We start from the raw sequence: 65,582 nt of genomic DNA on the forward strand, positions 1-65,582 counted from the left end.
TGAGATAAAAATTGTCGTTCCAAAAAATTTTATATGTTTTAGTGTTACTTATTTATTTATTTTTTTTAAGAAAAAAATCTACACTAATGGACAAAAATGGATGGATAAAGTCTTCCACAAGAGTACAAGATCAATACCCTTTGAACTATAGAGATTGTTCTTGATTGATCAGAACAACATTGGAATCCATCAATCAAAATAAGTGATCAAGCTGCGGGAAAAGTAATTTATGCGAATAATTAGTAATGCATGTCAAATTTTGAAGCATATAAGTGGGATTCATTAATGGGGGTATAAGATAGAATACTATATGGTCGGTAATTATGCTTACTTATTTTCTAGGTTCTGTAATTAAAGCTATAAAACTTTGAACAACAAGACAGATTCCAAAAATACAAATGTTCCATCAATCAATCAAGACAAGTTCCAAAAAACAAAAACAACAAAAAAAAGGTTCGTTCCTTAATGTGGAATTTGAATGCTTACATATCAAGTTAAAATGATTATAATATGTCCTCGATCTAGTCTTTTACACGCTCCAATATTATTCGTCAGAAAATTTCTGCCTGATAAGAAATTTAGTAATGATATTTATAATTTTAAAATATCGCGTAAGTTTTGTGTATTTTTTTTTAAAAAGATGATTGAATTTATAATTAAAATAAAAATAAAAATAAATATTTTTTTAATAGTAGATTTAATTTTTTTTAAATAAATAAATGAAACTTACACACTCTAAAATTATATTTAATATTATTTCAAGAATTAATAGTATAATGTGCTAATTAAAGATGATATTACACTAGACGACAAATTCAATATAGCGATATTGCAAGGATTTCCACACAAGAACTCGAGATATTATATCCATCCTCCATGCAGCTATAAATATATATATATATATATATATATATATATATATATATATATTCTTAGTAAAACATGCATGCTCATAATATTGTTACTGAAATTTAATTTTTAGTGCATTTGATTTTTTCTATTAATTCATATTGCAATGATATATATATATATATATATATATGAAAATAATCTATACAATTTTAGAATGTAAAATTCCGCACGCTTCATTTACAAAAGTACTAATATTATGCATAAGAGTTACGTACTGTGCAAGCGGCCAGCTTGTGCGGACCCACTAAGAAAAATGAATTTTTTATTAAGTAATGTTATATACAGTCGTAGAATGCGTAAATATCTTACAGTTATTTTAAAAAAGAGTGAGATCTACTATTAAAAAATTAATTTTTTTTTTATGTGAGTCTCATATTTATTTACTTTTTTTAAAACGACTGCACGGTACTTGCATACTTACGATTACATGTATCATTTCTCTTTTTTATTTTACTTTTTTTCATGGTGGGTTTTCCTTTTTTTATAAAAGGGCTACGCAAGCTCATGATATATTTGAAACTTGTAAAAAATATGATAAATTTAGAATTCATAAAAAAAAAAACTCTTTTTTTTAATGAGAATTTATATAACCTCTAAATAGAGAAACTTCATGTAAGTTTTTGTAAAAAAGTAAACTTCACCTGAAAAAATATAAGAAAATATTCTTTATTAATAGGACCTATTATTTTATAAAAAAATTACACAAAATTTATCTATTTAAAACTTATAATTAATATTACTATACTCATTTATAATTGTTTGTATATATCTAAAGGCTCCATCAAAACTCAAGTACACACATCTTTATGACAATTCGTGATCATATCACTCTTGGGATAAGAGTGAAAATAGACACATCATGTACCGCGTGTACGTGTGTTCATGTTGGCCTTCTTAATTATAGCGTCTTATTGATTCATCAATCCATGATATTAGGATAATTAACCAAAAACATATAAATGATTGCAATCAAAAGTTTCCTATTTTCTTCACCTTTTCTCTTTTTTATTTTTAAAAGGTTCACCCTTTTCTCTCAAGGATATTATATATATATACACACACACACACATACACACAGAGAAGCTAGCATATTAGAAATTAATTATATAAAAAACCATATATACCATGATCGAGTCAGATTGAATTGGAGTCACTAATCAGATTCTATGCTATACATATCTAAATCATCTGATATGAATGAGTTTGGATAAGGAGAATAAATGCCTGTGTTCAACAGATCATAATCCCAAAATTATTTCTGCAATTTATTTGCAAAAAAACAAAATGAAAATAATTAAATTTTTTTATCATGATCATTAATTACTTTATATATTCTCAAATTTGTGGCTTGTTCAAGTTAATTAATTAATTAGTTCATCTTGTACACAATTCATAGACCGATCGATTCTCATGATCAGGCTAGCTAGCTAGCGTTTGGTCGTGCAATTTGTGCATGCATGAATTGCTGTAAAGGGAAAAGAATATATCACAAAAATTATATATATTAAAAAAGGAAAGAAAGAATCATATAAAGAAAATATTCATATAAAAATAAGTTAACGAATAACACCAGAGGATCGTACATCTGGTCGAGGATAATTTCATACACCTCATGATCATGCAAAGACAGCTTGGTTCGAATTATCTATCTATCCATCCATACGTCCACTTATCAAAAGATCATATATAAAAAGTTATTACTAAAATAAATAAATAAATTAAATAATAAAGAAGCATATTAATTACGTGTTAGAATATCATCATGTATGCATGTGATTTAAATTATTAAATTTATCTCTTCATGACATTTACTAAAATGGTCGAGATAAGGGAATTTGGTTCTAATACTTTTTTAAATTAGCATATTGTAAACTTGTCTAGCCAAGAATTAATGGATAATACTGTTTGAACCGATAGATGACCGATTTTTGTTTTTTTTTTTTTTTTTTTTAATTTCTTAGTGATTAAGTAAGTGAATATTATTGAGTTTATGTATTTTTTGTAAATATATATATATATATATATATATATATATATTTAAAGATGCTAAAAAAATAATAAAAAATTTATGAAATGCACTTAATTATCGGTTGGATTGTTGGTAGGGACATCGGTCACAATAGCATCATCCTTAAGCAAATGGGATAATTATATAAATCTAACATATAATTAAATTATATTTTAACAGATTAATTACTTGTAATTAGCGAGAGTACTACTGCCACTCATAAATATTTATGTATAATAACTAATATAGTTTCATTGTTTAAAACTTAATTTATAGATAGATTACTCCCGGTATATACAAATTAGAGTAACATTAGATACAATGATTTTAAGATGTTCAAGTCTTGTGTACTCATTTTTAAAAAAGTAAGACCCGGCCACCATTAAATAATAGATTTGATCATGTAGGTCTCAAATTTGTCAAATTTTTTTAAAAGAAATGCGTGAGCTGCTTGCATACGTATATATGTACAAATCATTTTCCTACAAACTATCTAATCATATTATCTCTATGGATAATATAAAATGAATCATGTATTCATTTCTTTCAAATTGAATCGCTGAAAGAAAGAAAGAAAGGGATGATCTCTTAATTCCTACAACATTATCTTAGATTTGGTTGATCTAATTAATTATTAATTAGATTTGATTATTGATCATCCTCAAAAGGCAGTGTGGATTTGTCCAGCTAGCATATTGTATGCATGCATGCAGGGTGAGTTGGATGGAGTTATATTTTTTTTGACGTTATCCATAAGAGTCTGTGTTGTTTGACAATGTCCGTCTCTCTGATCTGGAATAATTAGCTGCGCACCCCAAAGACTGTAATATTGGCAATTAAAACACATGGGTCAGATCAGACCACCTCGTTCGTTGACTTCACGCATTCAGGGATCAGCCATGTATGTATGTATGTATATATATATATATATATGTATGTATGTATATATATATATATGTATCTATGTATGACCGACCCTGAAACGTCACCACTTGCCTCTGCGCCACCATTGGTTCTCGATATATGGATCATATAATTTTGTCTTTTTCAAAATGGCCTGAAATCACATTGCTAGCTACCCTAAGATCTCTTATCCTATCCTTATTTATTGTTAATATTGTGGAGGGATAAAATTCATAAAACTCATAATTATGCTCAACCCACCAACCCACTACTAGAGATAAGAGGAAGACAATAAGAGACCATGGATAGCAAGTCAGATAGGTAAGGGACAAATCATATTGTGGCAGGGAGCTTCAGAGTATGCCAGATAGAAAGTAGGCCGAGTAGAAAAGCTGATACACGCAACAAAGGAATATATATATATATATATATATATATAAAGCACATAACCAGAAAAAGGGACGACGGCCACTTCTCACACTGACTCAACGCTCCCTCAATCAGATCATCTTCTTCATCAACTTCCTCTCAAGGAAGACAACATCTCCAACAGGAAGAACTACAACCTTCTCCATACAATGAGATATGAGGATTCATGAGTGACTGTAAACAGATATATTATAGTGGAGACTTTCCTCCCCAAACCTCGTCTACATAGGTTGGGTGTTGAACCACGAAAATCTTGGAGTACGTCTCTCTTTACTTTCTCTGTACTTATTTTTCATTCACTGTCATGGACGTACGAACCGCCACCGTACAGCCACACCTGAACACTGTCGGGGGCTCCAAATAACACATATCGTAGCACTATCAGCGTAGAGTTGCCCAGGCCCACGAAACACGATATCAACAGTGGCGCCATCTGTGGGATTTCTGTTATCCCATAACTAGCTTGTCCTTCGTATGTCGGCAATAACACGCTCTCAGAGCTCGCAATGTGAAGAAGAACAAACTGAAGCGATGGAAGGAAGAGCTGACGAACAGTCTCCGATAACACAGAAGAAATGCAATGAAGGTGGAAGAATGATGATTTTTTGGTGCACTGAATAAATTTCGAATGATGAATAAAACTCAATGTTTTGAATACCGTACTGGAAGCCGTACCGGTCAAGGCACTGGAACGAAATATTTCGGTACCGGTACCGTTTCGTATACCGTTTCGGGATAGTCGATATATGAATAAATTATATATATAAATATATATTATATTCCAAAATAATAGTCTATATATGAATAAATTATATATAAATACATATATATAAATTATAAATAGCTTAATCTGAATTGGGGGTCAAAAAATAAGCTTGTACTTTGAAAAAATGAAAAAAAAAATTGAAGGCCGAAATATCGGCAGATATAGGTCGAAATATAGGCTGGTACAGGTTGAAATTGAGGCTGGTACGGCCGGTATTTGGACCGGTACGAAACGTATATGATACCTGTACCGACCCCCGACCCAGGGCCAGTACGGCAAATATCGGCCGTACCGGCCAGTATGGTACGAGATTAAAAATAGTGATAAAGCTTCCTTAGATAAGTATTCTTAGTTTTTTTTTTTTTTTGAATTTTTACATTCCTAAAGAGAGAGAGAGAGAGAGAAGAAGGGGCAAGTAAATCTTTCCATGCCCAAGCGGAGAACTGAGCTCCTCACCATTGCACTCCTCGACCATGCTACACAGCCGAGGTCTCCCCTCGGCCGGTAACTTCCACAGCCATGGTCACCACGACCAATACATTTGTCGCCAAGCAACTCATCGGCCAAAGACCTCCACTCCACAGCCATGCCCTCGTTGGCCATTCCACTCCACAGCCATGAGCTCATCGCCCAGTCTCCTCGGCCAACCAGTCTCCTCAGCCAGTGACAACCCAGCCAGTGCCCACAATAAAAAATCTCCTCAACCAGTGACGACTCATCATCCATCTCCACGACCATGCATGCTCCTCGATCAAGATGCTCATCAACCACTTGCTCTTCACCCACGAACTAAACTCCTCTGCTCAAGACTCACCTACTCATACTCACCTCCTCTGCTCGGGTTGTAAAAAAAAAAAAAAAAGAGAAAACAATGAAAATGAAAATAAGGAGCAGGGAAAAGCATAAATGACAAATAGCAGCAAGCAATTTCGATCAAGCAGCAGGGCAACATCAGCGGGCAAAAATCAGCTATAACAGCTAAACACTCTGATTTGTCTCCTTCAAAACTTATGTAGATTTTGTTTTCACTAACTTGATTGATCCCTATAGCACGAAATCTCCATTGACTACTTACCTCCCCGTGAGGCACCAAAGGGATGAGTGTAATACCTAAGGCTGCTCTATCCCTCTCAAGGTCCAGCCCAAACTTTGAGGTCTTAGATTGTGTGGGTTTTGAGAACTGATCTTCATGACATTTGTGGTTTCAGATTTTGTATCTTTAGTCTATAGACCTTATGAAATGACTCTGATAAGACCTAAGGTTTAGATTGTGATAATTGTACATAAGCCTAATCGTAAGCCAGGTTTGAGGTTCTGCAAACTATAGTATATGAGGTTTTGGGTTATCGGCATACTTTAGGAAATAATTTTCAGATTTGATGTTTAGATTTCTGTGGACTTTAAGAAATGATTTTTATGAGATTTATGGTTTTGGATTCTACGAACTTTAAGAAGTGTTGTTGATAAGATTTTAAGATTTGAATTTTGTAGACATCAAGAAATAATTCCTTTGAGATATATGGTTTTAGATTTTATAGATTTTAAGAAACATTTAATAAGATTTTAGGTACTTATACTTTGGTAGATCTTAATTAGGATATGATTTTGGCCAGATCTAAGGATATAGATTGGGTAAACTATCGGGCATGATTTTTGTCACATCTAAGGATATAGGTAGAACAAACCATTGGAAATGATGTAATTTTTTTTTTTTTTTGAAAGGTTGTTGGATATGTACTGGTCAAGCTATGTGGAAAACGGATTGGGTAGATTAGCCTTTATTCAACTCGGTTTCGATTATGACTTGGGTGGACTTTGAGGGTCATTGAGATTGATTTTGGTTTACCACAAATTTAAATACAATTTGGAATGATGGGGATAAGCATTTAAGTATATGTTGCCAGGATGAATTTATAGGTCTGTTTGTTTGGTTGATTGGAATGGTGTTGAAACTTTTGAGCTTGTTTATTTTAGATGGCATGTGCTGACTTTCAACTAGTGGGGTTCAACTTGCATTAAGTTGTATTAACACGTATAGGAGTTGAGGAAATAAATTTCAACTCTCTTCGCTGCATGCGAATGTTTTGATTGTCGCTACCCTTGGATTTCACTCTAAATAATTCCTTTTGAGATTTAAGTTTTACATTTTGCAAACTCTAGGAGATCGATTCTAATAAGATTTTGTAATCTATAATTAATCTCAAGGTTAAGGTTACAGACTTTATATATTTTTGGGCAATTGATTATTATTGGATTTGAGGTTATAGGTACAGCAGGTTTTAAGAAATAATCCTTTTCAGATTTAAGATTGTTGATTGCAGCTAAAAATGAAAGAGAGTGTGTAAGAGTATAAGTGAGTGTACATGGAATTGGGAGATAAGAAGTCAATTGCCATCAAAGTGTGGTAAGAGTTATCTTGGTAGATACTGAAATGGACTAGACTCCTAATTTTAGAAATTTGGTAGAAGTTGTCAGAGTGCGCAATAGAAGCGTGAATTTTGGTAATATGATGGTTAGAGAGTAAACTTCACGAAGTCTGTAAATTAGTTAACTTGAGATCACTTAGGACTTGAATCTTGTGGCTATGGACTTTCAGTTTTTTAGGATTATTGAGAACTATAAACTTTTAGAAATCATGAGTTGAATATCTTCATGAATCGAGTATGAGATTAAAGGTCACGAACTTTGGAGAGTTTATTTTTTATATTTGTATGAGGTTTTTACATTATGTGGAAAGTTTGGAATTATTATTAGGCTTTTAATTGCATTGTTGAGGTCTATATTTTTAGGCTTTTAATTGCATTGTTGAGGTCTATATTTTCAGGCTTGAACGGGACCCCAAGGTGTGTGAATATCGACACAACATACGTGAATGTGTATGCCTAGAGGATTAAAATATGCATGGAATGAGTATGAGGGATTAAGAATTTTCAACTTTCCTTTAGGTGGAGCAAATTTCGAGGATGAAATTTTTTTAAGGGAGAAGGAATGTAACACCCAAGCGCAACACTAAGCTCAAGTTAAGCATAAGTGCTATAAAATTTTTCTTTTGGGTTAATATGTATAAAAAACTCATTTGAGTTTTAACGAGTAATTTTAGAGTAGGTTACGAGCCCAAAATTTATTTTGGTAGAATATAAATTTCATTGGGCTCAATAATTGGACAAAGGCCCAAATAATAATTCACGGACCAAGGGGCCGAAATAATTAGAACTTGGCCCAATAAAATTTTCTAAACACCCGAAAATATTGTTGGACGAGGGATTTATTTTGAACATGAGGATTATGACCTAGTTTATTTATCAAGTCCAAGCCCATTAATGTGTCCAATTTCAAGCACACTAGAGTTACAACTTTAGAGTCCCCTTCGTGATCAAATTCCTTAAACCACTGCCTTCTATATATTTAGACCCATGAACGTAAATCACCTTCATCCTCAAGTGCCTAGGGTTGCCACTCACACATTCTTTTCTCCAGCAAGCCGACAGCCCACCCTACACCACCTGGCGACAAAACCTGGGGCTCGAGCAAGCCCTTCACCTATGTGCCAACCACCATCACACCTCACTACAACTGCACCATCAAAGGCTAGCTCCACTACCAAGAACCTCCCAACACCATGCATTCCGTCGACCCACATGCCAATACTACCACCCAAAGCCACCGCACGTGAATCCCTTCAAGCATGACAACTCCTACCACCTCGCAAGGCGCTACCTCACGTCGAAAACACCATGAAAACAACCCAGCCACAGCTCCAGCGCCCCAACACGGCCAGCTACTCAGCCCTTCCCAATGCACGAACAACGTGAACTCATGCCGAGATTGTCCACACCAATAGCCTCTCCTCCATCATGAACAACCATGGGAACAACCGACTTCAAACCCACAAAAACCACCTTTGTTTTACACCACCAAAACAGAGCACCCACATGGTGCTTATGGATCCTCGGAAAATTGTTTACCCCCTCATTCCACTATGCCCATCATGGAAAACCACCATGACTCCACCTCAAAGCCACCATGAAGAGATCCTACATGGAGTGGAGTACAGCCCAGTGCCTCAAAATAATGAAACTGTGAATCTCTCTCTTACCCCCAACGTCAAAATCTCTCTCTCTCTCTCTCTCTCTCTCTCTCTCTCTCACACACACACCTCACAACTCCACTGACACACAACAGAGGACACAGCCAACAGGAAGCTCGTCACCCCAAATCTGTTGATCTCCTCCCTCTTTATTGCTAGTTGCACTCTTTCTAGGTGACATTTAATAATTATTTGGCACAGCTGCGAAAAATTTCTGAAAAGCTAAAAAATCCAAATAAGTAGGGTTCCTATATTAGACTTTACATAAAAAGAAAATGAAGTGGGGTTGATTTTATAAAAAATGTGCATGATATGTTTTGGAAAGAAATGTGGAAACAACCTCAGTTATTTGTTCTGCATTACTCATAAAATCTATATAAATGGGGAAGGTATTTTTTTTTGCATGACTGGTGTAGACGAGCAAAATTCTTGACATTCTGTTTCTAAATTATGTAAAAAGAGCAAATATAGAATTTATGAAAATTTATGCATGTGATGCAAAGATGTTTTGAATTTGTTTTTGAATATGTGAAATGATTTGAATCTGTTTCTGCACTCTGTTGTGATATAATGTGGCATCTAAAAACCTTTAGCATGACTTTCTGATTCTGTTTTTGGTTCTATTCAGTTAAGGTGTCGCCACGGGTGATAATAATGGTATACGACCCTGCCACGAGTGATAATAGTGGTATACGGCCCAGCCATGGGTGATGGCAGTGGTATACGACCCCACCACGAGTAGAATAATGGTTTATAACCCGAGGGTTAAACATGGTCTCTGTCCCAATGTAATGCTCTGATGTAATATGAAGATGATGTCTCAGTTTATGATATGACAAAGGATTTTATTTTTGAATAAGAATGTTTATGAAAGTTTCGCTCTGACAATTTTTATAACACGTTTTGATTATGCATTCTGAAAGTAAATGTTCTGATTCTGCATTCTGAAAGTAAATATTTTGTTCTGCATTCTGAACTCTGTAAATGCTCATGTTTACATGCTAATATATGTTCTCTGCTTACTGAGTTGTTGATAACTTACTCCTTATCTCCATAATATTTTCAGATGACTTGATTATTTCAATTGAGGATCGAGAGTCTGGAGCATGGGCGTGATTTTTTTAAGCATAGAGGATTAAGCACAGAAAGATGACATGGTTATTGAAGAATGTTTTTCGTTAATTTTATCGTGTTCTAATGACGCGGTACGTAAGAGGTTGACTTTTATTTTAAGACTTTGTGATGCCTTAGATTAATTATACTGGAGTAATTGATGTGAAATAATGAGCATTTTGTATGATAGAGAAATTTGGAGTATATACAATGTGGTTGGAAGATGATTTTAAGTGATAGGAGCTAACTCTCCAACCCATCCGAGACCGAGGCATTACACCAATTGAGACTCAACCCACCTCAGCACGTTCAAAAACATATCTTTCTTTCCTTCCAGGTTGCGCCGTTTTGGGGCGTGCAAAAATATTTTTCTGGGTTGAAATGTTGGTCCTAAAAAAAGTAATTTTGGTCACAAATGAGTACTTTTTTTAGACGAAAAATATGGTCTAGTAACATTTCTTTTATATATAGTGACAGCACGTAAATTTCACTATATTTTTTTTTTTTTTTTTTTTTGATGGAAACAAACTCGTTTCATTAATAGAACGAAGTTACAAATGTGACTTATACATGGAAATTCCAAACTACAAGTCAAACTACGCATCAGCTCTGGGGCTTCCCCACACACAAATTCCTTTGTGGCGGACATTGTCTTAACTTCTAAGAACTCTCTCCAAATAGAGAAAGCGTTCTGTAAGAACAGAACTACACGACCCCCTCTGTCCTCGCAAGGAGGAAGAGTACGGTACACTGCTATGGATATTAAATCCAACAACATATTTCTATTATAATACTAACTAAAATAACAACAAATAAACTACAAATAAAAACACATAGCCAAACTACAAATCCACAAGCAATGGCGTGAACCCGGACGTCACGCCTACCGCAAGCATCGGCAAGTCGAAACTCGGCGACACGAGCACCCAGCTTCACGCACAAACACACAGCCTCCATTGCGTAGGCAACACCTACGCACGAGCACTGGTCGTACGACCACCGGCCGTAACATCGTCCGCCTCTCTCGAACAGCTCTTGCTCCGGATTGCGTCCGATCCAAAGCTCAACATCACACTCGGGTAAAAAACAAACAAACTGAGCGACAAAATAGAAAAACAAAAACTGGACAACAAAACGAGTGAACAGTACACATAAAGTCGGTAGTGGCGCGTGCATCTCACTGGTCACTCTGGGAGGAAAGTCAGCAGTCAATCTTGGAAGTCCCGGAGTCGAGGAGTCCAGAGGAGCCGAGCGTGGCGTCGGAAAAAGGCTCCCCGGTGGCGCGTGACGGACACGCGCAGACTCGATCCGGCAACTTACTCCCGCGCGTGCGGGCTACGCTCCACTCCGATGGACGCCGGAATCGGTGGTCTTGAAGATCGGCGGCTGGGCATCGTCCCGGAGGGGGGCGTGTTGACAGGAGACGGACGGAGAGACCCGAACGACAAACCTCCTTTATTCGGCCTGAAAAAACACAAAAACTAACCAAAAAACAACAAACGACAGGAAGAAAAAGGAACGGAAGGAGAAGAGATGAGGGGGGAGGAGCCGAAGCTCCCACCCCCTTACGCTAAATCTGAGTCTGGAGTTGTTTTAATCGGAGGTTTGGAGAGAGCGCCAGTGGGTTTCACTTTCACTGGTCCATTTGCGCTAAACGTAAATTTCACTATATTAACTGCATTAAATGTTGTAGATATAGTGAAATCTACATACTGTATCAATCTTTCTGGATTATAAAAAGTGTAAATTGTAAGAAATCTTACTCCCCACTTGTATGGTTAGGCAATGTGAGATCGAGGTTACGTGAGTCTCACTCTCTACATGTCCCATCCTACGAATCAATTATCTACAAATTCACGTCCCATTAATAATATATATGTATACTTTACTCTTGGTATATAAGTTAATTATAATTAGCCATGAAATTATCGGAAGAAAAATCTATTTAGAACTGTTATTTGAAAAGATCTACACGGAGTACTACTCTTCATTAATATTAAATGATCATCGTCCTGCATGCATATTTTCGGAGAGAATTTTGAACAAATCAACAGGTTGTTTTGTATGCCCCTAGTATTCAAGTAATATTTGGTAGACAAAAGCAAAACGCGTGCATGAATGCAAATTATATTTCGTTTCTCTTCTTTTTAATGATTATAATCTTGGCTAACAACTCAAATTTTAAATATAATAATATTTTTTATTATATTTAAATACATCAAATCAAATCAAAAGTAAAAGTTAAAATTAAATTTAAAATAACATTATTTTAATACATAGTTGTATACAAATTGTTATTTAGTACTAACTTTTTCATTTTCCTATGATCTAACGCATGCATGTGGTCTTGACAGCGAATGATCACTAGAAAGGAAAAAGCTCTAGCTGTCTCGTTGATGGGCGGCCGTGAAAGAAGTACAGCTAGCAAATGGGGGGGGGCCAAAGTTGGTCGGCTGGCCAGCTTGGTGATCGGAGCTAGTACGTACAACAGAAGATAGCAAGTGGATCTTCTGCAATAATACTGTAGGAATCTGGGCGGCACAGACACTTTTTGGGTTGGCTGGTGCATGACTGTCAATCATCACTCGTCGACGTCGTGCCATGGAGCTGGTATCATGTCCTGATCTCTCGCATCAAGCGATCAGCGGCCTGCAGTTACAACGTCGTATAACATAATTACCAATTAGGCAGGTTGCATTAATATTAAAGGCAAAATAAAACGAGATGGGGAAAAATATGAGAAAGATGAGCTGTCAGCTGGGTCGAAAACAGATCAGCCTGAGGGTGAGGCCACCCTGAGTTGATCCACTTGTTTCCTGAATTCATACTTAGGACGTGTAAAGAATCAAGACAGGAAGTGGTGACCCATATCAGCTTGAGTAAGCCAATTGTGTATGTAGGCTGTATTCGAGTCATGTTAAGTTATGAGCATTCGACTATATAAGTTAATCTTAACTTAATCCGTTAAGTTAAACGTTTTAAACTTTTAAATTTAAATCCAACTCATTTAAATAACAAGTTATATCGTATCACTTGTTTTGACTCGTATAATAATTACAAGACAAAAGTATTTCTTTAGGTTTTATACATATGAATATCTTTTATATATATATTATATGTGAATTTCTAACGAAAATTTTGGTGCATGCATGGATCGGAAGAGTCAATATTGGTTGAACAAAGAAGACCATTCTTGGTAAGATTACAAATTTGCAGGCAGTAGTGGGAGATCGACGAGCATGCATACATCTCTCGGATTAATCGGGATATTGTTGTCGGACGCCAAACATGATAGCCAGATGCAAGCATTAGTTACTATATCATTTTTCCTTCCTAACTTCGATCCCCATGAGCTATTATTGGATTACCCATTTCCTGGCGTCATTTATCTTTGAATTTAGCCTTAGCTTGATCAATAATATATCTTTCCATCTCGAACAGCTTCTTGTCCTTTTCTTCCTTAGTCAATAAAGGCATGCAGTCAATTTGAGCAAGAAAATTTTTAAAAATCTATGGATTCTAGCAGAAATGGAGGTCAAAGATTTGGCAGGTGTTGTCAAATGATGTCAGTGGCTTTGTATGTTATGCCTGTATTTTTCCTCTTGTGCCATTATTCTTGAATTATTGGATAACGATGACATGAAATTTTAAAAAGTTAAAATAATACTCATTTTTTTACGATTTAAAAAAAATTTTGAGAAAAAAAAAGGAAACCAAAAGTTTTAGATATTTTACATATGATAAATTTTTTAGGCATAAAGAGATTTTATAAAAATAAACTTACAAACTGATGTGATTAGATGCGGTACATCAAATTGTAAAGTCACTTTTATTATAAAGTAGATCTAACGTAATGTATGAAATCACGTCGATTTTTTTGTAAAATCTTTTTATGATTATAGCACTTCCTTTATATCAAATGAATTAAAAATATTTTAGAATAAAGCCTGAATTTTCCTTTTTAGAAAGCTTTTCTAAACTTTAGGAGTATGCTTCACTCAGCATCACTTTGTCACCAACATCAAATTTCAGTGATGTTCTTCCTTTGTCAGCATGGATAATTCTCCATTCTTCTTTGGGCCATAGCAAGGTTGTTTTCAGTGATGTTCTTCCTTTGTCAGCATGGATAATTCTCCATTCTTCTTTGGGCCATAGCAAGGTTGTCTTGATCAGGCATCTTCAACAAACTCTTGCTTTACCCCTAGCAAAGAGCACTGACCTTTGTATGTGCAGCTTTATCAAGGGGACTTCTGGTGATTATAAATATATTAGTTGTTGGTATTTTGATGTGTTGGCATATTTTGTAAGATAGTAAGGCTTAAGCCATGTCAATTATTGTGAAGATCAAAGATTCTACATGTAATGACAGTGAGAGTAAAGCCATCTACATGTAATGACAGATATCTTGAAGATTTCAAGCTCTCATCATTCCATGTAAATATAGCTTTGTGTGGCATATGCCGCCGGTCTCTGCACGCACCCCGGTCTAATGCCCGGTAAGGTGCAAGGTGCCACCGCCCGACACCACCTATGCCACCCACTCAGTAGGCTTACTGCTATTCCCAAAACTATATTATGAAACCCTAAATTGGGACATGTACAAGTAAACTGAAATTACAAACATAATATAGATAAAAATATATTTGCAAATTTGTTTATCACTTGATTGACACACCAAATACACTACTGGTATTGAAACCTACCACATCAGCTAAAAAAAAAAAAAACCTAACATTTGTGTTTTGAGATTTTTAATAATTGCAATAGGTTGTACAATAAATAGTGTTTATACATCAGTTTATAAATAACAGAACTCAAGAATATATTCGCTAACAAAATGGAAGAAATCACAGAGGGATTTCCGCTTCTTCAAACTATAAAAAACTTATAAATGAAAGGTAGATTTTATCTCTAAAAAAATTAGCCTTCTCTGTTAAAAAATTAGCCTTTGGGATAATTTGTTTTCAATCTACAAACTTTCATCCTTGTTTTCCTTTTTGGATTCCTAGGATGTGCATTAGACAGGATTTTTTTTGGGTCCAGTCCTGTCCAAAATCCAGACGGTTATCCACCCGGATCTAGTTTATTTAACTGGTTATTCGTAACTAGATTTTTTTTTTTACAGAATTTTTATTTCAAAATGATGTCATTTTCGTACATGTACAAAAACTAGAGTTTAAAAGAAAAACTAAAGTTAAAAATAAAGGGTAGAGTTAAAACCGGATACCGATTACAATCCGAATATCTAGTTCTAAAACTGGATACCCACCCGGATTGTAACCAGGTTTACCCAGGCAAATACCCCGCCCTGTTTTAAAATTCAGGGTACGGTCCGGATATTCGGATGCCACCCCTAGGACAAATTACGATTGGCATATGGGGAATATAACTTTCATAGATATGTGTTCATCTCTTACCATGTAAAATTGCTAATAAATGATTTGGTATTTCCATTTCTGATACAAAATAATTTTGGAAGCCTATCTCCATTAAATAACCTAATTGATGTCCATTCCTGTTGTTTCTGATTCTAATACCATGCCATCAAGAATGTGAACTGTTAGTTTACATCTACATTCCAACAACAATCGTGTAGCTGCTGCACAGAACAAAGACAACTAACATGCATAGAAAAGAAGCAGAACCATGAGATTTTGATTATTATAAAATGCTAGTCTGTACATATAGAACTAATACCTTCCATCTCTACAACAATTAAATTACCAACTCATTATCACCCTAACTTTTCACATTCAAAAAAGTGGTGACACCTATATCACTCATCATCTAATTTGTAACTCACATGAGATTTTCCCCTGGCATAATGGATGAGAGCACCCAAGATTGGAAAATGCAGCAGATGTACCCAATACACAAACACAAGGTCTCCTTTGCGGTGCATCTTGAAACGTAAAATAGAATTATAGACTACGCATTGTGTCCACTCGGTCGATGACGTCCAAGGCCTTGATCCGGTCAATATCGAAGTCGATGATAGGAAGAGAAAATGGCCTCCTAATCGGGAATGGATCCTTCTTAATTTCACTTATTGGAGAGTGGTTGCTACTCTTACTCAGCCTTTGGTGCTTGCTTAACCTGGTTTTGGCAGTATCAAATTCCTGACTCTTGCTTATTCCAGGTGTCAATTTCCGCTTACTCACATCCCGGAGCATCTCTTGGTCTTCAACCGACAACATAGGGGATTGAGAGTTGGGTGTGTATGTAGATAACTGAATTGTCTTCTGGCTGGGTGAGCGAACTGGGGATTTAACAGGAGACCTGATTCCACCATTGCCAGCCCTAGCTTGGCTGACCAGATGGTGAAGCCATACTACTAGTTCGAGAATGTAAGTTTCAGTTTTCTCCTTATCTGCATGGTGTAATGTTTCGATCCTGAGCAAGTCAGTCTGGCCGGCAGGTTTACTATTCATCTCAGACCTAAAAGTAATAGGGAACGCTTGGTGAATCATGGAGGAGACAAGATTAATGAAGAAAAAGCACCCTGTTAAGAACTCACCCTGTATTTGCCCATTCTCCAACCCACCCAAAGCCATGGTGAGCTCTAAGTAGACCAATATGCAAAAACAAACCACATGATCAATCATTTACTTAAAAAAAGAAAAGAAAACATTTGGAAAGATGAAATTCTCACATAAGTTTTCTCAAAAAAAACATATAGCAGAAATAGCACCTTGTCGTCCATTTAAAAATCAGCACAGAGCCAGATCACAGTTTGGAAGGGCATCTCAGTTATATTTCTTAACAAGAAATAATATTACTGCTACAGTACCCATGCTCATGCATAAGGTGCCACACTGTGCACTAGGTGTTTTTCTTAACAAGAAATAATATTACTGCTCTACTACTCATGCTCATGCATAAGGTATAACAGTCGGAACCATGTGAGGGTAGCAAAAATTACTTTGTTGTGTTTGTGGCAATAGGAACAAGCCACTGTAAAGTTTTCTCCATCTCAGCTTTAATTTGTGGGATAGTAAGCTGCAAGAACACCATTTGAAGAACTGTTAATAGAAGATATTCGAAATGAAAAAATCTGAAGCATACTTCGAAATAATTTTTGTACTTCAACAAAATTTAGAGTCTAATATATAGATATATATATATACATATGCTCATGTGTTTATGTACATAAATAATACAAAATCTTCCAGAGTCGGATTATTCCCTGTTGCAATGAGTATTTACAATACAAACCTCTTCCTTAACGTGAAATGATTGTAATTTTGATCGCAACGATGCCTTTATGCCAGGCGGTAGCCCTTGATATAAAGCATCCCTTGTATTTGGAGGTACAGCACTTGATCGAGACACCTAAATATAATTTGATGTTAAAAAAGCAAAGCCCCCATATTAAAAGTAAAATGAACATAAGCATCAGTTCATATTTGTTTAGTCGAAATATAACCTCCAGATTGCAAAATGAGATTCTTGTGCTATAAAAACAACTTTTCTGCTTATAATCTGGATATATAGCAATCTATTACACCGACTGTTAGAAATATCCAAGCAAACAAAAAATAATAAAAAAAAAATAGTATGCCAATATCCCAAATATTAGCACCACAGCAAAATACGTCCAGTACATGATTTTCTTTCAAACATAGCTTTTCATTCCTCACATAGTCACATGCTTCTCATGACCAATGCATCCTAAAGTTACACGAAAGTGCCCAACAGTTCAATACATCCAATAACCACCCAAGTACCCAAGAGTAATTAGGAAATTCACAACAAAAAATTTAACCAACACACAAGTAAACTCCAGTGGGCCACCTGTTGGGTCCAGGCAGGAAATGGTCAGCCCAAAACTGCTCAAAAGTGGTCCAATATGCTTTTCAACTACCCAAAGACCCAAACTGAACTATTAGATTCTTAACTATAGTGGCTCGAATTTGGGTCTAAATATTTTAGAACCGAAAGCTTATTGCAGTGATTTAACCGGACAAATCCAAACTGCAAATTTTATATTGATATATTACATTTTGGAAAATTAGTTGAGTTGCATTGAAGAAATTACTTGAACTTATTAATGATTTGGATACATAAAGAGGTGTGTTAATTCTCTCTATACATAAAGGCACATTTCAATAGAACTCAAAAGAATGGGTACTTAAATATTTAAATTTTGTTTAAACCTTTATATATATATATATATATATATATATATAAGTATTGTTTAAACCTACATTACATAAAAGAAATCTCTTTATTAAAATTAGGCTTGCAATACATTTCCTAGACGCATTGGGCATTTTGCTGGTCATTCTATAGAGATGGTGCCGCAAAGATCATTTAATGCATGTGCTGTCTATCAACATCATTCATAGTGATGATAAAAGTGAGGACGACTTTTCCAAAACTGCAGGGGTTGATGTCAAAATCACGCCTAATCCTCTGTAGTTAAGGCAGAGCAGAGTGATCTGTCACTGTTACCAATTACAAAAGGTCTCACACAGAATATATAAATTGCATTTCTTGAGTATACTGAAGGACCAACATCAATTGAGTATATTTCTTGAAGCTTCAACTATTTATTGAAGGACCAAGAACAGTTCAAGCAAAAGAGACTACCAGCCCATTACATCTACAAAAGTTTAGCAAAAAATGGCGCCTGAGCAATTGAACCTTTTTTTTTTTATCAAGTTAGTTTTCATTAATATGAATGAGAATAGGCATAGCCCATGTACACAGGGAGTATACAATAGAAGACACCTAAATACATTCTCAAAATGCTAGAAGGGGTCTTTTTATGAAGTAGCACTAATCGAGGTATTTAAGTTGCTCTCAAAGAGAGAAAAAAATGATTTTACATTTATGTTGAGCCAAACCGTGATGTATGTATCTAGGATCACCATACAGGAGATATTGAGATGGGAGCCAAAAGAATAACCATTTCAACGAAGTTCCAAGAATACAGGTTAACACACCCACAGGCTCTCCTAGAAATTTTCTTCCGACTCAATAGAAACTTTTGATTTGCCAACAAGAATATCATAATGACACTAAAAATGAAATAGGTAAAATAGGAAAGGTGAAGATGCTCATAATGACACTACACATGAAAAACAAAACATATAAAACAGGAAAGGTGAAGATGCGTCAAGACTGGATAAGTCATAAACTTACAATTGTATCAATTTGAGCAATAATACTAGCATAATGCAATGCAAGACCAGCAGACCCCAATTTTTTATGGTTGCTATGACAACCCTTCACTAGCTTGTCATCATCTGCAATGCAAAAGAGGAAAGAACACAAGAAGTTTACTGAATTAATAAAAGCCAATTAATACCTTGTAAATAAACTACTACATCAAAGTAAAATGCATTGTGTCAAGAAATAATCAAGTTGAATATAGCATCTATAGATGAATATAAGCAAAAGAAGTTTGTGAATAACTTCTTCAGAAGAAGCAATCAAGAAAAAAAGCTATAAGATAGATCTGTGATCTAATATAGAAGTTCAGGCCTTCTCACAAGGTTCAGAAAGAAGAGCAAGACAAGCCTTGACATGGCCATAATCTAAATTTTCATTATTGTTTTCAATGCATACCAGCACTACCAAAGGCTTCATGAATCTCCGTATGTAAGAAATGGACAACTTCTACAAGTTTCTCCATCACCTGCAAAAATAAGATAGATTGATCTTGTTGTAAAGGAATACAACAATGAGAAAGAAGTTCAAAGATAAGTGGCAAAGAGATTCATTGAGCGAGTATTCTTCAGAATGATGGAATAAGAACACTGCATACTGTTTATTTTTTTAAGTAATACTAATTTCATCAAAAAATGCAAAAGGCACAATTCAAGTACAGAACACTGCATACTGTGTATGCGGCTGCCAAGCACAGATAGTATGAGAAAACAAATAAAAAAACTAGATTTTATTATTAATATCTTGGAACACAATTCTATTGCTACACATTCTCTCCATATGCGCCTTTAAAGAACCTATATAGAGCAGCAATGACTTACCTCTTCCAAGATCTTGGACCAGAGAGATTTTTTCTTTAAACTTTTTACATGCTTCTTTTGACTCTTTAACTCTCCCCTTAAAATTGCAAGGCTGTCCCCTACTTGTCAAAAATAAATAAATAAATAAATAAATAAAAGTTATCACACAAACAAAGTCAAACTGTCGAATAATGGTAATTGTGATAACAAAGAAAACATTTAAACAAAACTAATCCTCATAATCTATCAGGATTTATAAAGAACAATTACTTTGAAACTGGGGCTGGATCTGTATATTTCAATTCAAGAATAACCCATAGGCTAAATCTAAGCAAGTACAAGATCTGAAGATAAGAAGTAAAATGTTATGTTAGTTGTTACCATCGGACTAGCCACACAAACGCATCAAAACTAAATCCTAATTAGATGCAGGTTTTCTATTTTTATTTTATGGGTTTATAAGTTACAAACACCTAGTCTTTAGTATAAAACTACAATAAAAGTCATTGTAGTAGTAGAAAACTACTACAAAACTCATAACAATGAAAGGTAGTAAGGCTGGATATAACAAAGCAAAGAGAATAACCATGACCCATTTGAGTTAGAGAATCAGCAGGACTAGACATCGAAACATCCTGGCACTATGGTACAGAAAAGTTTCTATCGTTTATGTATTGATAAGCTTACCCATCATGTAAGAATAATTTTTTCTAAACTAGAAATAAGCTGTGTTACCTTTTTGAGCAGCATTTGAGTTATCCTCTTCCTGACGCTTACGCCGATAATCCTGCTCATATCTGTCCAAGGCATGTAACTCATGATATAATTCCTGAAACAGAGAGAAGTTTGTGTTCCCTTCAGTAAAGTTCCAAGGTATAACATCAATACAGATTGGCCTTTTAGATCTAATTTGTCCATCTGAAATGTGAAAATATCAAAAAAAGCATAGAAGATAACAAAGCTATTATGAAACAAACAAACCCCAAACAGGCGCAATCAAATGTTATGGAACAAGAGAAATGATTAGAACAGAAATTTGAAAATCAGGTTGTACATTAATTTCACTTCAGAGAAAGCAGTGAAATAATGCAATATTTATCATCTCTGTACCCAGACACAAACACCAAAGAAAATAAAGAATAAAACTTGCACATGGTTGTAAAAATGAATATTTCCCAAACCAAAAGAAGAGAGGAAAAAACTCTCCTATTCATACCATTTTGATTCAAACTGTGACAGGTTTATTATTACTATTATAAATTTACATTACTGGGACTTATAAAAAAAAAAACAATTTACGTTACAGGGACTAGTGCGGTGATCTCTTTACAACAGTAATACTCACAGCCGTATTCTGAACCAAAGTCATCAATTGCTGCATCACAGTCTCTGCTTCATCCTTCAGTTGCATTTGGGGGGTACGTTCTGAACCCAACCTAAAATATCATAAAGATAATACAGGCACAACATGAAAACCTCCATTGAGAGGTTTAAAGAACACATAGAAAGTATTATAGATAACTACTATATCAATTACTTTTCAAAATAGCGATCCAAATGGTGCCATTGAGGATCTTTGCAACGATTTCCAAAACGCACCACTTCTCCAGAGAAAACTTTCAATTCGTCTCTGCCCAAAATTGCAAAATAAAATTAGTAATTGTTTTGTTCTTGTAACAACTATAAGAATAATTAACCAGTAAAATGAAGGCAATAGCAAAAATGCAAAAGCATTTGAACTCTTTCTGCCTACACCTCTTGTCGACTGCAGCAATTCTCAGGAGCTCATCCATATCTCTCGAAATCAAGTTTTGCACCCCTTCAGATGGAAGTACCACCTCTTTTAAATGTTTGATGTTCTCCTTTGAAAGGGACTGCATTAGATTGGCACCCTTAACAATTGTGTTTGCAACTTCAAAAGCCAAAATTGAAATTTTATTCCCTTTTGTTGCCACCCCTGAGGTAAAACCACTGCTGAGATTCAAATTGGTCATGCTACTACCAAGTGTGTCCAAAACTTCTACTGCCTTCCCAAGCCCAGCAGTACCAGCTCTGCCCAAAAGTGAGCTCACCTCTGAAACCTATAAAGCATAATAATAATAAGCCTATTCAACATTCCACCGTAATATTTACAATATTTTATATAATTATTGACAATTTTATATTTTATCATGCTAAAATTCACATTACAAAATGTGAGGAAACCAAAAATTGAGATTTCAGAAACCATGTAAATACTAGAACACTACGTTGCCATTATATCACCGAAAGCACAATTTAGCATATTTGCCTCACTTTATTTGTGAAAAATCTCAAATAACTTCAAACATCTAGCAATTAATAAAAAATCAAGTGAGATAGCTAAAACATTTAAGTTAGCTGCAACAAGAAGAAGCAACTGGTAAAAGTAATGATTGATTTGCATTGTTTTCATCAGTTGTAAACTCTAGTTAGGTACTTCACATGTATACTCCTTGTGTACTTGAGCTTTTGCCTATTCTTACGAATAAAATTTCTTGATCACCGATCAAAAAACAATTATGCAAACTATATATGGAGAAGGCATATGATCATGTAAACTTGGACTTCTTGTATTATTTACTTGGGAGATGTGATTTTGGGGAGAAATGATGTTCTTTAATTGAGCATTGTATTTCAACAATCTGTTTCTCGGGTGAATGGATCTCCAGCAGGTTTCTTTACCAGTTCTTAGGGGCTGAGACAAGAGGGTCCTCTCTCTCCTTTTCTCTTTGTCATTGTTACGGATGCTCTCAATCGTATGCTGGATGCTACTGTTGGTGGAAGATTTCTTTCAAGCTTCTCGGTGGGAGGTCCTAACCTTGGTCATGTCAATATTTCTCACCTTCTTTTGGCAGATGATGCGTCACTCTTCTGTGAGCCAGACCATGGTCACATTCATTATTTGAGGGCACTCTTACTTTGTTTTTTAAGTTGTCTCGAGATTGAAGTCTGAGAAGACACCTGTGGATCCTGTGAGTAATATTCAGAGTTTGGCAAGCATTCTGGGTAGTAAGGTTGCTTCATAACCTATGAAATATCTTGGTCTTTCTTTGGGGGCTGCTTTTAAGGCAAAGAGGGATGGTGTGTTAGAAAAGATTGAAAGAAGGTTGGCATGATGGATAAGACACTACTTGTCAAAATGGGGCAGAATCACTTTAATCAAAAGCACACTCTCTAATCTCCCAAAATTTCTCTTTTTCCTTTAGTGTGGCAACTTGCATTGAAAAAGTGATTCGTGCTTTTCTTTTCTTAAAGCGGCTCAAGATTGGGAACTAGGAACCATTGCTGATTTTTTCAGCTTCTTGTATGCTATGAATATTGGTAATGTTGTGGAGGATAGGATGATATGGACTCAGGCTGGGACTAGGAGATTCACAGTTCGATCTTTTTAAAAGGCTCTATCAGTTCAACATAGTAACCATTTTCCTTGGAAGACCATATGGAGATGTAAGGTACCTCCCAAGGTAGCTTTTATTTTTGTTCGACTCCTTCTCTTGGGAAAATCCTTACCACTAACAACCTGAGAAAGTGTGGTCTTCTTGAATGGGCTGGTGTTATTTGTTTAAGAAAAATGGGGAAACTATGGATCATTTACTATTACATTGAGCAGTGGCTAGGTTTTGTGGGATGACATATTTAGCCTGACTAGAGTGGCATGAGTAATGCCTAGAAGGGTAGTGGATGTTTTCGTGTGCTAGAGAGGTCTTCAGGGTAACACCCATATTGCTGCTGTGTGGAAATTGATAGTGTTCCTTGGATGACATTAAGAAATTCTTCTTCAGCACAACTTCAACAGGGCTAGTTTTCATAATTTCCTTGTATCTATTACTAGTTCTTAGTTGTAGATAGGTGTTCTCCTTGTATACCTCTTGTGTACTTGGGCTACACCTACTTTTCTATCAATAAAATATTATCTTACCGGCCAAGTTACTTCTCTATTTGAATGCACAATAACACAATCTAATTTGCAGCAATTAAAGTTTAAAGGTCATGTCATGGAAGAACACCATCAAATGTTGTGAAGTCTGATATATCATATCATTTATAAAGTAGGACAAGACAAGTACAGCTAAATTCAATTAGAAGTGGTAAAAATAGCAACCAACAAGGCAAACAAGAGAGAAACAGAATAAAAAAATAAAAAATCACTCAGGATATAACCAACCATGAACGTTTGGATTCCATGCCAATGAACTCTAATGCAAATGAAAACTCGTCACTATATAAGAACAAGGTAAAGGTTGCGGTTGTAGGTTCAAGATACACAAATTATGAGTGATTTACCAATATTCTTTGGCATTTCACTTAGTTTTGTTTTGACTGGTTTTGAATTTCATTACTGTTTCGACCAAATTGGCAGATGAGCTCTTGATTGGTTAAAGTACTCTCCATGGAAGCCCAAGTCTAAGGGAATGAGTCCGCGCCCATATCTAGCCCAAACTAATGAAGTAATTCTTTTAGGTCTAAGGTCAAGTGTCCATGACAATTAGTTCTTTAGTTATGCATAAAAGTGGATTAGGAATTTTATTTTAAAGAAAAACAAAATACCCAAATCAGGCTAGGACTAACTATGTCTAAGGGTTAAAATCAGTTTTTTTATGAAGGTCTCAAAATTTCTAAATTAATTTTTTTATATAAGGGATTTTTTATTCTCTCTTTTTTCATGTCAATTTTATAAAAAACAAAGAGGGGTGCAAGTTGGCAAGGTGTATACAAGAGAAAGCACCGGACTAGGAAGGAGAAGGAAAGCATTCCTTAACATTACTATCCTATAGTTCTAATCATCACATGGCTAGAACATTTACAGATATTCAGTGATTAGTACATCTGCTCAAAATGGGAATGGGCACAGGTGGTAATCAAGTAAATTCAGTGATTATACATTCATCACACGCTGAGACTAAAAGGAACAGGATTAGGATGTGTTATATGCTTCCAAATATTAACCCTCAAACGTTTACACCACTTGTACTAGTAATATATGGCACTTGCTTGATGATTGTATTTTTTTGTTCTTATAACATGTTTCCAAAATGTTTATTCAACAAAAAGCAACCACACTGCACAAATCCAGGAATTGAAAAGAGCTCTGGAATTTCCAAATATCCTTCTATAGAATGGAGTTCATAACATTGGAAGGAAAAATTTCAATCTTTGTTCCCGATCACAAAGTCCCGCAAAACAAGGTGATTCCCAATGGGCTTTGGTCTTCAAACTCCACTGAGAAAGATATTTACGATATGAACAAGCTCGGTGTCTTAGACTATTTAACATTGCCTCTCAAAATTTTATTCCAAGTTAACTATGATTAAGATGGGTTCAATTTCTAGTAATGGGTTCCTTCCAAAGGAATAGTCTAGCTCCAAATGCTTGAAAGCAAGCATAAATAAATGAAACCTTCCTCTACTAACCTATCATACCAAATACTGTTCAATCTAAAGAGATATTATCAATTACACCAAAATCATAAAGCAAAAGCATGCAAAGAACAAATCCAGCTCAAACTTACCTTTGCCACTGCTGCCTGCTTAGACTTGGTCGATCTAGATTTGTGTGATAACACCCTAGACAAGCGTGGTATCCCGTCATTGATATCATCCGGATCCAGTCCATATGTAACTACATGCGTGTCCTGAAACGGAAAAGGTCCTCCTAACTGCTTATCCACGCTTTCACCAACAGGTGATGGGGTCAAATGGCCATTTATTATTGAGGGGAAAACGACTCCAGCTCCATTATTAGAATGACCATTAGCGTGTGGAAAGCTTCCTCTAGGAGCATTATCTACAGTCAGATCCTCCACGGTGGATCTTCCCGGCCTCGAGCAAATCCCACCCATCGTATTGATGAGCACAAACTATAACTCACTTGTTATTCACAAATTCCATACAAAAGACAGGAAATTGGGCTATTTACAAGAACTAAAGAGTAGCCCTTGCGTACAGAAATTCAAAACTGGAAGTATTAGAGGAAAACCAGAAGCTCCTTTAGTTCCCACAGCTAGGAATTTAAATCACACTGGTTTGAAACTATTAATGCAATATCCTAGTTAATTCCACTGATATATCCACAGCACCAATACCGATTACTACTGAAGCTCCAGCCCATTTAAGTCCTAGATCACCAAACTGTGAATCAACAAAAATCCAAACCGCAAATCAGAACCTGCAAATCAAAGAGAAAGTAAGAATCATTAATTCTATACGAAAAATTATGACAGAATCGTCTAAATTGATTTTTTTTTAAAATAAAAAAAGAAGAAGAAACAGTTTTGATTGAAGGGGAGATCAAAATAAACAAACCCACAAATTTTATTACATTAAAGAAACTAAATTTAAGGCCAATCGCTATTACCAAGAAACAGAATAACGCTTCGGATAGATGCATACAAAAAAAAAAAAAAAAGGAAAAGTAAAGAGATAACAAGGTAGAGAGACAGAGAGGGAGAGAAGTTCACCAGCTTGATAGAAAGAGAAGGGTGGGTGAGTTGGAGTTGGATCTGTTAGAAAAACGGAGGATATGAAGATGATGGCGAAAGGCAAAGGTAGGAGCAGATAAAGAAAGAAAGAACCCAAAGCCCAAAAGGCAGAACAGAGAAAGGGAGGCACAACCAAGTAGTCAGTCAAGACTCAACAAAACCTTCTGTTCTTCTTCCTCTCTCTCTCTCTCTCTCTCTCTCTCTGGGGCTGGATGCTGGATTTTGATTATGGCAGTAGTACTTGCAAGCTACCAAAGCCACAGCCCCAACGAAAAAGGACAGACTTGGCTTGCTGCTGTGGTCAAAACCTCTCTAGCCCCCGCACTCTCACCCTTTTGCCATTCTCCTTCCCTCGCGCGTGCTCTCCCTATCTCTCTCTTCCCCTTAATAGTAGTGGGCTCAACAATCTTGAACCAAAATTTGACTTCGTTTCGTTCTTAAAATCATCTTAATTTATTTCAATTCGTTATTATAATTTTTTTAAATTTTAATATAAAATATAATAAAAACTTGAGTTAAAATAATAAAATATTATTATAATATTATTTTTTAATATTATTATTATTTTAAATTTTAATATTAAATTTTAAAAAAATTATAATGATGAGTTGAGTTGAGTTGAGTTGAGTTGAGATGAGTTTACTTACCAAACAAAGCCTCAGTTCAACATTCAAACGCATATTTTTATAAATTTAGTAATAAATATTCACAATCTCTTCACACTCCATACTTCACATTTTTTTTAATTTTTTATTATTTTTTTTCTTTTATCAAATATTTATTATATGAATAATAAATAGAAAATCTGAAATAATTTAAAAAATATATTAAAAAATTTAAAAATTTAAAAAAATGTGGAGTGTGGAGTGTGGAGTGTGGAGTGTGGTGGAGGTTATAGAGCAAAACTTTAAATTTAGTTAGTTACTTTTCAATAATATCAAATAATATGTTCAATAAATCTTTTACTATTCTATTAAAATATTAATTTTGAACTGTTTATTTATTTTAATTCTAATTGTAATTTATTCTTATAAATTTTTTATTTTAATTCTAGTGGATATTCTTTATTTATTTTACTTATAAATTTTTGTTAATTGGAAAACTAATAGGAATTATATCTCTAGCGTATATTATATTATATTCGTTGAGCTAGCAAGTGTTGCAAAACTGGAAATCGCAGTAAAAATTTTAATATATATAATATATATATATATAGAGAGAAATTATCTTAAAAGTTCATATTCAAAAATTCATCATGGTGCCCTGGGGGTGAAGCAAGCAGCAAAAAATAATGCATTTCTACTTGCACGGGAGAGAAGTAAGCAGCGGAAACATAATATTTTAGTTCAAAAATAATATTTGATCAGTCCATTTGTCTCAACAAATTTGGCTAGTGATATAATCTGAAGTTAAAATTAATATTCATTTGTTAAACCCATTGTTGCACTTTAGTTTGCACTTCAGCTATTCTTTAGCTAAAATTTAACTTTATTGAGCACACGACTAGTACTATTATTAGCTCAAATATAAATTCAAAATTGGCCAAATTATTACTAATTTTGTAATTTATACCTTTTAATTATTGATTTTATTGAAGATAAATAATATTTATAATAATGGGTTGTGCAAGCGTGATATTTTTTAAAAAGAATTGAGTAAATATGAGATCCACCTAAAAAATTTATTTTTTAATGGTGGACTCAACTCTTTTTTAAAAAGAATGCACGGTATTTACATGATTCATAACTATATCTAACATTATTCTTCTTTTTACTTTAAAATTGACATAAAATTTTAATATACGTTGACCTTTTATCTTAATTTAGAGAAGAGTAATATTACTCATTATTCCAATTCTTATTATCTTTTAATTATCTTATGATGTGGTATTATATGATTAGAAATATAGATGATGAATAGATTTTTTCTTTATAGAAATATGTGATAAAATTCACGTAAACCGCAATACGAATTTATAAAGGAATGAATTAGAATTTGCAATATCCCAAACAACAATGTCGTAGTTTTAAAAGACCAACAAATTGCATGAATCAAAGCTTAATAAAACCAGTTTGACAAATAATCAGTCAAACTTTGACAAAAAGAAAACAAAGCCTTCTCATACGTATCATTTTATATTATTTATTGAAACGGAAGAAGAAAATTTAAGATGGTAATGACAAACTGAAAATAACCAAATAAAATCTTTTGACTTCAATAAAATAATTTTGGCCCAACTGAAAATATTGAATTATTTTTTATGTTTTATATAAAAATTTATGAAAGTTGTAATGATTGGATAAAAAAGTATAAAAGAAAATTAAAAAATATTTATATTTGAGTTGTGTTTGAATGTTTAAATGAGATGAGACCAACGACCGAACACTTCTTTGTTCCAAACCCGTAAAGTGGATTTTAGACGTTTAAGTTTTCCTGCTAGGATGTTCAAACAACTCTCCCCCGGCATATCTACTGTCTAGGATTCTTCAACCATTTTTAAGAAATCATCATGTTGTATCCACTTGTTTTGAAATCTAAAAGGAACCGGTCCATACCTTCGAACCTCCGCACCCAACTATACAACCAACGGCGAATGAACCAAAGTTCGTCTATTAAGTAATCGGGCCACTGCACCACCAAACTTCAAAGAAAATGAATTATTCACTAGCAAACGATCAAGTTTAGCCCAACTATGGGCCAATCCTTGTTGCTCATTACACCATGATAAGTGTTTCCCTACCAAATTCCAGTCGTCCAGGCCACAAGAATGAATGCACTCATTAAACTCATCCATCGCAAGTCTTGCTCTCAATCTACCACCAACTCTTTCAGCATCAAATCTAATTATATTAAAATCACTCATTACCACCCAAGGAACACCAATGCAGGAGATACTACTCAGATGCCGTCACAAATCACGACATTCATGCAGAGAGCATTTAGCATAAATAAAGGAAGCGAGTAACACTTCACCATTATGTGAAAAAGGTCCCGAAATGACTGGCTTGTCAAGCCAACCAGTTCCATATTGATCTCCTCCTTCCAACATAGCCAAACCTTTTCTTCCATCTCCAAGTTTGATCCAAAGTTAATAAAACCCATACTCAATGCCCACCTATGAATCTTATCAGCAGCTTGGAATGTTTCAGAAACCACCAAAATCGAAATATTATATTTACGAACCAACCTTTTTAACCTTCGCTTGGAAGTGCCCAATCCCCGGACATTCCACACCATGATATTATCTATCATAAATTCAATTTGCTAAGGGTGGGCCTTCACCCTTCTCGACTTCCTCAGCTGTACAACATCCCTTTCTGCTACATTAGACTCACACCGATTATTAGTCCCAGGATCAGAGCAATAATATTTAGTAGCATCCACCTTCACAGTGTTTTCCTCTTCAGAGAGAGCCTCGAATCTGTTCACACACAAAGCAACCTCCTCTATGCATGCAATCGCACCCTCCCCACTCCCCACCACCTCTTTCTCCTCCTCCACTTCTACAACTTCCTGAACTTCCTCCACCAAAAAAATTGGTTCACTCCTAGCCACAACCACCCCCAGCGAGTCATACATCACTTCCTCCACAACCAACACTCCCACCACTAGTTCCGGATTTGTTCCTCCCAAGCCACTCCCACTTAAACCCTCCTTTACGTTAGCAGTTGGAGGACTATGCTCTACTACAATATCCTTCCCCTTCTCAACCTCCGTAGGCTCTTCTATACCTTTCTCGGAAACCACCACCTCTCCTTCCTCCAATATAACAATCCCCTCTAGATTATCCTGTTTGGTTTTAAGACCAACCTCTTTCCAAACTAAAGTATCTTCTTGTTTACCAGCTCCCACCAGTCCCTTTTTACCAATCGGCCTTGCCTTCCCACGGTCCCCCACACCGCCTCAGTATGTCCTTGTTGACAACACTTCTTGCAATAAAAACCTCGTTTCTCATAGACAACCTATTGCCACACCTGATTCTTATTGCCCACGACCAAAGGAAAACCACGCACTGTCTCCTGTCTCAAGTCAACTTCAACACACAGTCTCGCCCCAGTTACCCGTGTGCGATACAACGTTGCATTATCCGCGCCAAAAAACCTTCCGAATCTTGTCGCCAAAATTTGTAAACAATCCAACCGATAAAAATGCAAAGGCAATCTTGGAAGAAAAATCCATTGAGGAGCAATCGCTGGTTCTTTATGCAAGTCAAAATCAATTGTCCAGTTAAATAACCGGAATTGGCACCCTGCAACCGTCTTGCCCTCCCTTGCCCATGTATGCAAGTAGTCTCTCTCATTAGCCAAATGCAACAAAACATGATGCGCATCCATGAAACTAATCAAAGGCACCTTGCTAAACCCCCAAGTCTTGATAATCTTCACCCACAACACATCAATCGACAATCTTGACGTTAAAAATTTTAGAACAAGAGCAACAGACGCCCTTTCCATCTCCACATCTGTGAAAACAAACCCCATCTCTCCATTAATATTCTTTGGTTTCCGCATAGCCACCAGAGACTTTGGCTGCGGTACTGGTCGTTGAAGCGCCTGAACAAAACTCCTTCTATCTCCACATCCACCCACAGTCAAAGCCTTCCCTGACTCCTCGTCCTTAGAGCCAACCCGCAATGCCTCATACCCTTCTATTCCAAGCTTATCATTCCCACCGGTACCGATGGCCACCGGAGGGCCGCAAGAAAACCCTAATGAACTCAAAGATAGGAAAACCTAGCAGAGAGCAAAAAATCGCCTTGCCACGTCACTCTTGATTAATGGTATGATACTTGAAAAATATAGAAAAACCTAGAATACACATAAAAAAAATATATATTTTTTATTGTGAATTTTACTTTTTTTTAGAAAATACAAAAAAATCTATTTTTATGTGTATAAAAAAACTATATCTAACATTACTCAAGTTTGAATACATGGATGGCCTCCATTTTTGAAAAATCAATAAATTTTAGTTTCCCTAAGCTTAATCATTTTTTTTTAATGTGCTTGTTATTAGTGATTAAAAAAAAGGATCGAGATCTCTTTAGATCATACCGTATTTAACAAGTATTTATTTAATACCTATATGCATTTATTGAAAATGTTAATAATTATAGGGCTTTGAATTTCAGATATTGATCGAGAATATATATATATATATATATATATATATATATATATATAAAGTGGCTATTTAACGGAAATTCTTGTTTTAACATATTTTGTTTTTTTTTCCGTTAAAGTTATCATCCGTCCGTGTGTATATGAAAGTTATTATGATCATGAGTTTGGCTGGCAGACGCTGCATGTACTTCAATTCCTTATTAAGGCAATTGATATCTGCGTGTGTTTGATTCTAGGATTCGATGTTTAAATACACAGCTAGCTGCTTCCGCATATGCGTGCATGCATTCACGTATATATCCAAAAGACCCAACAAAAGGAGTGCAAGAATTTGTACGTACGTAGAGAATTTGTTGCTTCGAAATTGGTAATCAGAATGGATGCCATCCAAATTCAACAGATCTTTTGTTCGCATTGAATAATTAGAAACCATTGGAATCATGCTCACTACTTAATTAATTATATATATCGTTTGCTCATGAACTGCCAAAGAACTCAAGCGGTGGCGAAACCTACCAGCACTCCCAAAGAACTCAAGCGGTGGCGATCCAAAAAAAGATGGGTGAAGAGGAAGTCAAGGGAGGACCGGTTGTTCCGGAGTCGGTATTGAAGAAGCAGAAAAGGAATGAGGAGTGGGCTCTGGCAAAGAAGCAGGAGCTCGAAGCTGCGAAGCAAAAAAGAGTTGAAAGCCGTAAGCTGATTTATTGCAGAGCTAAACTCTATGCAAAGGAGTATGATGAGCAGCAAAAAGAGCTTATTCGATTGAAGCGTGAGGCAAAACTCAAGGGAGGGCGGTTTTATGTTGACCCACAAGCTAAGCTCATGTTCATTATCAGGATTCGTGGTATCAATGTGAAGCACCCAAAGACCAGGAAGATTTTGCAGCTTCTGCGTTTGATCAAGACAGATATTCAATGGGGTCTTTCTGAAAGTAAACAAGGCAACGATGAATATGCTGCACAGAGTTGAGCCTTATGTGACCTACGGGTATCCGAATTTGAAGAGAGTCAAAGAATTGATTTACAAAAGGGGATATGGAAAACTCAACTAGCAGAGAATTACTTTGACTGATAATTTCATCGTCGAACAGGCTTTGGGTAAGCAAGGAATCATTTGCACGGATGATCGATCTTATCCATGAGATTATGACGGTTGGACCCCACTTCAAGGAGGCAAATAATTTCTTATGGCCATTCAAGCTTAAGGCACCCCTTTGGTGGTTTGAAGAAGAAGAGAAATCACTATGTTGAAGGAGATGAAGCCGGAAATCATGATGATAAATCAACAAGCTGCTCATCCGCAGGATGAATTAGGTCCATGCAGCAGGATATTATCCTCCCAAAATTTTGAGTTTCTTGCTGCCGTGTGTTTTGTTCAACGAATTTATCAGACTTAAGTGGTTTAGATTTAGAGATGAATTGATTTGTGAATAGTAGAATAAAAGTTGAAATAGTTATTATATTTTGTGTATAAATTTAGAAAAATTGTTTTGATATTTGAAAAAGTTAAATTATTTATTATATTTTGTGTGGAAATTTGAAAAAGTTTTAATGATGAATTGAGATGAGTTGAGAATGCAAACAATTCCCTATCTTTAGCCAAACAGTTTGTTAGTTTTGACATGCGTGGGTTTCCTGTTTAGTTTTTATTGATAATTTACATTGGTTTCCTCTATATATATTTGGTTTGCACAAAAAAAAAAATTTGCTTCGCTGTGTAATGTTTAATGGTTAAAGGTGGGGAACATTAGGGTTCGTTTGATTTCTTGACTGCATTTAGCTCAGTTGAGTTCGATTCAGATTTAAATCTCTTTTAACATAAAAACACTTAACTCTCAAATCATTAAATTCATCTCAACTTTTTTCAATTCAACATCTATTTACATGTAGGGCCTACAACTTTTTTCAACTTCCGATAAATACATATAAACTCATCTTAATATCTAAATATATCTAAACTCATTTTAGATAGGCCTCACAGAACTTACTCTATCATTTCAACTTATTATTATTCATAGAGAATTTAACTCAATATTCAAATACAATCTAATAATAAGCTAATTGTGTTAGACATATTGTTAAAAAATAACTAAAATAAAGTAAAATCAGCATAACAATCCAAAAACTATTTTAAAAGCCCATTTTCTAAAAAAATGTAATAAAAATACTTTAGGAACAATATTAAATTTCAAAATTAAAAGAATTTTCTCTTCTCTTATTTTCTTTTCTTTTCTTTTCTTTTCTCTTTTTTTTTTTTTTTTTTCTCTCTCTCTAATAAAAAAAAAACCCATCTTGTGCGGGGAGGGAATGGACCCCCTACCCACCTCAGCAAACTATGGCAGCCGACCTCTGGGGTGGTTCGAGCTAGCCTTCGAACCATCTAATATTGTCAATCCGAACCACCTAGAGGTGGCAAGGGGGTAAAAACACCTCCACTCACTCAACCTCACCTTCCCTAGAGAGGTGGGATGAGTAAGAGTAATATTATATCTAATCATAAGTTATGCAAATGTCATATATTTTTAGAGTCTATCATTAAAAAATTAATTTTTTTATGTGAATTTTATATTTATTTAATTTTTTTTCAAAATGAGTTTATGGTACTTGCACAGTCAATAATTGTAAATATCATTTTTTAGAATAATACTATATACAATTTTAGAATGTACAAATTTTACGTACTTCTTTTGAAAAAAAAAAAAAGAATTCACTATTAAAAGTTTTTTGTTTTTTTTATATATGAATCCTAAATTTCTCCTACTTTTTCAATGGAAATATACGAGATTTACATATATAAGATTGTATCTGTTAGTTAATAATAGGGTTCCGATACTATTATATTATAAATAGAGATTGAGAGAGTTTGTAGCCTAGCATGACTACAAGCCTCAGTATTCCTTCTATGAGAGCTTATAAAGATGTAGAGAGTACAAAACTCATCTCAGAATTCAGGTCAATTCTCGCATGTATAATATAATAGTATTACATATAGACAAATATAGTTAAAGGTACGCATATCTATTTTCGCATTTTTATTGTGCATTCGTGTGTGTAATTGGGTTCAAATTTCCTACATCTTATTTATTTTGTTAATATTCAAAGTAAACAAGAGAAAATATGAAAATGTAATTGGAAAATTCTATACTCCATACTACCATCTCACTTTCATCCCATTAAGTAAGATATGACACATTTTATCACCTTTAAATGATCATTTATTGTATATTTTTTTATTATTTAATAGTGATGAATATACCACATACTACTTAGTATGATTAAAATAGAATTAGAGTGTGGCGTATAGTATTACATTCATAAATAAGGATCCACTATAAGAATATTAGGGTTTTAAAGAGGTGGTCATAATTAAGGAGAAGCCTCCACTACAAGATAGGAAAGTAAGAACAATAGCATGTAACATTCAAGTTCGAGATCTTTAAGGGTTGTTTGGATATAATATTTGTGAATAATAGGAAAATTATTTGTAAATAGTAGTTAATGGTTTGAATTAAGATGTTTTATTAGATTTTAAGAAAAGATAGAAAAAAAGTTGAATAAAAATATTATAAAATTAAAAATTTGTTTGAATATAATTTTTTTTAATTTAAAATTTTTGTATTATTTTTTATATTTTATTTAAAAGTTTGAGAAAGTTGCATTGGCCATATTGGATTTTGTGTTTGGAGTAATAACTAGATAAAAAAATTAAAAGTTTAAAAATGTGAAATTAAAAAAAGTTTTGCATATAAGTTATGTTTCCGAATGAAATATTTTAAAATATTTGAGAATACCTCATAATACAATAAACTATGTAGATACTCTAGTTATTTTCACCATTAACTTCAAAATGATAAGAAAATATCTAGAAACATATGGTATTTACCAAAAAAATAATAATTAATATCTTTTATGTTGATTGGAATATAATAATTATGAAAAATGATAAACACACATAACTTTTCACAACGTTTTAGATAACAATATTTTATAACGAGAGATATTTTTGTAAAATATTTTATAAAAATAACATTATTTTATAACATATATTGTGAAATGTATTACGTAGATATGATTACTATATGACTCAGATAATGGTACAAAAACAACTATATTACAATCTAATTACAACCAAGTACAAAAAATATTTTTTCATTTACTTTGAGCAGTTGCAAGGATAGAATTTCTTAATCAAAGTAGAAAAAAAAATTAATATTTTAATATGATTTAGTAGTTGAGTTGTGATATAGTTGATGTTGTATCATCGTCCTACTCACAGACTTGGCAGGTTGGAGTAAATGGCTATTCCAATGCGCTTAACATATAGAAAAAATTTATCTATCATCTTTTTATTATTATCTTCTCAGCATTTCTTGATATAGCATTAAATAATAGGTTTTGAATTATTGATTAAGATCTGATCGTAAATAATAATAATAATAATAATGCTAGTGAATAATAGATAGAAAATTGTCATGTCAAATATACTATACACTTTTGAATTATTGATTAAGATCTCATCGTCAAGTTTATCCATAATGAACTATTTTTCGTCCACAAATAAAATTAGATAGAAATATCATTTCATGAAAAATTAAATGCAATAATTAGAAAGTAGATTAATATGCCAATATCTCAAAAGTGATAGTTTAGATATAATAGAAGAGGCCAAGAGTCTGATGGGCGATGACATATAACCCGGTTCTTCAAATAAAAAAACTCGAAACCCCCCAAGCTCTTGTATATACAAAAATAAAAAATAAAAAGATACAATAAGGAGATGCAAAATATAAGAATCTATCTCAACCGTGATTTGCGGGTAATATTATCATGATCAGATACTTGCATTGCTGATGGTACCACTCAACAGAAAAGGTTTAATCGAACAACTTGACAAATCCTTGTGTGCTTTGTATCCTTCGCTGTTTTTGTGTGGTATCCATTGTCCCATTACTCAATTTCTCAATAATATCTTCACAATCTTTGTTCCTAATATTTATGTTCATGAACATCACTCTCAATATTTATGTTCTTTGGTTGAAAAATGTCTTGTTTTTTGTTGCAATGCATCTAAAGGTTGTTTGATTGTCTGTCCTTTAAACTGTTTTTTCTTTTCTTTTTCTTTTTTCTTTTTTCTTTTTTTATCTAGTCATGTTACGTTATGTTGATGTCAAATTTTGGCTTCATTAATCAACAATTGGTCGGAGAATTCAAAGACGGTGTCGATGAAAGAGATGTGTAGTCATGACATCATAAAATAAAATAAAATAGCAAAAACTAAAAAAAAAATATCAAGATTTACGTGATTCGACTAATCGATACTGAAATCTACATCCACGAGATTTGCGAGAGAAAACCCACTTTTAAGACTTTTGCATATTACAAGATATAATGTCTCTCTCTTTGTTTACATAATCCATAGAGAAAGGGAGTATAAAAGTAAAGGAAAAGAAGAAAAGAAGAGTCAAAGGAATTAAAGTGTTCATAAACTCCTCTAAGGTGGGGGTTTGGATAATAAAACGAGATGAAATAATTTTAGATAAAAGTTAAAAATTGAATAAAATATTGTTAGAATATTATTATTATTTTAGAATTTGAAAAAATTGAATTGTTTATTATATTTTATGTAGAAATATATGAAAATTATAATAATGAAATAAAATGAGATGCGTTGAATGATTTTGATATCCAAACTCAACTGATGTGGTAATCCTCTTTTGCATTTGTTTTTTTTTTTTTTTTTTTTTGCCCATTATTAATATAAGTGCATACTCTATTCCATCATTTCTTTTGCAAGTTATAGATTAGAGTGTGTTACCCTTTAAGCTTTCACAAAGACTTATTCCTCAAATGGATATCCAAAGTCAGATTTTGTTCTAATACGCACCTCATGCCATATATTTTTGTCTCAAGATTAAGATGATCCTTTGAAAATTCCATGCATCTTCCAAACTCAGAAGGAGTCAATTAGTTCATACAACCAAACCTAATATCAATTCATTTAAGTCCATATTTCTCATAGACTAACAAACTATATATTATTGTCTAATCAATTCGTGTAGAGTCAAGACCAAAGAATTTTCAGGGTCAGCAATGAACAACAGAAGGCATTCTATTATTCTCCAAATTCACACTATTTATCTTGAAAACAATGTCAAACATGGCAATCATTTGCATTCTGTATGAACACTAAGAAATTCCTCATAGCAATTTGAGTCCAAGTAAACAAACAGATATACAATGAATACTCAAACATGAATTTTTTTTTTTTTTTTTTAAGGAATTTGACCAGCAAATATGTATGTGTAAGGAAAAAAAAACATGATTGGTCTCTGAATTAGTTGAATTAATCCTATGATGAGCTGTTGTTTGGTCAACTTATAAGTCATGAGAAGTAGGGCCCATTTTTTTTATGATGATCACAAAGTTCACATCCCATAAAATTAAAAAAAAAAAAAATATCAACAGATTTTTTGATCCAATGGTCAGTGTTGGGATAATCATTTGTGGTAAAGAAACCTCAGAATATTACACAAAGAACAAAAGATAGTATTTCCTCTTGAGATAAGAATGTGATCCTCTGAAAAAAAATTAAAATTTAAGGTAAAGGAGACCAAGTCAAGGATGACTGTTTTGACGATATGCACATGACTTTTAGGGCAGGTTGGGGTGAGTTGAAAATTTTATATCTTGTTTTAAAATTTAAAATATTATATTTTAATATTATTATTATTTTAAAATTTAAAAAAAGTGTATTGAGATTTGAAAAAATTAAATTATTTATTATATTTTATATAAAAATTTAAAAAATATGTAATGATAAAATGAAAATTTTATATTTTATCTCACCTCCAAACTCACCTTTAGAGCTTTTGTTTTTATCCAAACAAAAGCATTGAGATTATCTATCTATATAAAATATATATATATATATATATAAGCTTATAAAAAGTGGGAATGCAAATGTTTTACGTAAGTGTGAATTTACTGTTTTGGCCTTCACTCAAGTGTTATTACATGTAATATTCTGTCTGATGTTGGATAATTTCATCTTTTCGATAAAAAAAAATTGTCAGGATGTAGCTGGGCAAGCCGAAATGCAACCAGCAGGATTTTACTTGATAGTGAATATACTTTTGGATACTGCCACTCGGCTGCGCCGTACGTTAGCTCATTGTTAAATTGAGTTAAGATAGATTTAATTCTTTATAAATAGTAATGAATTGAGATGGTGAAGTGAATTTTATGAGATCTATTTAAAATAAATTTAGATATATTTAAATGAGATAAGTTTAGATATATTTATAAAAAATTAAAAAATGTTTGTGAGTCCTACATGTAAAAGAGATGTTGAGTTGAAAAAAATTATAGATCTGATACGTAAAAAGATTTTGAATTGAAATAAATTTAGCGATTTGAGAATTAGATATTTAGATGTTAAACTCAATTTAAAATTAAGTTAAACAGCCTAATTTTCAAATATTTCAGTTCAGTTTAATTTTAAAACAAAATCTAAGTGTAATTTTTTTAAAATATTTTAAAATATTTCAAAATATATATAAACTCACTAATAAATTTTTTCTTAATCATTAATTAAATAAAAAATAAAATATATGAACAATTAAAATAAAGGGATAAAATCATAGAGGATGTTAGCATTTTCCATACTTCTTTGTTCGGTGCTCTTTTGTTTTGGGCCGTTTGTATAGTGTGATATTTTATGTGATATTGGGTAATCTGTCTTGGGATCAAAATGGTAAGTGGGACTTGTAATTTCTTGTTAGGACTCTTATGAATGGTAAAATGAGACAAGATGATTTTAAATTATTTAAATAAAATATTATTTTTTAATATTATTATTATTTTAGGATTTAAAAAAATTAAATTGTTTATTATTTTTTATGTGAAAATTTGACAAAAATTATAATGATGAGATGAGATGAGATGAGATGAGATGAGGTGAGATGATTTCTGTATAAAAATGAACCAGTTTCTGGAATTTTATGAAAAATAATATTATGTTTAAATTAGAAATGGGAATTTTAATTTTCCAAAGATTTTGATCTCGAGAGAGCAGCCCAATTCATAATATACAGTAGAGTTGGCAAAACAGAACAATGATTGAGCAGATGACAAGTCTTGCTCTTACATGCAATGTTTTAAATTTTCCTCCGCTTATCATTTTGGTTTAAGCAGTGAAACAGAATATTTACAGTTTCGGAATTAGTTATATATATATATATATATATATATATATATATATATATATAAATATATAAACTGATAACTAGTAAAATAAATACATGTATATGTAAGTGTGTGTCATGTATTTATTTATGCATATGTCTATATAGATAGATATATGCATGTGGAAGAATTGACGATTTATAAAAATGAATATATGTTAAAAACATAAAAAAAAAAAAAAAATAGAGATAATGGTGTTAATAGATATATTAAAAAAATCACAAACTTTAGTTGAGACACACAAGAAAAACAAAGAAAAAAAATTAAAAGAGTCAAGAATTATTAAAAATAGTGAGATTTAAAAAAAAATAGAGAATGCGAAGACATATTTAGACTTGATTTAAATAGTGAGTTGAGATGATATGAGTTGAGATAGTTTGTGAACAATAGTGAAATATTTTAGTTGAGATGGGATGAATTAGAAATGATTTAAGTTAAAATGTTTTTTGAGGGTTTGGGAAATGAGAGAGAAAAAGTTGAATAATAAAGTTAAAATATTGTTAGAATATAATTTTTTAATATAATTTTTGTTTTGATATTTGAAAAAATTGAATTATTTTTTGTATTTTATTTGGAAGTTTAGAAAAGTTGTAATAATTGGATAATGATTAGATGAAAAAGTTAAAAATTTGAAATTGAAAAATATTTGTATTTGTGATGTTTGGATATTGAGATGAGATAAGATGTGATGAATCATTTCTCTATCCAAACTAGACCTTAAAGTTAAAAAACAATTAAAATTATAGAAATGACCTTTAGATTTTAAAATTAAATGAATGCCATCTATATTTAAAATTTATAAATATGCCATTCAAACTCAAGAAAATCACAAATTCATCATTAAAAAAAAAAAAAAAGCTTTTAGAGATTTTGTTTTTTAAATGTTCAAATTTTTAAATAAAAATATATTTTTCTAACTTATGGCATTGATTTAAGAGTAATGTTATATACAATCATAAAATGCACAAGCGTTGTGCAGTCATTTCAGAAAAGAGTGAATCTCACTATTAAAAAATTATTATTATTATTTTTATGTGAATAATATATTTATTCACTTTTTTCAAAATAATTACACGATACTTGCACATTCACGACTGTAAATACCATTTGTCTTGATTTAAAAGTATCACAAATCTCAAGTTAGTTGGGCCCGTGAAAATGCAAATAACACCAGACCAATCATACTTGGTGTCAAGCACAAACCCCGCTAATTGAACCACGGAAAAGAAAATATTGGAATTATGCAGAGGTATACGAGAATAGAAGAACCACTGTACTTTTCAGAACAAAGCTCCTCGAAACAAGATCAATAAAGAGTTGGAATCAAGAAGACAACATTGTGTTTAGTTTGTAGTCGAACATAAAGAGAGAATACTACTTGTTATTCATTGATGTTCAACAGCACATGCAAATGACAATTATACCCTCATAAGTTACACTAATTACAACCATGTACTCTTAACAGTTCAATTACAAATGGCCATTGTCAACATAGAGGAACTTGCAAATCATTCCAGTTTTGCTATTAATGGCCATTTCAACATGCACATTATCCATAGTTATCTAAGCATTCAATGGACTTAGTTGGCCTCAACGGACAACAGCCATTCTGAACCTGTTCATGATGAATGAATCAGAATCTTGCAATGGCTACAAGTCAGTTATTTTTTCTAGCAGTCTGTGGGAAACCAATTTAAAGATGAAATAGAGGCCATTTGAATCATTCAGCTCCTCAGTTCCCTCTATAGGGAGAGAACCAGTCGATTTGAGGAGAAATTCATTATTCAGCAATGTTCTGGGTTCTGGGTTCCCCCATTATTGTGGGAACCAGACAGCTGAAGAACTAAAACATACAGGGAGAAGCAGGAAGCTGGTCTTCTCTCTCTCTCTCTCTCAGCCTTATTCAGCATTGGTATTAATGATGAGCAACAGCTATTAATCTATCTGCCAAAGCATAAAACAAAAGACATCTGGATTAAGAGATAACCTACAAAACAATAAAACTATAAGCTAAAATATATTTTAAAAAAAAAAAAAAAGTGAATCTATCATTTTAGCAAACGAATTTTCTATGAGTAATTTTAGTTAAAGCATTTTGCATCTATATGCAAAGGCAAAAAAACTTCAAAACTATGGACATACCATTTTGAGCTCCGAGAATTGAACTCCGAGATTAGGTCTTCTAATTCGTCAATGATAGCCTTATAGCAGAAAAGATATTGATCCTACCAAACAGAAAATTAACAGAGATGGCACATTAGAAGTAGAGAAGGCTGGGCTTGGTTTTTAAGAAAAAAGAGAAAAGGAAAGGGAGAGTGGGCAGGTGTGGAATGAGAATCACATTAATCTATTCTGCATTCTTGGCACAGAATTTAAAGCTATCTCTCTGAAGAAGAGGGCTTGGACAAAAACTAAAACAAATACTGAATCCAGACAATTTTAGTGTGAAACTTTTTTAGCCAGAGAATCAACCAATCCAAACATCGTTGGTTTGACTTTTTTTTCTGAGTCCTTTGTTTAGTTCTGGCATTTAATAGTGAGAATTGGTTTTACTTGGTTCAAACCCTGGATTAGTCGAGACTTTGTTCTCGGACACCCGGTGCCAATAAAAAATTCTGCAGTTAGGAGTCAGTTCAAACACGCAAGCTGTCATCTAACCTGAGCCATAATGCAAGGAATAAAAAAAAAAGGACTTCCCGAGGGGCAAGGACAAACTTAATCCCCAGTACACAAAGACAACTTGCTACATTTGTATCAAATAAAATGGGGATAACATTTCTGCTGGTCCTCTGAACTTGCACAAGTCCAAAATCAATACTTGCACCCAACCCTGATCCTGTGCCATAATAGAAATCTTTTTGGGCCAGCAGAAGTCTATTAGTATTACAATGGAGTAAGTTAAAAAAACATTACCATGCCAATTATTTACATATCATTGGAAATTAGACTTTACCTGGGTTTGGACCATTCCAATTCTCTGAGACCTGAACATAGTTACTGTATTAACAAGATCTAAAGCAGACATATCTCCATCAAGGATTCTTTGGATTGTGTTATGGATGGCGCAATATGTTCCAGTTCTCCCAATACCTGCACTGAGAAAGAGAATGCACGCTTGTATTTCAGACAAAAGTCTATAAAATATTTTTAAGCATCATCATGGAACATTTAGATAAACGAGAGCTTAACCTGCAGTGCACCGCTATGGGACCAATATTAGGTGGTACATGGTATATCCTTTTCAAAATTTCACGCACAGCAAATGTGTCCTTTGGAACTCCATGATCAGGCCATTCAGGGTACAGAATATGCAGAACAGATATGGGTGCCTCCTCCGACTGCAAAATAAATGACAATGGCCAAGAGGAAAACACAATCAGACACGTTTCAATCTCAAAGGCAAGACACAAACTACAAATGACACCAAGAACACCAAATACTTGACAAAGCTTCCTTGTGAGCTATACATGAAAGTATAGCTAACACCATAGAGGATGACCTCCACATATATATATGACAAGTACAAGGACCTAGAAGTATGTCAAGAAAGCTAGACACTCCTAAGCACAAATACTCCCTTTAATAGTGATAAAAGGAGGGAGTGGGTGTGAAAGGAGTTAGAATCCATGGCCTCCATTGAATAAAAAACCCTAGAACACGTGGATCTTATGATCAGCTTTTCACACCTAAAACATGAAGAAAAAAAAGAGTAATCAAAGATCATATATATATGCATAAAGCATGGGAGAAGCATGCATTCTCATCTTTTTCATATAATCTGTCCACACCCATATCTTGGTGGATCTTCCCCATATATGGCATGCCAAAAAATTGATAAAGCATCATTTGCACAATGTAAGAGTTATTCTCAGAACAATCATCTTACCTCCCTATTGTTTACCTCCAGAAGGCGTAACACTAATGAAGTTTCAGTAGTTCTTATCCATTTAGTGGTTATATATATATTACCAAATTCTCTGGGACCATCCTCTGCCTGGAAGTAATCCCCACATTTTACCATCTGCACATAAAGCACAAACCCAGAAACAATCTAATGAATAAGTGTGTTGTAAATGTAAAGTTATATTAAGATGTTGCACAAGAATTATTAATTGTTTTTTCTCTTTCTAATTTCTAATAAGGTATCTCTTGTATGCAACCTATGTATTTGAGTACGCATTTTGAACTTATTAATGAAATTTTATGACTCAAAAAGGAAAAAAAAAAAAACTGTATAGTATAGGAATGATCCAATGGATATGGAAAGAAGTCCACACAATGACCATAGGTTTGGATATCACAACCACATAAAAAGTATCGGCATAAATGGTTTTACTTGGCCACATCAATGGTGATAATACATTCCTTTATAAAGGTACAAAGGATCAAGCACTTAACAAAGAGAAATGCATGTGTGAGCCTTTGCATGAGCAGTAAAGAGGCTCATGGAAAGTATTAATCATGACAGTCTGATACCTTATACTAAGTGACAAGTGTAGGTGGCGTATGAGATTCCACATTGCTCGGGAGTAAGAAGTCCTTGCTCTTTATAATAATTTCAATGGAGCTCCAATTATACCATTGGCTAGTCCTGGTAGAGCATGGCCCATATGTGGCTCGGGCCTTCCTTGGGGCATTACAAAGAGTTTTCTTTAAAAAAATGGAAAAAAAATGAAAGAATAAGATGCTTCCAACAACCCTAAAAAAGGAGTTCACTTTATCCGAGGAACTTCCATTAAAAATACAAAACGTAAGCATCTAGAGCTGTTGTTGAATGACGTGTTTTTATATGCAGCGACAGAGTGGCCTGAATGTAATCAGTCTATCCATCCCTTTTTAAGCTATTTTTAGTTAGCTTCAGAGTCAAGTCCCACTTTATTTTTAATAAGTATAGTCAAGTCTTGCTTTTATTTTATTTTATATTTATAATAAGTAATGTCAAGTCCAGCTTTGTGACTGATAAGATTGACAACAGGATAACACCTTCGCTTTGTGGCTTTTCTGTTGTTACTAATAATTATCGTCTTACTAGGCCTGGACTAAAAAAGCTTTATTGTAATAACCTGCTATACTCCAAAAGAAACAGTCAAAGCTATAATTGGGGTACCCTATAATCACTTATGAAACTCAATCCAACCTAGTAAACATATCATGTGGAACTTGCTGCCCATACAAGTCCTTCACAAATCACCCACACAATGTGTGACTTAACACAATCCAGAACTCACAATCTTCCCCACTCAAATCCTTGATACTTGTCAAGGCTCGCATAATGGGAAAATGCTTCAGCACAAATGGGATCAGCTTTGATACCATTTCTCATGATTTGGGGACATGCTAGCCACATTTATGCTATAGCCCATAAAGATTAATCAAAGTAACAAAAATTCCCTAGATCCCCCATAAAGACTAGGTCCACCTGGTAAATGTCCTATGTGAAACTAGGCATCTATACAATGATTTTACAAGTCATCCACCCAATGTGATACTCAAAATTATGTTAAGTCCCACATAACGTATAGCATAAATGTGGCTAGTAAGTGGAACTGGGTTTTATAAGTAATTTCAGATAACTCCAATTGTAGCTTTGACAAGTTCTTTTGGAGGATAGTACAGATTTGAATAGGATGTCCCTGAGTCATGACAAATAATATCAAATCAGACTCAGTAATCAATACGCAGCAGAGAGCACCATGTAACGAGGACGTTAAGAATTCAAATTGCAGGGGGGTTATGATATCCTGGATTGTGAAAGTTTCACATAGAGTAGGTGGATTGTAAAAGCATTGCATAGGTGTTAAGTACCACATGAGATGCTTACTAGGTGGAACTAGACCTTATAAGTACTTCCATTAAACTCCATCTTGTATTTATAAGAACTTCACTGAAACTCCAATTATAACGTTTAATAGTCATTTTGGGTATCAAACAAACGTTACTGACATACCTCTGGGTCATTACATTCGTCATGTGCTACCTATGCTAAATAACATAGATTCGAGGAACTTTTTTTGATAATGAATATCTCACCAAGGTAGGGGCCCTTAAAACCCACCCTTAGGTAATAAAACCTAGATACACAACTTCACATGCTAGAAACGAGTATCAAATAATCTAGGAGAACTTTGTGGAATCGAATTCAAGATATCTGAGCCTACAGCTCATCCAAGCCAGTCCTTTGACCCCAAGGCTGCACCCTGACGGGTACAAAGATTTGAGTGATTAGCTAAAGTACCTTGTAATTGTCAACCAATCTAGTCAGCATCACAACCACAGGGCAACGGTATTGGATTACCATCTCCCAGAAATCCTCACAGGTGTGCGGTAGTGGACCTTGTGTGGCAATAAATTTAGAAACATTTTCGGAGGAAGATGTCTGCATTTGAGAGTCGTTGTTGAAGGTCAAACTAAGGAGACACTTCCGTCCATTCATAATATTCTAAAAAGAGACATTATCAACTAAATATAGATATATAAGCCCGTACCATAATCAAGCTCGCATTTATGTATCCCCTTGCTGCCGGTCTATAATCCTTACTCGATTTAAGAACAATCCTATTCCTGTCAACTGAAATCAACAACAACTTAGCAATCTGGTCACAAAAACGATAACCTTCAAGTTTTATAAACATATAATTCCATTTACAAGTAAATAATTAAAATTGCTTAAGCATTCAGGAGTCAAAAGAAACAAAAAAATAACATATACATGGTATGACATCCGTGTAGCGGTTCTTGCTCAAATTGACACTGTCAAGCGCCACAGTGGCACTTCTCCTCGTCTCAGATGGGGTTATCCTATCGGCCTGAAAACAACCGAAAAACTTAGTGCTATAACCGAAACAGAATTATATAAAGACAGGCAAACACCTATCTAAAATGGTTCTGTCTTATAAAACCCAAACATTTTCAGACAGGTAAAATCCGGAATTTGTAACCTGCAAGCGAGCGAACTCCTGGTCGATGACTTGAGGCATAGAAAGCCTCTCTCGGAAGAAACTGAGCGCTTCGGAGCAGCGGGTGAACTGATCGGGGGTGAGAGCAAGTATCGGTGGCAAATCGGGTGAGAAATCGAAGGAGACTGGCGGGGGGGTGGAGAGGGATTTGGAGGCAGAAGAGGAGGAGGCCATGGGCGATCTCCTCCGATGGTAGAGGTCGCGTCGAGACATACAATTACCCAGTTGGACGAACGTTGTTTCAGACGGTCTTCTTCTTCTTCTTCGATTGTGGTGGCCCCCGTGATATGGTGATCATGAGCGCTATATCTTTATATCTATAATGCAAAAAATCTATGTCGCAAGCATACAGACCAAACACAATCATGAGACACGGAAGAAATTTCCCATCCAAGTTCAGTGATTGGTAATTTGGTTGCATTAGAGCACATAATGCTCTTGGCCATTATCAATTCTAAAATTTGATTAAAAGATAAAATTATTGAAGAAACTAATCGACTTCAAAGTAATAATATAATATTATATATTTTAATAATAAATTTATTTTTATATTTTACAAATACACTCTATATGTTAAATAAAATTTATCTATTGTCAATATTTTCATTGTCATTAATCCCAACTTGTGAATAAAAAAGAAAAAGACTGTTATTGATTATTTGTGAATAAAATATAGGTTTGATGAATGAATAGTGACTCTCCAACTTTAGAAATTCCTTTAGAGTTATAGTAGCTCAAAGTCTAAGTTAAATATTTTTAGCTAATCCAATGCAGGTTATTTATACAAAATTTAGCTATACTTTAGATTTTACTGACATTTGGCTAGTCCAATGTCAGTGCTCTTAGTAGTCATCTAGTTTTTTTTTTTTTTTAAATTTGATTAAGAAATTCACTTTTTTTAAAAAAAAATTAAACTAGTTACTTTTCAATAACACTAAATAACAAACCCTCTAAATCTTTTATTATTTCATTTAACTATTTATGCAAAATATATGGTGATTTTTGCTAATAGTGTAACCGGTCCGCTAAGGTGATTACTCTTAATATCTATGCTTGTTGGTCTGGACAGGTAGTTAATGAAGCAAAGTCTTCCATCTTCTTCTCTTCCAAGATCTTGCCTTCTAGACGACGAGAAATTTTGAGTATTACAGGTTTTACTGCAGGAAACTTTCGAATAAAATATTTGGATGTTCCAATTAGTACTGGTCGTATGAAGTTGCATTATTTAGAGGATTTGTTGATGAAAATTCAGAAGAAAATAGAGGGGTGGAAGGTTCGATTTTTATCTTTAGGGCCACGACTAATCCTCTTAAAACATGTGTTATCAAGCTTGCCGATTCATTTGTCAATTGTTTTGCACGCTCCAAGTGTTTGCTATGATTAATCGGCTATTTAGCACTTTCTTTTGGGGTTTAGTTGAGGGAAAACCAAAAAAAATAAATAAATGGGTGAAATGGGAGTCGCTATGTAAACCAGTTGATGAGGGAGGTGTTGGCCTACAGAATCTTATAGATGTTCAAAAATCTTTACACTTTAAATTTGTCTGGAAATTGCTTACTGAAAACTCTTTATGGGCAAATTTTTTCAAGGCCAAGTATATAAAGGATCAACATATTCCATTAGTAAATCCATTGAGGGGAACTTGGTTCTGGAAGAGAATTGCAACTCTTATTCCGTTTGTGCTTGGTAAATTGACCTGGATTGTTAGAGAAGGAAATCTATCCTTTTGGCGAGATAATTGGATGGATGCTAGACCGATATGTGAGGAGCGAAGCATTGTTGATGTTCTGACTCTGAAAATAAAGGAATGCGTGGTGGAGAATAGTTGGGATGTTGATTTTTTAATGCAAATTGTGAGTCCGGAGCTCATAGAAAGATCCTAACCAAAGTTAGGGGAACAAAAACTAGTTTTGATATTTTAATTTGGTTGTGTAAGTCAGATGGTAGGTTCTCCACCTCCTCTACTTGGGATTTGGTACGTGTTGTAGCCCTAAAACAGTAGTGGTCCAAATGGATATGGCATACGGCTTTACCAAAGAAATTTTTCATTGCAATGTGGAAAGCTTTTTCACAAAGCTTGAGTGTTGATGATCGAATACGATGTCTCGGTATTCCGATGGTTTCTAAGTGTGAATGTTGTGAAGAGGGATCAATTGAAGATTTAAATCATGTTTTATATGAAGGTAAAATGGCCTAAAAACTATGGCAGACATGGTTGGATTTTTTGGGAATTCCTTTTGTATCAAATCATTCCTGGTCTCAATTAGTGGAAGCTTGGTTTCGGAAAACCAAGAAATCCTCACAGGTGGGCAATTTGATTGGCTTGGTTCCATTGATCTTAATGTGGTGCTTGTGGTCATGGAGGTATACTACTTGTATGGAAGGACGTAAGGAGCTGTTTGATGTTTTATGTTGTAAAGCAAAATATTGGATTGCCTGGGTAGCCAGTCGTTTGAAAGCTTCTAACCATTTGGACAAGAGGGACATTTCTATTTTGCAAGAACTGAAGTTGCTGATGGAGTACTAGTCGTCCCGTCCAAAGCAGGTGCGTGCAATCTCTTGGCATAAGCCAAGTCCTGGTTGGTTTAAATTGAATGTGGATGAGAGCAGCCTTAATAATCCTAAAGAATATGGTGCCAGTGGCGTGTTAAGAAATCATGATGGAAAGCTGCAATTTGCATTTGTGGAATATATTGGTTTTGATTAGAATAATAGGGCGGAGCTGATGGCACTCTTACTTGGTTTGCGATGCTGTAAATTGCATGGTTTTAACAATGTTATTCTTGAACTAGACTCCCTTTTGATAGTTAACTGGTTGAAGGAAGGTCACTGTAATATTTGGTATTTGGAGGAGATTTGCAATCTTCTAAGGGACTTGAATGTGTGGTTTCAACATGTTTTTAAGGAGGAAAACTCTACAGAAGACTGGCTTGCGCGATTGGGTAGTAGAGATTGTACTGATGAGTTTTCGAATGAAAATATTCCTCATTTGCTAAAAGGTATGTTGCGAACGGATCGAAGTGGCTTGCCGAATTTGAGAATTTGCTCTTGACGTTGTTACATGGTGTTTTCACGAGTTTGTTGGTTTTGTGCTGGGTATTATTCTTTCATATTCTTATGCAATAAGTTTGGTAATAAGGTAATGTTATTGGAATATCTTGGAACCACGGTATTCATCCTCTACAAGTGAGGTTTTTTTCAATAAAGTCTAGGCGTTGCCTAAAAAAATGAAAGAAATTTATATATTTATTTCTAATTTTCATTTATTTTAATTCTATTGGTAATTAAAATATTTCTTCCTTATTAAAAAACACTTGTATTTCTATTCACCTAAAATAAAAGATGCCTGTCGGTTTCTAATTGATTTTTTTAATGTTAACTTCAATATGCATAAAAATGTGTATACTCAACTCCATGACATGTAGGTCACAAATTATACTACTATTTTTTTTTTGAGTAATCAAACTTTCATCATTAAGTTAGCAAATGTTAGATACAAGGAGGGACTCCCTCAATAGAAATGCTCTCCTCAGAGAGTTTTAATTTATCCTTAACTAAGCAATGAGTGATACAATTGGATTTCCTAGAAATATACTAGACAGACCAGGAAAGCAAACACTTTAGTTTAAATTTAATATCTTGAATGATCAGTCCTACTGTGCTTCAATCCATTGTCTCTTTATTGAGATCATTAACCACATTGAGAGCATCCCTTTCAATCATCAATCTTGAAATTCCTAATTGTTTGCAAAAAAAGACTGCTTTGAGAGCAGCCACTGCCTCTACAAGTTTAACATCTGGGAACAAGCTTCTTGAGGATCTCAGAGTTGCAATCACAAGCCCCTCCTAGTTTCTGACCACCACGCATACCCCCATTCTACAGCTTACTTGATCAACAGAAGCATCCCAATTGGCCTTGTAGACATTCATAGGAAGGGGCCTCCAAATCTGTCCTTGAAGTCTTCCAGGATCACATCAGTTTGTTTACTGTCATTGGCCTCTTTGAATTCCCTAATCATTTGTAGAGCAGATCGAGCCACTCTTGAAGGGTTCTCAAATTTCTCTTCAAACACAAAGATGTTTATTCTCTTCAACACATGGTAGGCTGTACAAGCAAATAATTCTATATCTTCCTCACTGAGAGTTGATAACACATGCTTCACTATCTCTTTGAATGATCTAAAACTGACCTCCACTACCTCCTAGAACAGACAACCCATACATCCTGCATTGAAGAACACGACCATACTGCATGTATAACAGATTCTGGCTCCAAGTTACAAACAGGACATACTAAGGCTTCCTTGATTTTCCTCTTACTGTGGTTGAGGTTAGTTGGTAGAGATTCATGGCTAGCGCTCCACATAAACATCCTGATAGTACTTGGGATCTTTAATTTCCAGATTTTGGGCCAGACTTCCCTTTGGTTTGAATGAGCTGAAGTTTGTCCCACTGGAGTCTAGGTCATTGTGCCCAATAAATGGTAGGCACTCTTGACAGTAAAAAATCCATCTTTAGTACACCTTCAAATAAGTTTATCTGGATTACCACTCCTATTGATAGGGATCTTGCAAATGTTACCTATGTCTTCTTCTGTGAACATGTTCCTCAAAACATTCAGTTTCCAGGACTTAGTATGCTCTTCAATCAAGTTGCTGACATGCCAGTGTGCAAACCTCTAATCTAAAGGTGTCTGCACTCTGAATATGGTAGGTTGGGGAACCCATTTGTCTTTCCATAGGTTGACTCCTCTTCCATTCCCAATCCTCCACATCAAGCCCTCTAAAATAGTTCTAGCATTCAAGAAACTCCTCCAAAGAAATGAATTATTGCTGCCCAGTTTTGCATGGAGGAAGTCAGACCTGAAAAAATACTTGGCCTTCATCACCTTAGCAACTTGGCAATTATACTGATATATTATCATAAAGTACAAACTCAACTGCACAACATGTAGGTTGTAGCTCACAAAAAAGCAAAAACAAAATAAAAGAAAAATACCCACCTGCAGAAAGCAGGAATAATATATTAATGAGAACAAAAATATATGGCCATCTGTTTGACTGGCCAGTCAAAAATCCCAAAATTAAATTTACTGTGGATTTGGAGAGTTTGTTGTGAGTATATTTTAAGCTAATTAGCTAAATTTTATCTATAGCTAGCACACTACTAGTGCTCTTAACACTGGATGCAATCTCAAAATATGCAAATTTCATACACTCTTTTTGAAAAAAATTAAAGTTTGCTATTAAAAATAATTTTTTTCAAATAATTTTTTTACGTGAGTTCTAGATTTATCTATTTTTTAAAATGAATACGCGGTTCTTGTATACACTAGGACTACAAATATTATTTCTTTATGATTTTTAGCCTTTTGCAAAAGAATGGTCTCGTTTAGTTATACAGATGAGATAATAAATCTGTGAATAATAGTGAGATAATTTTTAAATAATAGTGAAATAGTTTGAATTAAGATTTTTATGTGAGTTTGGAAAAAGAGAAAAAAAAAAGTTGAATAAAAAAAATATAAAGTTAAAACAAGGTTAACATATATATATATTTTTATATTATTTTTGTTTTGAGATTTGAAAAAGTTGAGTTATTTTTTGTTTTTTGTTTGAAAGTTTGAGAAAGTTGTAATGATTAGATGAAAAAGTTGTAAATTTGAAAATGAAAAATGCTTGTATTTGAATGGTGTTAAAATGTTGAGATGAGATGAGATAATTTGAAATGTTTGTGAAACCGTACCGGGTCTAACTCTATTTGAAGTGACATAATATGATTTGGAATATTTGAGTCTTAGCATACATAAATTATTTATATAAGTTAAGAACTTGTAAATATTGTGCTCTTGCAAGTAATTTAAAAATATATATGAGACGGTTTGAGTAATAAAAAATTTTAATGATAGATTCTATTTTTTTCAATTCTATTTGTCTCCAATTAGATTCTCTAAACATCAAATTATCATGTGCCAAAATGCACATACATGAAGATTATGGAATCTCATTACAAAAAAATATTATTGATGCATGTCATTTTGTGAGCCATCCCTATTGAGGCCTTGAACCAATACCATTCTACTATGGGATGGATCAAGTGTTGCCCTCACAATCGTGGTGGCTGTGGTATGGTCGATGGGTTTCGAGGGAGGGGAATTGGGAGAGACCCCTTTTGCCACCCCTTCCATTCCAACCGATCTTCTCACGAAGGTTCTTTTTCTTGAAAAAAAAATTATATAATTCATAATTATTTTGTTTTATTTTTTTAGAGTGAGAATTTAATCTTTTTATTAATTTTGAATAGGTGGCTAAGGTTGATGGAAAGGCTATTCTATCCTCATTGTCAATGTTTAAAAATCGCACGACATACTAGAAGGGGAGAAAGAGTCATTCTCGGCATGTCGTGATGATTTGGGCCTTGATCGATGTAGTGGAGCCCCCGACAGTAGTCCGGAGTGGCTGTACGGTGTTCGTGCGTAAATCTATAGTAGTGAACATGAAATAAATGTAGAGAAAATAAAGAGACAGACACCCAGATTCATATGGTTTGGCATAATGCCTACGTCTACGAGGGTTTGGGGAGAGGAGAATCTATTAAAATATGATTGTTTTATAAGTTCTCATGGTCTCTCATCCTCGTTGTACAATGGATATCAAGATCTATTTTTTGATGGAGACCATCTCTCTAGAGTTCACATCGTGAGGTTGAAGAAGTTCAAGGAAAGGTCGAAGTCTAAAAGCCTTTTTCAAGTCATCTGGTCCTTTTCTTTTATCCTCTGCCCAACCTTTCTTTATCTCACATCATCTCTCATTTATGTTTCATTTCCTCTTTTCTTCCTGACACCCTTTTGCTTCCTCGGCCTTTTGTTTCCTCATTCATTCTATTTTTCTTCTCTTCTGATGAGACCCTCCACCTTGGGTTGGGCTTGAAAAACCACTTTGGGACTTATAATATTTTATCCCCCTCTAGTTGCCTGACGAGCCCAACAATATCGAGTAAGGCCGATATGAGAAGCCTAGTGAGTTGAAAGACCACGGGGGTACCGTGCGCTTGTCACCATGAAATCGCATCACCTAATAAGATTAATATGATAATGATTAATGATACACTTATACATCTTTTTTACAATTTTTATACAACCATGTGATAAATTGAGAGAATTTATATAAAGTGATGTTATTTTTATAAGTTATTTTACAAAAATATCTCATCATTTAACGCGTGATTATATAAAAATTGTAAACAAAAGTTGTAAGTATATCATTTCCATATGGTAACCGTTGTCGATAGCTAGAGATATTCCCTTACAAGGAAACAACAAGATATTTGCCCACAATGTGGTAACTCCTTCATTCTTAAAGGAGATCCCGAAAACTCGATAATCAAGTCCCAAGATTTAGGAAAAAGATCAAACAATCTTTATCAATAATTGTTTACGCCTATATAAAGAGTCAGCACTAGCGATCCAAGGTAACATTCTGATCGATTCTTGCAAGGCAACATATATATATTTCTAACTTATGCATCGAAGGTGCACTAGGCACATCGGGCCACCATCTTTCCTTATTATATGTTAGCGGTCGAGATTAGTTAGCGATAAAACACATCCAAAACAGTGGAAATAAAATTGTCAGCTTTTGATTGGTTCACTCCTATGGAATTAATAACATGAAAATTTCGCTAATTTGAAAATCAAATTGAAGATGGACAGAGACTAAAAGCGAGTTTCTTAAAATTCAAATATGTAGTGTACATAAGTTATAAAACCGAAAACTCGATCTTCTTTTCCATAAAAGGGTGAAAAATCTAGAGACTTCATTTCTTAAGATATCTTTGAAAATACAGGTCATGCTAACACAAAATTATTTATTACAAGGAGGGTCATATTTCCATGAACAAGAAGATGTTTATTCATGTTGATATTTTCACTTCCAAAGAATATACATCACTCTTCGAACACATTTAAATAAAAATTATGCAACTCACTCTCGTGAAGAGACATCAAGCCAAACTCAAGGTGTCCCTAAGTCGTCTCTCTATAAAGGAAGTGTTACAGAAATAAATAAATTATACAAAAATAAATTCATAAATTGACGTGATTTTATGTGATCTGTTAAATTTATTTTATAATAAAAATAACTTTATAATCTAACGTCTATTTATAAATTTATTTTTGTATAATATTTTCATAACTAAAGTATTTCTTTAAAGAAAAAAGGAAGCCATCCTTCACGTTCAAGACAAAGGGAACCCTTCCCTTACCCCAAATTAGGCGCCCCCGGGGTTTGTGGGGGGGATTTTGTTTTTATTATGTTTAACTTTTTTATTTATATTTCCTTTTTAATTATAATATATATTTTATATAATTTTTTCTTATTTAATAGGTTATATCTAATTTATTATTATATTTGGTTCTTATTTCATTTTATTTTTGTTACTTTTGGGGGTTTCTAAATAATTTATGGTTTTTAAAAAATAATATTATGTTATTTATTTTATAATACTTGGTTCTTATTTTTATTTTTACTTTAATATTTTATTTGTTTGTTTTTTAAAAAAATTGGGCTTTTAAAATAATTTTTTATGCTTATAAACTAATATTATTCATTTTATTTATAATATCTAGTTCTTATTTTCTTATTATTTTGTTTTAATTGTTTGCTACTCTTCTTTTTACTTTCTGGGGATTTTTAAATAACTTTTGGCTTATAAAATCTCTTTAATGCGCTTTTTTTTGTTTTTAATGGATTTTCAATGTTGTGGCTAACGCGGAATTGATCCTATACCACGTATTAGTTTTTTTTTTGGTATACACGTCTATTAAATAGACATAGACGCAGACATTTAAGGCTAGATTTGAATACAACGTCCATTAAATAGACATAGACGCAGACATTTAAGGCTAGATTTGAATACAACGTCCATTAAATAGACATAGACGTAGACATTTAAGGCTAGATTTGAATACAAAAAGAAAAAATTTAATTGTAAACGATAATGCGTATTAATACGTATATTTATTAAATATGATTGATCAGAAAGTAAATTTTATTCAAAATAATGTTAATTTGAATTTAGAATATGAAGGCAACAATACTAGTACGTAGAGTGGTATGTAAACTTGCTTGTACATAGCAAAACTCATATAAAAATCATTTAGTGGTTACGCAATTTTGAGATGTTTTATTAAAAGTTAAATAAAATATTATTATAAATTATTTTTATAATGTAATTTTTGTTTTTGAAATTTGAAAAAATTGAATTATTTATTATATTTTGTATAGGAGCTTAAGAAAGTTGTAATAATTATATAAGATGAGATGGTTTATGATTCGACCCAACATGGTTCTGTAGCAGTTTTTTGGTGGATTCTCAATGAGGCTTCAACCATGGAGTGGAAGTTTGAGCCGATAGGTCCAAGTCGGTGACTAGGGTTTACTATATTTTGTATATTCACTTATACGTCCACTGTATTGTATTTGCTTATCATCTGAAATAAAATTATTTACAACTTCGTGGACGTAGGCACACTGTTGAACCATGTAAAACTTGTGTCGTGTGTGATTGATTACACTTTTTGTTTTACTTGTTCTCTTGTGGTTCCTAACAATACAGAAGAGCAAAACACAGATATTGTTGGTAACTACTGTATATGCACTATGTTCATGTTACATTCTGAATGTTCTGTTTTGCAGTTGACATCTCTATTATACATCTAACTTCTAACCCATGAAAGTTAAACTTCCCATTTATATATACAAGATTGGATTATGTCAAATTAGTAATATCCCAATGTTCTGTGAAACTTAGGATTGCCAAACCTTCTAAAGATTCTGCCTTATTCAGACCTGGTAAGTGAGCACAGACCTTAAAAATACCCATTATCAACAACAATTAGCCACCAGCAGGGTTATTTCTCTGTCCTTGTTCGTTGCCGTCCGTGTTGAACTCTTGAATTTCCAGAATTCCGACTCTACGCTTCATCTTCTTTTGTATCTTTCTTGCCACATCCGATGGTTTAAATATCCCACACACACACACCCTGCACTGCTGCTGCTCTATCAAATTTGAATCTATTTCTGCAGTATGAAAGAAAGGTTCATAAAAGGTGGGATTATGCATGGGACTTGCATTTTAATAAAATAATAACAAAAGAACTCGCCTTTCATGTTTAGAATGATTCTCCTTAATTTCCTGCAGCAAGCATTGCAGTCAACATTGATCTTCATCAGCATGCAATAATACTGCAAATTGTGCAAAGAAAATAGAAGCTTTATTAAAAACTTTTGTTTTCTTCCTAGGATTTAGCATTGAAAAAGCATTCCAAGAAAGAGAAAGGGAGTTTATAAAGATGCTAAAGCACTTGCCTTTCCTGGCATGAACATGGAATTGACAGGATTTGATAGAGGTGTACACAGGAAAGAAAAAAAAATTATTTTGATGGAAGTTGATGATATGGAAGAGCATCATGGATCAGCTGCTGCTCATATTTCAACTTTTGGAATTGTCTTTGGGAAATTCTTCTCCTTCATTTTGGAATCTGATTCTTTGCAAGGTGTGGGGAAAGAGGATTTTATTTCTTAGCTACTAGCTTGTTATCCCTAACTTCATGTTCAAGCCTTGTTTATTTCATATCATAGTGACAAGGGCAAGGATTACTTTCTTCATGTGCTTTGGTTTTGCCTTAACTTATGCAACACAATGAAGCATCTCTTTCTTGTTTCTAAAGGTTTTATGTTGCACAAAACAAACTCACCTCTCCCTCTCTCTTTAGGAGTAGTTTGGATTCAGAGATGAGTTGAGATGGGTTGAGATGGTTTGTAAATAGTAGAATAAAAGTTGAATTATTTATTATATTTTGTGTGGAAATTTGGAGAAGTTGTTTTGAAATTTAAAAAAGTTGAATTATTTATTATATTTTGTGTGAGAATTTGATAAAGTTGTAATGATGAGATGAGATGAGTTGAGATGGATTTGAGATGAATTATGAATACAAACGAGGCTTAGTCGCAAGCAAACGCAGAAACCAACCGCATAATTGACTCAATCATCCAAGAAAAAACTACACATTCGATTTATTCAACATCAATGTACATTGAAACTTGTATATACATGGCCTTCTCAATCTCAGGAGTATTATGAAATATAGGTTTTCCTTGGCTTGTTGGATCCTCTCTGTTTGTAATCACCGAGAAGAGCAGAATATCCGCTTGATCATGGCAACTTTGCCAAGAGGTTTTCTATAGATGGTAGCAATTTGTTGTGTGGATGCTTTACCAACACTTGCATACCTACATGTTAGTGTCACCTTCTTCTCCAATAAACTCACCACCACTGACTGTATCTCTGCAAAAAAATGAGCACATTATGATGATTTCTATACTTCTTGAAAGAAGATTTCATTATCGCATTCAAGATCTTCGATTTTTGAAGCCATAAACTCAAATTTCAGTTACTCCACCCAACAAAAAAAACTATCATATGTTCTTAAGACAAAAAGGAAGAATGATCAGTGTCACATTTCTGCATTCAAAACTTCCAACCGGCAACCAGTCACTGTACTCAATGAAATACTTAATTCCAATGCATATATCAATGCTCAATCATATAAAAATATTTCATTTTTCATTTTTCTTTTCTCAACGATGGAAAATATCCGCCAACCAAATTGAGAAACACATGTTTAAATGAGGATATGATAAGATAGGCTCGTTTATTTTTAGAGATGAGATGAGATTAAAGTTAAAAAGTTAGAATAAAATATTGTTAAAATATATTTTTTAATATTATTTTTATTTTGAGATTTGAAAAAGTTAAATTGTTTATTTTATTTTGTATTGAAAGTTGAGAAAGTTGTAATGATGAGATGAAATGTTTTCTAAAAACAAACTAGGCCTAAAACAGATGCTTCCTGCTGAAACAGTTCTTGTTACCTCCTCTTTCAGGCCTAATCATATGTTAATCTATTAGAGGCAACAGTCGATTTAGGAAAAAGTTTAAGGTTTTGTTACTCCCTTAAACAATAACATGTCTAATCATAACCTTTTGCTTTTGTTTTTCCCTTAAACAGGGAAAAAGTAAAGTAAAAAAAGACAACGAAAATCCTCTTAATTAAGGGGCAATATCTCAAATGTAGAAGTACTTGTTGGAAATTACCATTCATTCTAGACATTATGTCAGCTACTCTCTTTTGACATTCTGCACATCCAATATCTGCTGAGAGAACAACATCTTGGACCTGTTCTGAACAAATCACCAAACACCTAAGACCATGCATTCATCTGTAAAAACTATGCAGCAAACGAGAGAGAAAGGGAAAGAGAAGAAGAGTACGAACAAGAGGCAAGGATAAAGATTCAACAGAGGCAAGACTGTTTCCCGAAAGAAGTAAGCTGCTCTCAGACTTTCTGATTCCAATTCCTGGAATCATCTCTTTTTTAGGCCGATCAACAACAACAACAGCCATGTCTTTGTTATGAAACCATTCGAACAAAGAAGGGATATCATATAAGGCAATAAGGTGAAAAGTTCAATCCCAAATCATAACTGAAGTGAGAAGTGGAAAAGGATCTAGGAACCACTCTTGCTGTGCTGAAAGAGCAACCCCATCTTTTGAGATGCTTCTGCTTTTGAGTTGTTGGAGAACAAGACGGAGATAGGACATGATAATAAACAGCATAGAAAACTGAAAAAGGTCTTATGCCTAGTGTTGACAAAGATGCTTCATTCACAAAGGCATGCAGGCCCCACATATAATATAGTGTGTTAGGTAATTTTCTTGTATGGAATTATTACCAAGAGGTTGCTTATATGACCAACTCTTGAGTTCAATGAATCCACCATGTCAAAGATCGCCTCAATAATTCCACTACTAGGCATGGAATTTTAAGTTTTAACCACTTTGCATGTCTCGTGAAATTATTATAAGAATAAATATAGTTAAAAATCATTATTAAGAGTATCTATTTTATATATATAATGTAACATTATGTAGACCACATATCTCTCTAAGTGAGTATTAAAAACAATTAACTAGAAATAATCATGCAGTAAGTGTAAAGTGTGGACTGTTATAATAACTTCTCTCTAACATTACTCTTATTATAATTTGTCTAAAGAATTTATAATGATAAAATAAGTAAATTTAATTTTTTATATTTGTCTTTACACTCCTATTTATGTGTGGTTTGACTTTTTAATAAGTAGGCTCAATACGTAAAATATTTAATTAAATAGAATAAAATATAGAGTCAAGATTTGAAAAGATACATTTTAGATTCGTTTAGTTATATAAATGAGATAAAAATTAAAAGTTGAATAAAATGTTCTTAAAATATAATTTTTTAATATAATTTTTGTTTTGAGATTTGAAAAAATTAAATTATTTTTTATATTTTATTTGGACGTTTGAGAAAATTGTAATGATTATATAAGATGAGATGAGATGAGATGATTTATGAAAACAAACTAGACCTTAAGTTTTATATTTATCTTCACAGTAAGAACATTTTGTGTCAAGGGTGACAATTTAATTTCATTGAATTAAATAAAAACTATTTTCTTTTTCAGATTTTTTGCATTTTATTAGGTTTGGTTTGGATATCAAAAATTCTCATCTCAATATTCAAACACTATAAATAAAAATACTTTTCAAATTCAAATTTTTAACATTTTGATCTAATCATTACCTAATCATTATAACTTTTCTAACTTCCAAATAAAATACAAAAAAAAATTAAAACTCAATTTTTTTCAAATCATAAAAAATAAAAATATCAATATTTTAAATTTATAATATTTTTATTCAATTTTTTTTTCTCATTTTCCAAAATCCCATAAAACGTCTCAACTCAAACAGTTTCATTACTATTCATAAATAATTTTACTATTATTTATAGATCATCTCATCTCATCTTACTATTCAAATTAGACCTAAATGAAAATGACATATCTAACTACTTTCCTATAAAAATAAATTCTAAAACTTATTAAAAATAATCCATCAAATTGGGTTGTCAAATGGTATGCTACCCAGAAAGATCCTTTGGATCAAAGCTTGTTTCTAAGACTTTGTAACCCAACTATTCTCAAATATTTTTAGGTATTTTTAAATATTTCATTATCAAACATCACTCAAATATAAAATATTTTTCAATTTCTAATCTTTAATTTTTTTTATCTAATCATTACAATTTTTTCAAATTCTAAAAGAAAACACAAAAAACAATACAATTTTTTTAAATTTCAAAACAAAAATTATATTAAAAAATAATATTCAAATAATTTTTTAATTTTAATAATATTTTTATTCAACATTTTCTCTTTTATTTCTTAAAAATTTAATAAAATATCTGAACTCAAATTATTTCACTACTATTTACATATATAATGTGATATTCTAAGTATCCAATTGGGCCCTATGTGTTTACTAGTTACCAATAATCATCATACCTAAACAATGAAAATTTTAGCAAATTATAGTTAGTTTTCAATTACAGTTGATACCCTTAATTTTTTTAATAGGCAGATAATACCCTTAATTACTATACCATAAACGTAATTCACGGACTCGGAGTTCCTTCCACATCTTATGCTAAGTCAAAACCAATAGACTTTCGACACATGTCCGCTAAGCCCTTAATTGTTAAAAACTGACCATTTAAGAGCACTGGCCAAGGCTAGGTTTAAATTGTAGACAAGAACATAAAAAATGTTAAGACCTCATTTATTTTTATAATTATTTTTATTTAATTATTACAATTTTATCAAATTCTCAAATAAAAATATATTATAATAATATTTTATTTAATTTTTAACTTTTATCTCAATTTATTTCATCTCATTTTATCTCATCTTATATATGAAAACAAACAAAACCTAAATCTAGAGCGGGATTGTCTCCCCCATAAGCCTCAATATCGGCACTGGTGGGGGAGACAATCAAGAGTGCTTATGCTCTGGACTCCACCTTGAGGAAGCCTCCAAAAAATTGAAATGTCGACAAAAATTATTTTCTATTCTTTTCTTTGGATGAATCATAATACCACTTGTTATTACGATGACTCCAAGTTTAAATTGCTTATCATCAAATCTCCAGGTTCTATTTTTCTGAAGAGTAGTAGAAAAATATTATTGTCTGGTTGAAAATATAAATATGAGTATGAAAAGTTTAAGAAAAACCGAAGTATAGAAAAATTAATTCAATTTAAAAAGGAACTCTTGAGAAACTTGTTATTAATAATAGATATCAAATCCAAACAAAAATTTAACGACCGAGAAATCAAGCTTAATAATAAAATTAGAATATGATATTAATATAACAAAGAAAATATTAAATGTACTTAAAAAAAACTTAGTTTTCTACTTGTAAGTTATTGATATGTTAAAATTATAAAATTTGAATTTAAACAAAAAAAACTAACAAAATGAGTTTGATAAATAAAAGTGTAAATACAAAATAATATTAAGATGATATTCGTAATGGTTCTAATTAGATGTGTAATACAACAATTAAGGCCTCATTTGTAAATCTATTTCATATCATCTCCTTTCTAAATACCACTCAAATACAGAGGTTATTCAATTTCAAAATTTTAAATTTTATTTAATTATTATCTAATCATCACAATTTTTACTCAAAACATCACAAATTCAAACATTTTTCAATTTTAAAATTTTAAATTCTTATCTAATTATTACCTAATAATTATAACTTTTTCAAATTTCTAAACAAAACATAAAAAATAATTTAATTTTTTCAAATCTCAAAATAAAATAATTCAATTTATAATATTTTTATTTAACATTTTATCTTTTATTTTTTAAATTTTATAAAATATATTAATTCAAATTATTTCACCACTATTTATATATTTTATTATTATTTATAAATTATTTTATTTTATCTCGCTATCAAAATAAAAACTAAGTAAAGCACGTTTTTGAGAGTTCATAAAATAATACAAGGAAGTGCCGTAGTTGGCAAGGAACCTTACCCCACAAGACTAATTTCGCGAGGGGTCACATCAACAAAATAGGTCCCCTAGAGATACATCCACTGGTGGGACACCATCATCTTCAGTGTTGTATCCACGAGGAAGACTCCACCATATGAGACACCTTGAACCTTATAAACACACCCCCAAGTATGCATTGCAAAGATTATAATGAGACTGATACAAGATTCTAATTTCTCTCTAACTTAACCATTGAAGGCATCCCACTAGAATCACCCGATATTGATTATTATGAGAGTTGCAGGTAGTGCTAAGAATTGCATCAACCCCTTTCATATTTTCTCACTTCTCTCTCTCATAAACACCTACATTTAAAAGTCTCAAACTACAACACCTCAAGTTAGTTGCAAGAAAAGGAGCTTGTAGTGCTTGATTCGTCTAGTTTATATAAGTCTCTCTAAACCTTGAATTAAAGTAGGATTGAGGTTTATAATATTAAATCTTTGAGCTAAACTGAGTTCTGTAATGCAAATGATGATAGGAAAGTATCTATGTACAGCCAAGAAAGCAAATTTAGAAGCAAAAATGAAAATCAACAACCAAATTTTGACAAAGAATCAACTGCCAAGGAAGGGAAGACGTAAATAAAAGATCAATAATAGAAATATGTTGGCCTTTCTCTCGAGTGTGAGGTGAAAGTTTTTCTCCTTCTTGCCAAGTGAAGGTTTGAGTTTGCTGCATGCAACGTGATCTTTCTCTTTGGAGATCTAGTGTCTTTGATTTATTGTTTGATCACCTCTAGTCACTGATGGCGGAGGACATTACTACTTTGTGGGATAGACTGTCTTTAACAGAAGAGGAGGCTAAGGATGTAGTTGTAAGGAAAGATGACATACATGCAACGTTGGAAAGGGGTAGGTTCTGTTTGATTGGCAAGATTATAATAGACAAGAGAGTGAATTGTGAGGCTTTTAAGGTTACTATATATGTTGAAGATTTGGAAAGTGGATACTACAGTAAATATTATTGGCGTGGGTTTTAATATGTTTCTCTTTGAATTTGCCAATGAGACTGCACTACAAAAGGTGTGAGATGGTCAACCTTGGTCATCCGATCAGTGCCTTCTTTACTTCAAATATTTTGATGGCCTTACTCCTCCCTCTGCTATGTCATTCACGCATACTTATTTTTGGGTTTAATTGCATAATTTTCCATTTGCTTGCATGAATATTGAGATTGGTGTTCAATTGGGTAGTTCAATTGGGAGGGTGTTTCATGTGGAGACTAATGATATGGGTACTAGTTGGGGTCATTTCTTATGTGTGCTTATTGAATTAGACTTTACTAAGCCTCTAATTCGAGGGAAAATACTTAATATACAAGGGAATAGGTCTTTCATACAGTTTAAATATGAAAGGATATCGAGGTTCTGTTTCTATTGTGGTATGCTCTCACACGGCACGAATGGACGTTCTCATAAGCTTGGGGTTGGTTCTAACAGGGATGTTTTTGGACTGCAGTATGGAAGTTGGTTGAGAGCCTCTACTTCAATTCCATTCAAGGGACTGAGTCGATTTGTTTATGCTATTCCACAATGATCGTGTTCTTTTGTAGATGTTGGGAAGATGACAATTATTGAGAACTTGCATGAAAATGATAATTGCTCTGGATAGTTACATAGTGTTTTTGAAAAAGCTCCTTAGGAATTGGCTGAGAAGGCAGTTATGTCCATGTGTCCAAATAAGAACATTACGGTACCCTCAAAGATTATAACTGACAAAACTGTAGCCATGCAAACTTCGACCCCTACTGTTGCAGTCTTACTCTTGGCTTCAACAATTGCATCAAATGTTGATATGGCAAAGGAGAGGGAAGGGTTGTGTTTTAATGCTTCTCCTTTAACTCAGATGGATAGTATGGGCAGTGGCATTTTAGGATCAGATAAAGTTTTTGGTAATTCACTATTGAAATGGAAAAGGCAGATAAGGGAGGGTGGTAGGCTGGTTGTTGCTAACTCTTCAGCTCTCAAGGGTGGTCGAAAGAGGAAGTCATTTCTCAAAGGTTCTGATTTTCCCTCTAATTTTCCTTTCAAAACTCTTAGGAAAACTAGAGCACCTAGTTAGAATAAGAATGTATCGGCAGAGGCTGTGGTAAAGTCCCACTGGGAGAAATGAAACTCTTAAATTGAAATTGTTGAGGGACTGACAAACCTCAAATAGTTCGTGATCTTGATTGCATGATCAAGACTCATAAGCCGACTATTGTTTTTCTAATGGATATAAGGTGCTAAAATTTAAACTGGATATTTTAAAAGTTAAATTTGGATTTCATAATTTATTTTATGTGGATGAGGTTGGGCAGAGTGAAGGTTTGGCAATTTTTTTGAAGGAAGAGTTATCTCTTTCTATGCAATCTTTTTCACATAGACATATTAATGCTTGGGTGATTTCTAAGGAGAACACTAAGTGGATGCTGACTTGTTTTTATGGACATCTCGTGACTGACTTAAGAAGGTTGGGTTACAATATTTTAAGAGTTTTGAATGATTTGACTCCAAGTATGTGGCTTTGTATTGGTGATTTTAATAAGATTTTGTATAATCATGAGAAATGT

The 65,582-nt window shown here is 33.4% G+C and overlaps 4 protein-coding genes and 1 pseudogene across 7 annotated transcripts; 1 reads left to right on the top strand and 4 right to left on the bottom strand.

The window, feature by feature from the left end:
* Positions 1 to 15,846: 15,846 nt before the first annotated feature.
* LOC108994544 (protein PSK SIMULATOR 1-like) lies at positions 15,847 to 27,043 on the bottom strand. Its single transcript, XM_018969786.2, has 13 exons — positions 26,671 to 27,043; positions 25,723 to 26,378; positions 21,948 to 22,273; positions 21,730 to 21,822; positions 21,538 to 21,628; positions 20,928 to 21,021; positions 20,214 to 20,311; positions 19,792 to 19,861; positions 19,366 to 19,469; positions 17,434 to 17,550; positions 17,141 to 17,217; positions 16,736 to 16,780; positions 15,847 to 16,656 (listed from the first exon to the last, which is right to left on the bottom strand). The coding sequence occupies exons 2-13, from the start codon at positions 26,050 to 26,052 to the stop codon at positions 16,140 to 16,142; spliced, it is 1,962 nt and encodes a 653-aa protein (XP_018825331.1). The 5' UTR covers positions 26,053 to 26,378; positions 26,671 to 27,043; the 3' UTR covers positions 15,847 to 16,139.
* Positions 27,044 to 32,324: 5,281 nt separating this feature from the next.
* LOC108994538 lies at positions 32,325 to 33,127 on the top strand (annotated as a pseudogene).
* Positions 33,128 to 41,418: 8,291 nt separating this feature from the next.
* LOC108994556 (protein-tyrosine-phosphatase PTP1-like) lies at positions 41,419 to 47,446 on the bottom strand. 3 transcript variants are annotated; one of them, XM_018969803.2, is made up of 9 exons: positions 46,996 to 47,445; positions 46,767 to 46,863; positions 46,543 to 46,625; positions 46,293 to 46,433; positions 43,944 to 44,078; positions 43,247 to 43,395; positions 43,011 to 43,152; positions 42,200 to 42,282; positions 41,419 to 42,001 (listed from the first exon to the last, which is right to left on the bottom strand). In XM_018969803.2, coding segments are annotated over exons 1-9 (1,062 nt in total). In that variant the 5' UTR covers positions 47,227 to 47,445; the 3' UTR covers positions 41,419 to 42,000. The 3 variants fall into 3 exon arrangements, 2 of the variants coding, with proteins under 2 accessions (XP_018825348.2, XP_018825349.2); XM_018969804.2 differs by lacking the exon at positions 46,293 to 46,433; XR_001996713.2 differs by lacking the exon at positions 41,419 to 42,001 and having other exon boundaries at positions 43,011 to 43,147; positions 46,996 to 47,446.
* A 9,211-nt stretch (positions 47,447 to 56,657) lies between these two features.
* LOC108994523 (heavy metal-associated isoprenylated plant protein 7-like) lies at positions 56,658 to 57,569 on the bottom strand. The gene is made up of 3 exons (XM_018969769.2): positions 57,381 to 57,569; positions 57,176 to 57,257; positions 56,658 to 57,092 (listed from the first exon to the last, which is right to left on the bottom strand). Exons 1-3 carry the CDS (start codon positions 57,396 to 57,398, stop codon positions 56,908 to 56,910), a joined length of 285 nt encoding a protein of 94 aa, XP_018825314.1. The 5' UTR covers positions 57,399 to 57,569; the 3' UTR covers positions 56,658 to 56,907.
* Positions 57,570 to 57,959: 390 nt separating this feature from the next.
* LOC108994522 lies at positions 57,960 to 59,692 on the bottom strand. Of its 2 annotated transcripts, none has more exons than XM_018969768.2 (3): positions 59,351 to 59,692; positions 59,170 to 59,251; positions 57,960 to 58,359 (listed from the first exon to the last, which is right to left on the bottom strand). In XM_018969768.2, exons 1-3 carry the CDS (start codon positions 59,477 to 59,479, stop codon positions 58,199 to 58,201), a joined length of 372 nt encoding a protein of 123 aa, XP_018825313.1. In that variant the 5' UTR covers positions 59,480 to 59,692; the 3' UTR covers positions 57,960 to 58,198. The 2 variants fall into 2 exon arrangements, 1 of the variants encoding a protein (XP_018825313.1); XR_004801746.1 differs by having other exon boundaries at positions 58,026 to 58,359; positions 59,170 to 59,256; positions 59,351 to 59,669.
* Positions 59,693 to 65,582: the final 5,890 nt, after the last annotated feature.

The sequence above is a fragment of the Juglans regia genome, chromosome 6 (genome assembly GCF_001411555.2).
Source record: "Juglans regia cultivar Chandler chromosome 6, Walnut 2.0, whole genome shotgun sequence".
NCBI classification, from domain to species: domain Eukaryota; kingdom Viridiplantae; phylum Streptophyta; class Magnoliopsida; order Fagales; family Juglandaceae; genus Juglans; species Juglans regia.

Coding starts and splice junctions, on each gene's coding strand:
- LOC108994544 (XM_018969786.2), bottom strand. CDS start 26,052: ATGGGTGGGATTTGCTCGAGGCCGGGAAGATCCACCGTGGAGGATCTG. Junction 21,629..21,729: donor TTGGATCGCTATTTTGAAAA/GTAATTGATATA, acceptor ATGATATTTTAG/GTTGGGTTCAGAACGTACCC. Junction 17,218..17,433: donor CATTTCACGTTAAGGAAGAG/GTTTGTATTGTA, acceptor GTGTTCTTGCAG/CTTACTATCCCACAAATTAA.
- LOC108994556 (XM_018969803.2), bottom strand. CDS start 47,226: ATGTCTCGACGCGACCTCTACCATCGGAGGAGATCGCCCATGGCCTCC. Junction 46,864..46,995: donor AGGAGTTCGCTCGCTTGCAG/GTTACAAATTCC, acceptor GGTTGTTTTCAG/GCCGATAGGATAACCCCATC. Junction 44,079..46,292: donor GATTGGTTGACAATTACAAG/GTACTTTAGCTA, acceptor CTTTATGTGCAG/ATGGTAAAATGTGGGGATTA.
- LOC108994523 (XM_018969769.2), bottom strand. Junction 57,093..57,175: donor AATCATTCTAAACATGAAAG/GCGAGTTCTTTT, acceptor TTCATACTGCAG/AAATAGATTCAAATTTGATA.
- LOC108994522 (XM_018969768.2), bottom strand. CDS start 59,479: ATGGCTGTTGTTGTTGTTGATCGGCCTAAAAAAGAGATGATTCCAGGA. Junction 59,252..59,350: donor AATCTTTATCCTTGCCTCTT/GTTCGTACTCTT, acceptor TGTTCAGAACAG/GTCCAAGATGTTGTTCTCTC. Junction 58,360..59,169: donor CATAATGTCTAGAATGAATG/GTAATTTCCAAC, acceptor ATTTTTTTGCAG/AGATACAGTCAGTGGTGGTG.